The 60,948-nt window shown below is 33.0% G+C and overlaps 1 protein-coding gene across 1 annotated transcript; it reads left to right on the top strand.

Moving 5' to 3' along the window:
- Positions 1-15,826: 15,826 nt before the first annotated feature.
- Positions 15,827-42,645, top strand: LOC118185079 (zinc finger MYND domain-containing protein 19-like). The gene is made up of 6 exons (XM_035354871.2): positions 15,827-16,072; positions 20,570-20,629; positions 22,354-22,460; positions 26,389-26,572; positions 26,661-26,715; positions 42,195-42,645. The coding sequence occupies exons 1-6, from the start codon at positions 15,989-15,991 to the stop codon at positions 42,389-42,391; spliced, it is 687 nt and encodes a 228-aa protein (XP_035210762.1). The 5' UTR covers positions 15,827-15,988; the 3' UTR covers positions 42,392-42,645.
- The last annotated feature ends 18,303 nt before the right edge of the window (positions 42,646-60,948 follow it).

Here is a 60,948-nt window from a genome sequence, read left to right on the forward strand (position 1 = left end):
ATCGATGCAATCCGAGATCTTAAAACACAGAAAGCTGTACAAATTGCCGATGTCAAAGATTTGAAAAGCGCTCTAGTGTAAGCCATGAAATTCGAGGCAGCGCAGCAAGCAACTCGTATAGGCCGCCATCCAGTCAGAGCTGTGCAAGTCCACGAGCCAGTGGATCAATTGATGGCTCGTTTAGATGAAGTCAGTGCTTTGATACGGAGTAGAAATGAGAGAAACAACTGGCTCTAAAGTGTTGGAAATGTGGTAATGAAGGCCCCATACGACGGCATTGCAGAACACCACAGGGCACGGAAAATAAAACAGTTGATTTGACTTGACAAGTCAGTGCCTTGAGACGGAATAACTGTGAAAAGAAACCAATCCTAAGATGCTGAAACTGCGGTGCTAAAGGCCACATACGAAGGAACTGCAGAACACCCCAGAGCACGGAAAATAAGACAGATGATTTAAACAGACAATTAGATGCCATGAGACGGAAAAGGAGTGACAAAAAACCAAAGTGCTGGAACTGCGGAGCTGATGGCCACGTACGAAGGAACTGCAGAACACCCCAGGGCACGAAAAATAAGACGATTGCCCAGCAACGACGCAGGAAACAAATTAATGACCATATCGCAAAGCGAGTTTAAACGATAGTGAAAAACCCCGCTTGAAAGAGCTCAAGATTTCTGCAGTGAGTTGGCAACAGCAATGGACTATCCATCAATGGGCATATCGATGGAATTCCTTGCAATATGATCATTGACACAGGAGCTGATTCGGAAAGATTTAAAAGATAAATCCATTTGGAATCCATCCTGTATTACCATCCGGACTGCGTCTGGTGATAAAATCGACATAGATGGGAAGTTAAACGTGACCATCATGTTTGGAAGTGCCGCCCACTATCACACGGCATATGTGGCAGATATTACTGATCCCTGCATACCCGGAGTGGACATTTTAAGGAAACACAATTTTTCCTTGGACTTCAAAAACAACAAACTGCTTTCAGCATCAGAGGATACAACTATCCATCATCAGAAAAGGTACTCACCTGGAAAAGCCGATGTCTTGTCTGAAAGACCCTGCTCAGAAAGCTGCCGAAATTATTCTAGGGTCTGCCCTGTGATCTCTTGTTTGGTCGCCCTCCGGATGCGCCTTCATCGCCTGAGGAATACATTGAAGAGCTCCAGGCCCGCTTTGAAGTGATGCACGAGAGCGAGTCAACTCGGCGATGGAGAAGATGAAGACCCGATACGACACCAGAGTTTAGTGGACATCGATCCAACGAAGGAGACAAGGTGTGGTTGCGGAATCAGATTCGACGGAAAGGACTCTGTCCAAAACAGCGTAAGCAAATGCACAGCACATTGGAATTTGTTTTGTATAATACATAGCAAATAATTTGGCACATGGCTATGAACAGAATGATATAGGATTACTATAATTGTAATGTATGTGGCATATCAATTAGTTAAAGGTTTTCAATTTGTGTAATTTATGCATATTATAAATTGTTCTGTAATATGTTTTGTTAGTTTGTGGTTTACTGTACGGATGATTTCTGGTAATGCCTATCTATTGTTGGGTATTATTACCCTTTGGAAGTATTGTAGATCCTCTTGTAAGGTTACCGCATTTTGTAAAAAACTATTATTGGAACTTGTATAATATGGAAGTGTCTCTAATGTTTTCTAAACTGCACTGCTCCTCACAGAATTACCAGCAAAGCATGTGTTTCTTTTTGTACTGCAAGTGGTAAGACTTGTAAATAGTATATTCTAATGCAATGCCCTGTGTCATGTCCTGAATTAAGTTCAATAGATGGCATGCAATGCTGTACAAAGTACTTTTTACTAGCGATACTATTAAGTATTATTATACAGAAAAATGAATTAGCAGTGTATATATTTCACCTTTTATTATATAAGGCATAGTAACTTCACTATTGAATACAGAGTTTAAAGAACTTATTCTGCGGAATGGCAATACTATTGTTTCTAATTAATAGCAGGATTAATTAATAGCAGGATGCATTCTATGTAACACAGCATGTTTTAAAATGTTTACACATAATTAATCATCTTTATTTTTAATATTTGAACCTTGTTGCATTTTGAGTGTACGCTCGCGTGTTGTGCTGAATTTAGTACATAATGTTACTCAACGAATAATTGTTGAATGTATAACTATAGCGTCATATATGGTATGGTGCCGCATAATACAAACATTAAAACTATATTCAGCTTTAATTATACATATAATGTAAATAACCTGTATAAAATGTTCAGCATATTGTTAATGTTAGTTTACTCCAGTACTGCAGGTATATAGCGATGTATGTTATCCTTAGTTAAGTTTTGTACGTGCTTTTCTTCTAATGTTTTATTTTTTAGCTTATGTTGATAATTTAATCCAGTGATAATGTTTTAACTGCCATTGATCTTATAATTGCATCTACCCATTTCAATATGAATGTATCATCAATTTCCGCTGTGAGAGCTACAATCCTGTTAGGTTAACCCTTAGGTCGGGAGCTCTCACAGTGGCGTATAAGTCACCTTGGGTCTTTCACAGCTTCAACAGCACAAACTGAGATCTTTTTCTCCAACAACCAATTGACAGCAATTGCTTACAATGGTCCTCTTTCTGCAATCGTATGAAAAACAACTGACCATACTATTTCAATATTGATAGAAACTTTTGAAGGTTTACACCAAATGTTACAGACCTGCATTATATTTGAAGAAATTAAATATTGAAAAATCTGCATCAATAGATATATATTTCTCTCATTGTGATATAACAACAGTACATAGAGCCATCGAATTTTGAATGACGTAATCCTCCTACGAATGTGGGCACGTGGAAGACCAAATTTGAAATTTGGAATTTGTTTTGTTATCGATTTCATATTTTGTAAAACTTTAACGAATTTTTGAATAACAAAACTCAATGATTTAAAAGCGAGCCATGACAACACTCTACCGGGGGGGGGGCAAACCTTTTTATCTCCAGCGCGTGGAACTGTGTGTCGGAAATTCTAAAGATACGCTCATTTTAAAATTATTTTGCGACATTGCTATTGAACTGAATTTTATGGTTTAAGTGCAAAGAACATAATATTTAATAAATAAAGGTAACACACAAAAATTTTTAAAAAACGCCCCTTTGGACGTAATTTGAAATCTGAAACCTTTCAGTTTTTTTTTTTTTTTTTTTTTTTTTAAGCCTAAAGGGAGCGTTAGCTCAGATGGGCTATTCATTTTGATTTAGCATTTTGCGTCGATTCTTTGTAAACGTCCGTATCACTTTTCAAACTGTTGCCACCAAATATTATGGCCCTGTGTTATACTTAAAGAAATTAAATAATGAAGAATCTGCATAAATGTATATATGTTTCTCGCACTGTGAAAAAACAATGGTACATAGAGACTTCAAATTTTGGAAAACGTTATCCTCTTCCGAATATGGGCATCTGGAAGCTGAAATTTGGAATTTGTTTTATTATCAACTTCCTATTTAACACTTATACGAATTTTTTATTAAGAAACTCAACGATTTAAAAGCGAGCAATGGCATCACTGTACCCCCCCCCAAAAAAAAAATCTCCAGCGCGATACCGTGTATCCGAAATTCTAAAAATATGCTCATTTTAAAATTATTTTGCGATATTGCTGTTGAATCGAATTTTATGGTTTAAGTGCAAAGAACATGATATTTAATAAATAAAGGCAACACAAAAAAAGTTAAAAAACGCACCTTTGGGGGTAATGTAAAATCTGAAAGCCTTCATTCCCCCCCCCAATAAGCCTGCTTTATTAAAAAAAAAAAAAAAAAAAAAAAACTTTGGGTGTAATGCAAAGTCTGAAAGCTTTCAGATGCTTTTTTTAATCTTCTTCTTTCTTTCTTTTTTTTTTTTTTTTAATCTTATATTCTGTAAGATGCATCTGCAACTTATATTAGGTGGAAAAAATGTATTAGGAAAAATATATTAGGTAGAAAAAATATATTAGGTGGAACCGTACATACTGATTCCAGTGTTTAAATTGCGCCGGAGCCCGGCTCCGGTACTTCTCAGGTTTTAAGATAAATTACAATTTTAGCCGGAGCGCATCGAAGCCCTAAATAAGATGAGCTTCGGAACTTCTTTTTATAAAACTGAACCACAATTTAAAGGGAGAAAAATTTAGAACTCCTAACGTTTTAGTTTAACAATAAGCAGACTTTGCAATACTGTATTTCCCTAGACATACGAACTCATGAAAACCTGAGACGTTCATCTAAAGTCCCCTCACTCACATGCGGAAAACTTTCCCTTTAAAAAGGGCAATAAATTTGGGGAAGTTTGCTTAGGAACGCGTAAATTTCTCGCCATGCCATCGTATCTAGTGTATTGTTATCGATGCTTACACTTAGTTATCCTCGTAGGAAGGAAAATTTGTGTTCTTAAATGTGAGTTAAGTGACAGCGAGTACAATAAGAGTGAAATACTGAGATAAACTGCTCAAACACATCCTATACATCGTCTTCCTGCAGTATCCACTAATGTGGGGGAAAGTGTAAACAGCAACTTTACATTCATCCTTAGGAGTCAGATTCAAGACTCATTTTACCCCTGACACACGTCTGCTTGATGGCTATAATTATATCAGCAGAGAGCAGCGATTAAAGAGAACGTTCTTCCTCACTAAGATTCACCTCATTTTTTGTTTCCTCCCACTCATACCCTCATTGCCCTCAACTATACTTTAAGTATATTTAATTTTTGTGATGATAAACAAACTTTTCTCCCTGCGATCAAAGCTTAAATTGGACCGAAGCCCACTGGATCTCGCCTCCGGTGCTACTTAGTTTTTGTAATAAATCATAATTCTAGCCGGAACGCACCGCAGCCCTGAATGCTGCACCGGAGCTGCATTCTAGCCGGAACGAACCGGAGTCCTGAGAAGGCTGCGACACTTCTCTTATGTAACTGAATAACAATTTCAGTAGAAATTTTATTTTAACAATAAAACTATATTCAAAATCGCTTACTAAATTTCAATTTATCTTTTTACATTTTATTTAATTTTAATTATTTAATTACTTCAATCGTTAATTATTTCAATAAATAATAATTAATTATCTAATAGTTATCAATTAAATTATAATTAATTATAGTATAATAATTATTGATTAAATAACAATTTATAAACAGTAATTAAATAATTATAACTATTTAATTTAATTTTAAAATTATTAATGAGTTTAATAGTAATTTTATTTATTTATTTATTCTTGTTCCTCTTTGCAGACGGTCTTCCATAGGGCTCCGGCACTTCTAATCTTAGAACTTAAGGCCTGACTAATTCTAAAGAAGATTAAACAGAAATTCACGGCTCTCGATTTCAAGACGTTAGTAAAATAAGTAAATAAATATAATTTATTATTTTACATGAACATAACTGTAATACTTTATAAAAAATGTATCACCTAATATACATAGCTATACTGTGACACAGTATTCAAAGAATCGAAATGGAACTCAAAGGAACAGCTCCGAGGATGCGAAAAGAGCAAATAATCAGGACTCCGCAGAAGCAGATTTGAAAGAGCGAATAATGAAGATTCCGTCAGCATCAGATCCAGTCACGACTCCGAACGGTATCGGAGCAACGGGGCACTGACACCTGGGAATCCGAGGAAATAGTTCCCATAATCTACGCACTTAAACAGATCCTCGCAGGATGGAGGGAAAAAATCTCCATCCATTTCAGGAACAGCGGTAATCAGTTTCGCTGTGATGCGTCGGTTTATTTAATGTTTTGTTTTTAAATGCTAGGTGGAACATAAGCAGGCCAAAAGCATATATATACATACATAACACTCATACAACACATAAAAAATAGGTGAGAGACGTTTCCGGTAAATAATAAAAGAAAGACTGCTAGTGTTTATATTAAGAGAAATCACATTTTTGGCACGCTTCCCAACAGCTCTTGGTGAACTGTTAAAGAACTGCCGTTTCTTTTTCGCCGGAGCGCTGATCATTCGTTCCGTCAAACAAATCGGTTCTTTGAGTCGGTTCCGGAGCGCGTAATGGCAGACCGCACATTGAGTTAAACAGTGTTAAACGAATGTGGCATACTGCGCATGCTCAGAAAAGAATTTGGCGTAATAACTATGTTGGCGCGATTTGAAAAGAAGATAAATACGGTATATGTACCGCCATCTGATTGTAAACAAATCTGGCGTTTAAAACTTCGTAGAGTATAATGTAAATGTAAATTAATTACTGTGTTATACTATTTTTTCCTGTACTGCTCAAACAACTAGACAGCTGAAATTATTGCGAAGTTATGTGAAGCAGTGTTTGCATTCAAAATGTAAGATATAATACTTGTGAAATTCTGCACATTCCTTTGGAACTGTACAAATTTTCTTTCAGAAAAAGACTGAAATTTAGGATATATTAGTTGAAAATTTATTCATTATACTTTTAAGCAATAAAAACAATTCAGGATTTACCATGCGTTCCATTCGTACATACATAAAGAAATACTGAGGAATATAACAAGTGCTTGCAAATAACACTGAATTTTACAATTCCTTAATGCTAGTTATTAAGTTCTTTAAAATTAGAAAATAAAAGCGCGGATATACGCTAACAAACTAAGCTAGAATCTCCAGTTTACAATTACTGAATTATAACATGTGAACAAATTACATCTAAGTAACGAATTATTACGAACATATGTTAACAAATATTAAATGCACTGTTATTGACAAATTAAAATGAAACATATATTAGAAAAATAAGCAAGTGCAATCGGTATGGACGTTAAAATAACTAATTAGCAAAGTTCCACAACATTGCAGTTGTAAACATCACTCGAACACACTCGACAGCATGGAGATCACGAATAAGCTAGAGTAGGGTTGTTTAGTCGCCAATATTTCTCCCCGCGCCAAAGGTACACCATCAAGCATGCGCAGTAAGCGAAATTCGCTTAACACTGTTCAACTCAATGTGCGGTCTGCCATTACGCTTCCGGAGCGGATCGTCCATCTCTAGTGCAATCATTCTTACATATAAGTACGTCATTATCATTTCTATTGTTCTCTGAAATTATGTTAAACCGCTTACTCCCGGATTCTTCATATCAAATTTGTTTTAAAAACAGGTTTCTTTTAGATCATAAAGGCTTGACTGTATTATTTTTGTTCCTGCCCGTCCCCCAAAAAGGTTATTATTAGCAATCATGGGGTTTTTTTTTACAAATTCGCATTAGGGAAACAAGCTTTATTAAACAAAATATTCTATATGGAATAAAACATTGCATTTAGCACATTTTTTCATAATTTTGTTTTGCACCTGGTGCATTTTCTTAACTTCTCTTCGAAAGACGCAACTAATCGCGAATGCGGGGGGGGGGGGAGAAGTACCTTTTTAGTCCATTCTGTATTATATTGAATGCGGAATATTAATACAGAAACAAAATCAATCACTACTTCAAATTGCCGGAAAGTCATTCCTTCAAATACGACGTAAGATTACCATTCAGTTTGTAACGTTGCGCGCCTCCAACTTGCACGCAACCAAGGGGTGACTGTGAAAACTGTATAAAAGATAGAGTCTTGTGAAGGGTTTAAGTCCCTTTTTATTCAACGTAATAAATTACAATTGCGTGCTCTTGACGCTCACAGACTGCGCCAACTCGGCGGTCAAATAAAAATAATAACCTGAAAAGAAACTAAAGACAAGACTCTAACTACGAGGCTCTCTAAAATAACTAACTCACCGCGTTTTACAATACCGCTGCTAATTCAGCAGACTTGAAGCTCACTTGAACGATTAACACTACTTCCCGCCAAGCACATAGGCCGACACGCGGGGTTCTTCAATTTCTCGCTAACTACCTCCGCGCTCGTGAAGTAAGAATATCACACACCGAACTCGTTTCCCTTCTATTTAAATCATAATACTTCCGCTGATAATTTGAATCCTTGCGCGTTCTACTAAAATTTACATATTCTGGCATTGGCAGTTCCAGGGGAAAGTAAGGCTTGACAGGAAAGATAGTTTAAACTTAAAACAAATGTTAGTTAAAATAAATATAAACCCTACAAGTTCATTAAAACTCCTATAGTGTTTACAAATCCTATCTCTCATCACTCAAGCTTAATGAAGATTTTAATCGTTTGTTCTCCCCCCCCCCCAAAAAAAAAACCTCCATCATTCTTAGCTATTGCTTGATAACTAAAGATGTTGAACAATATTTGAAAAACAGCCATAATTTGACAAATCGTGTTAGAAATTCCGAAAAACATTCAGCTACAATTACTTCTAGCTCTATTTAATGCTGGACAGCAGGGTCTCAAACAGGCGGCTCACATACGACCCCCGGAAAAATTTTATGCGCCCGAGAGCACATTTCAATTACATATTTGCTGCAAATGTGGTGTTCCAAAGATTTGAAGATTTTAGTTATTCAGGTTTATATTATTTTCCTTTCTACTAAAAATGAACAGCACCAGAAAGTCTACAAATAGAACAAATTAGGTTAAAAAAGGAAATAAATCTTATTCAGAGACTGAAGATATTTATTTATTACATGCTCCGCCCTTAGGCACTACACGGAAAGGGAGGGATGCCCCGTGGAGGTCTTTTTAAGGGAAATTGGCTCGTATCCACGTTACACATGGGGAAAACCACGAAAACGCCCATGCAGCCAGCCCGTTCGCCGGGACTCGAACCCCGGAACGAACTACCAGTGTTCAGCGGCTTTTACCGCTCGGCCACTGGTGGGCCAGACTGAAGATATACATTAACTTTCATTCATACTTGTCCAAAAAATAACTATGTTCAGTTACGAATTTTTGATTAAGAATAATCGTTTTGCTTTGAAATACATTTATATGAGAACAGCTTTTTTTTTTTTTTTTTTTTTTTTTTTTTTTTTTTTTTTTCCACTGACTGTTTAAATGTTAATGAGAATAGAAGCCATTGATCGATGAGCATCTACAATCTGTGATGAAGATAATTTCGAGAAATTTCGCTCTAAGACTAGAAACTTTATCAGAATCAAAACGCCAGCAAGTGTCAAGCTGTGTTAAGAAATAAAAAAGTTTATAATTAGTTATATACACTCATATGTATTTTATGTATGCCCAGAAGGAAAATTTAATAAATAAGAAAAAAAACTAAATTTTTATTATTTATTTAATTGTTTTTTATTATCAAAACCATCGATGACATTGTAGAGGTCTATTTGATTGCTCCATTTGCGGTTATATAGATATTGTAGAAAGATTTTTTAAATATAAGATACATATTTGTAGTTCTTCAGTTATTCTTATTTAGAAAAACACTCTTCTCACAACTAACAAGAGTTACAACAATTACAAGCAAAATTCGCAGAAGTATTACAATATTTGAAGCTTTCTTCTGAAGATTGTATATGATAACAAAGTGCAAAAATTTAAAGACCAGCTTTCCATGTTCATATTTCGTTTACCTTAGCAGTAACGGAAATAAAACTCTGAAATGTTTCTCTCTTAAATTGAAATTCTTCCTTATTTATGTCACCGTGATCATAATTTAGTTCATATTCGTAATTTTCATCCAAACGTTTCGAAGGAATGAAATAGCTATAACAAAAATATATCGTATTTGAAACCTGGCTGTGATAAATTTAAATATGTTATATAGAGTAAAAACTATTTTGTTTTCTTAATTTACTTATAAATGAAAATTCGGGATCTCATTATTTTTCATTTGCTTTGACGATCCACGTGAATAAACCCTATAAATTGTTTCATGCGAAAAATGCCGCTCCCAAAAATTGTACCATTCTGGGCGTACCAACCCTCCTCCCCTCTTTTTAATACAGAAACAAAATTGCTGTAAAAATAAAATTTCTGAGGTGGTTAATTTGACCGTTATATATATATATATATATATATATATATATATATATATATATATATATATATATATATATACATTATATATATATATATATATATATATATATATACATTATATATATATATATACATTATATATACATTATTTTTTACTATTACAAAAATAGATAAAGCAACTAATAACTTTAGCATTATATGAAAACAATTCTACACTAAGATTATTCATAAAGAACTTCTCAACGCAACTACTTATCAATCAGCCAACCTTACAGAAACATCTATAATAAACAGGATTAAAACTTTTCATAAGAAACTCAATATTACTTTCAATGCAAACTACAACAGATTTACTAATCTTTATGCGATTCCCAAATTCCATAAAACACCATTAAAATTTAGATTTATAGCTAATGGAACTAATAATTACAAGAAAAATATAGACTATTATTTTTCAATTCAACTTAATAAAATCTGTAAATTTATTTTCAATGATTGTAATACTAATCATAACTATTGCTGGATCATTCATAATAACACTCCTATCATTAATACCATTCATACCATTAACATCCAAAACATTAACTGCTATGATTTTGAAAACTTATATACCTCACTTCCTCTAGAAGAAATCTATACCAGTCTACTTGATCTACCAAAACTTTTCCCTAATATACTCAATATCATGACTCTTGACAAATGGAAAACCTACCTAAAATGCACACTTTTTCATAACTACATCAAGTTTCAAAATCAACTTTTTAAACAAATCAGAGGATTGCCAATGGGCTTACATTCCAGCACCTCAATATGTAATATCTTTTTATTTGTCAAAGAATTTAACTTCCAAAAAAAATCTACAACCACAAGAGTTAAATTACTACAAACACACCTACAGATTTATTGATGACCTTATTACAATTAATAATTTTGGTAAAATTGAAAACTCCGACATTTATCCGAATTGTCTTAAACTTAATAAAACTAATAATTCACAAAATAGCATAGACTTTCTAGATCTTCAAATCATTAACTACAAAAAAATTTTACTTTTTGACAAAACAAGAAACTTCAATTTCAATACTAACAAATTAATAAATTGGAACTCCAACATATCCAAAAAAGTCATTAACAATACTATAATTAATCAAATACAACGAATTAAAACTATATGCACAGATACAATAGATTTACAACGCGAAATTTTGATCCTTATCAAAATTCTCAAAAATAATCTAATTCCCTTTCAATTTATCAACCATTGCCTTAAAAGAGCAGGCGTTAAATACTCACTCTAAATCATTTAACTGATAGGGATATGATAATTTATTCCTAAACCTGAGAAGGCGGTATAAGTTGGATGACTGTCAGTTGAAAGATTTGTATATAGTGTAATTACTCAATTGTATATATTGTAAAAAGCTAATTGTCTTCAGACATATACTGTTACTATACTGTTACTAAAAAAATGGGCCTATTTCCTGCCTTTAGACTATCTACTAGCTCTTGGATAGCGAAAATGCCTTTTTCCTTTCTTAAATTCTTAATCATTGCGACACCACAATTAGCCAGAAATTAATTAATTTCCATTCACTAGTATTTTTAAAAAAATCTTAACAGACGGTCTCTCTCAAATAAGAACTCCACAAAATACATTCCTCAAGAATTCCAAGTCCCACCCACTACCATAAATTTCTTCACCCAAGTCTTACCGACTGATATAATTCAAAGCCCCTACTGCCGCTAAGAATTTTCGGACACCCTACACTTCTGAGTCAGACACGAAGAGAAACACATTGCCAACTCCCCCACTAGAAAGAATGTAAGTTACTTAATACCTTTCTGGCCTTTATATCTTCATGTACATTCACTAATCTTATTTATATTAATTTCTATTTTATTTTTATATTATTTTTATATTCTCTTTGATTTGTTTTTACAAAGTTTGCATTATTTATCTTTTTTATAATCTTCTATGTTTATTTCAACTTTACTTTGATTTCGATTGCATAATGACAATTTCCAATGTTTAATTTCTACAAATAATATAGTACTCAAATACATAAAGATGATAGTGTCGGGGACGATTACTCGAGTTTTACAGGATTTCTCTACAGTAATTGATTTTTACTCCAAATTGAATTGACTAAAATGCTACATGAGAATAAGTTCTTTGAGTAACAACTATTCGCGGAAATATTTGGCCTGACTAGAATTGCCGATTTGGCTTTAACTTATAACTCGAGTAAAGACGAAACACTTTCATATTTACGTATTTTTATCAATTATTGATCATTGAACGGGAGTTGGTTTGTTCCCCTTGAAAAGTCAGCTAATTTCCGATCAATGACAATAATTACATGTTTTAATTTTTACTTTTACAATTGTAATATTATTCTTCGTGATGATTTAACTCCAGTCCCCGTTAAAACATTATTAACATTTTGCTTTCAAATTAACTTACCAGTATGGATGCACACTTTTAAAATAATTCTACTTTAATTAAAGTTAGGAGATAATATAATCAATTAATCAATACTGTTTAGGAAATAAATTATTATATATATATATATATATATATATATATATAATGTTGTAAGATCTTAAATTCGTTTAGTGCGAAAATAAGTTATTAGTACTTGCGCAATTGCTGCAAAGTAAGTTAATAATAATTTATTTACTAAATAATATTGATTATATTATCTCCTAAGTTTAATTATAGTAGGACTATCTTAAAAGAGTGAAACCATACTAGTAAGTTATATTTTGAAAGATGTTTTGAAGTAACTTGAAAGTAAAATGTTAAAAATGTTTTAACGGGGACTGGAATTAAATCATGAATAACAAAATTTCAATTGTAAAAGGAATAAATCAAAGGCAAGAATCAAATTAAATGCATGTAATCATTGTCATTGATCGGAAATTAGTTGATTTTTCAAGGGGAACAAACCAACTCCCGTTCAGTGCGAAATCGAGTTATTCTACTACTTGTGCAATTGCTGCAAAGTAAGTTAATAATAATTTATTTACTAAAGAAATATTGATTATACTATCTCCTAAGGTTAATTTAAGTAGAATTATCTTAAAAGAGTGAATTTTATATATACGTCGAGCTTTAAAAGCATTCCTGTAACATTACAATCGCAAACATATGTGCATGAAAAATTTCAAGGAAATCTGATCTATAAAAAAAAAAAAAAAATCTGATGTGTACACCACATGACTTCCTTGTACGGAATATTAAATTATACGCATTTTTTCTTGCATTTCATTTAAACTTATTGGATTGAATTAAATCTACTTCGTCGACAGCGCATAAACCACAATAGAATAAATGCATTCTTTAAAATTCACTCTATTTGTTTACCATAGACACACTCTGGCGCTAGGTTCACTTAACAGTATTATATTTCGTTCCTATTATAACTCAGAATGCACAAAATTTATATCATTTAAAGAATTATCTAATCGTAGCCACATGTTCTATTCAAATACTATAACGATGTATAAAAGAAATTAAGCAAACAAAACAAAAAAGAAACAGTTTTTCACAGACGATCGAGTATTTCTCATTCAATTAATTCAGTTCTCACTTTGCGGCAAGGCAAAAATGCATGAAAACTCAAAATATCTGTGTTAAAAATTACGAAGTAAATCTTAAACACTTATTTCCTCGAAAAAATTCTAGAAAGGATTAAGCATGATTTAATTCGCAATAATAAATGAAGGGGATATCTTTGTTGTTGCGAAGCTAAGTTTCTCTAAATTGGCAACAAATCCAGCAGTTTCAAATGTAAGCAAGCAATGGCCGCCATCAAAAAAATTATTAGGCTTAGCGGCACTTAAACAACTTTAAAATTGTTGATAATTCTAAAAATATTGCATACAAATTTACTAAAGGCATAAAAACCTTAACCGGAAGATAAGAACAACATAATTCAATCACTTTTAAAGCAAAAAATGTACAATTTACAAACATATAAGAGTAATGAAACTGAGATCACTGAGCCGGGTAACAGAGTGGATATATATATTGAATATTAAAATTTAAGCAATATATAAAGGAACAGAGAAGTGAAGCTCCAAAAAGATTTTTTCGGGACAATTCATATTTATTTTTAAAAAATTTTTCATCAAACAAGAGCTTCAATGGTCTGTTTCGGCGAAACGCGTAATGGTATTTGGCGTAGTTCGACATTCAACTATTTTTCCCTTGAAAAGTCAGGTTGAGGGTCCGATTGGGCTAATTTACCATTTTCCGCTTTGTAGTTTTTATAATTTTTGTAATTTTGCAATTTATGTTTTAATTATAATTTTTGCAATTTATGTTTTAATTATTTTTTAATTTTATTTTGTTTTAACTTGTTCCGTCGATCTATTTTTTTATATGTATTAACTTTTCACATGTCACAACGGTCAGATTAGTTTTTTCGTGCATTCACATGTTTTCCAACATTGATTTTAAACAGTTTTATTTCGCGTGTAAGCAGTTTTTTTTCTTTTTTCCATGTTAATATTTTTTTTTTTTTTTCTTAATTTCTTCTATGTTAATATTTCAGTAATACTGCGTTGAACTATTTCGTGGAGCTACAGCTCCTGGTAATTTTTTAGCAAGCTCGCTACAATATTTCTTCCTATTATTTCATACTTTTGCAGAATTTTGCGCAAAAAATTTTTAAGACCAAATGTGTCTTACGTATCATTACTTGTTAGCTTTTCTATTTTTATTTCGATTATATAAATATATTTATATACGTTTGGTGCGGCCGATTGCAACCAAAATACGAGGTGCACATCTACATGTTATAGCAGTTCTATACACAAAATTTCAACGTTCTGAGGCTACTCGTTTTTGAGTTATGCGAGATACATACGTACGTACGTACATACGTTCGTACAGACGGCACGAAAAATTCTCTTCAGAATTCATTTTAAAGCAGTTTTATAATTTTTTCGGAGGAAAAGAGTCTTTTATTCTGTACTTACGTACAGATGTCACAGAAAAACATCGTTAAATTGCATTCGATAGCGTCAAAATGGATATTTTCGTTGAAATATTCTGCCTGAAAATTTTCGCGATTACAATACTTCCTTTTTACTTCGTACAAGGAAATAAAAAAGGATGGCAACACTTAATACTCTGTAAATGTGAGTATTGATCAGCTGACTGCGTCCGCGACGCATGTTATAAATAAGTTACTTAAAAATTCCAAAATTTTACAATACAAAATTACAATACTTCCTTTTTACTTCGTACAAGGAAGTAAAAATCAGCAATCAATTTCAAGATTTAGCCCCCCCCCCCTTCAAAAAAACCGAAAGTCTGAGTTAAATAAAACGGTGTAAAAGAGAAAACAGCTGAATAAAAAAATATTGCATAGTCAGATTTAGTTTAATTATCTTTTTGTGCTGAATGCGTACCATTCACATGACAGAAGATAGAGGACGAAATAAATTACAGTACCGTCTAAATTTCTTATTCACATCGGTGAATAAGAAATACACTTAAAAATTCATCCTTCGGAGTGACGGGAGTGAAATTATAAGTCCAGAAGGAGTCGTAAGTCGAGTAAGCTTGAGTTTTTTAACTGTTTATTTAGCCATTTATCATTAATTTAATTTCTTTTATATCTCTTTTAAAGCTTTATTTAATTTTAATTTTCATAATTTTATTGATTTATTTTTGTTGACCTTTTCTGACAGCCATCCATATATCTTCGGCACTCCTAATTTTATAAATTAAACACTACATTCAGGAATTGCACATGGACAGGTATTGTGCATTACAGTAATAAAATTAATATTCTGAAAAATGCCCGGAAATATCTGAATTTTATGTGCATATTATACTCTTTAATTTTGTTTATAAAACCGATTGTTAGATGGCGCCATATGTGAGTAGATAGTTCACCACAAAAAAGATGCGGGCGCCCTCTCTTTTTTGAAACGGAAGCACATGTCTTCGGCGGGTGGTGTAATTAAAGGGATTTTTGTAGTATAATTGTTTAATTTAAATAAAATTAGTGCATGAGTTTCGAAATTTGAAAGAATACTCAGATACAAAAGAAGACTTAACTATTATCACCGTATGAAGTTACAAAGCAAAAGTAACGAATCATGCACTGTTGGCGTAAATTTTTGTATTGTTCATTTAGGCCCTGCTGCCGGAAAAGTAAGTAAATATTGTCAAAAACTTTCTGTTTTCTTGATAATTACTGTTTTCTTGATAATTACTGTCTCAAGTGATTGAAATAGTAACTTAGATTATTTTTTAAGTTAGTTAAAGTTTATAAAGTATCATGACATTTAATTAGTGTAAATGTATGTAGTATAATCGATAATATTAATATACGTAGTGCAATATTAATAGTGTTCTTGCGCATTATTTTCCTTATTCTAAAAAGAAAATTTTTTATTTTTATCTTCAAAATGTATCAGATAGGTTAAGATAAAAACAGTTGAGATCCTCTTAAGCGTAGCAAAATAAATATACTTTTGATAGATTTTATCATGACCATGGTGGTTTCTAGAAAGTCCGATGATTAATGGCCAAAAGTGGTTTCAAAATGTTAATATTTGTTCGCTTACGTCTAGCCGCATGTGAGTATGCTGTTGCTTAATATAAATAAACAAATTAAATATCTAAAATGATAAAATCCTCAGATGCACAAAATGTTCCAGAACACTATTATCTTTATTAGCTCTTTCATTTGGCATATGTATCTCTGTGGTGTTCAGATTTAGAAGCTGAATTAAAAAATCGTTATTTATTAAGAAAAAGAATTTAACATTATTATTATTATTTGTTAGCAAGGGAAACTTGATAATCGAGAGGAAAGTGTGCACACGTTATTAGTGATGTTTCTTAAAATATAGCTAGCTGTACAATTGTGTAATAATTTCAAAGTAATAAAATATATTAACGTACGTTGCCAGATTTTACTCTGTTCCTATATAGTTGATTTAAATAATTAATTTTTATATATATATATATTTGTAGTCATTGATCATTTTGTATTTATTTGTAATTCAATTGTTATGTGCATACATATTTGCAGTCTGTTGTAATACTCATCCCTCCCTAGAGAATAAGTAAGCTTGACATTCATGCTCCTACATTTGATTATTCTACGAAATTTTCATTGGCATTGACTGATTGAGTACTTACCTGTTATTATAACCACCTTGGTGGAGTTTGGTGATTTTCTACAGATAAAAAGGTAAAAGTTACTTATCAGTACAAGTTGGTGGATTTCACAGCTTTTTTTTTTTAAAAAAAAAAAGAATCCCAAACTATCAGTATATTTATCGTAAGTCAGCAAATTGCGTGATACATTAAAAAAATAAAACGTGTTCTTCTCCAAATCTTTCTGTAATTTTTTTGTGCTCCTCTTCTTCCCAAGTATACAGCAATCTCTTCGCTTAAAAAAGTATCAGAGAATTGCAGAGTTGGCAACAGTGGCTATTGCCAAACACATCTCCCATTGTTCTCTATATAGAAATTTTGCTATAAAATTCTGTATTCTTGCAAAAACTTTACTACATTTTCTTCTATTATTGGCAAATTCTACGCAAATTCTACAAGCTAACATTTTAAAATCAAGTTTATGGCAAAAAATAATGAGATTTGTCCATAAAGTCCTTTATAATTTGGAGTAAAAAAAAGTAGATGTGAAAATGACATTGCCTGATTAAAGGATTGTTAATGAGCATTGTTGCCAGAGTTTGGCACATTTTAAAAATTTATATCAAATTCTGTTAAATTGGTTGCAGTGGCACATAAGTACCACTGATTGTTACTTTTCAGTCTTGTCTTTTTCATCTTTCTTTGAATTATGACTTGTGAAACATTTTGGGGAGGGGGGAAGGGCAGCACTGAATTGGAAGATACGACATATTAACCTGTAAGCATGGTAGCCAACAGAGGAGGTGCAACTGGACAGCAAAACTTTTAGACTTTAACAATCTGAATGGTGCAGGGTTTTGGATCTGTCATAAAGACCTGTATTTAAACAGCATTTATTAGCTAGATTTGTATGATTATTCGTCCAAAGGGGCAACTTGTCCAGAAGGACTGTTGATTTCGGTTAATTTTCTGATTATGGTAATTTGGTGACCAACCCTGCGACAGCAACCTGCTAGTTTTTTTTTTTTTTTTTTTTTTTTTTTTTTTTTTTTTGACACCATTTTGTTTTCACAAAGTAAAGGCATGTTTTTTTTTTTACTCAAAATTTTTTTCCAACAATCTGCTAGCCGAATTACGCTTATGCTAGAACTTATATGGAACAAAAGTGCTTAATCATGACGAAGATTAAGTGCAAAATTGGGAGAAAGTGCAGAATCGCCCACTGCTTGCCGCGTTTTTAAGAATTGCACATACACGGTATCCATGTACACGTCGACCTATTTTCACTTAAAAAAACATCCCAGAATTGCACAAAAATGGCATTGCGCACGCTCTTGACTTTATCCATGTACACTGCTAAAGTTCTAGCTGGTAACCTTTATCACCTTACCAAAATGTTGCCAAACTACCTGTTACCATATTCCAAAGATTAGCCAAGAATCTGCATAAATGTATGTATGTTTCTTGCATTGTAATAAAACAGTGGTACCTAGAGCCATCAAATTTGTAATAACCTAATCTGCCGAATATGGACAACTGGAAGCCCTAGTTTATAATTTGAAATTTGTTTTCTAATCGATTTCATATTTTATGACATTTTAACTAATTTTTTGTTAACAAACTCAATGGTTTCAAAGCAAACAATGGCAACACTGTACGGGGGGAAAAAAACATTTCTATCTCTAGCTCGCAAGACTGTGTATTGGAAATTCTAAAGATGTGCTCATTTAAAAATTATTTTGCAATATTGCTGTTGAATTGAATTTTATAGTTTAAGAGCAGGGAACATGATATTTAATAAATAAAGGTAACACAGAAAATGTTTAAAAGACACCCTGTAGGGTTTATATTTATTTTAATTAACATTTATTTTAAGCTATCTTTCCTGTCAAGCCTTTACTTTCCCCTAGAATTGCCAATGCCAGAGTATGTAAATTAGTAGAACGCGCAGAGTATTCAAATTTTAGCAGAAGTAAATTAAGTTTAAATAGAAGGGAAACGAGATTGTAAGTGTGCTTCTTGAATCGCGAGCGTGAAAGTTGCGAGTTAAGAACCGCGCTGTCATGCCTCGCGCTCGTTCAAACACGAGGTTCGTTCTTCTGCTGAACTTACCATAATGGGAAAATAACACTTGTCCGCTTTGACATTTTTTTCACTAATTTATTACACATACTGCACTATTGATACACCATACAACGAATACACTCTAAAATAAACTATATACAATATATATATATATACAAGGCGCGCAAAAGAAATTAAAACATGTTTCAGTTCTCTATACTCTCACATGGCATGCTTGCCGGTCCAACTCCAAGTGCTAACCAGTCCAGTCTTCCTCCCCCCCCCCACCAGCCTGCCTCGAGCAGTTTTTCCGGGGTAGGTCACTTCCGTTCTTCGTCTTTCATCAGGGGAAGGAACTTCACACACGCGTTTCGGCCTGTGTGCCTATTTCGGCAGTTCGTTGAATCTTTCAACTTCTTAATCAGGAAGTTTGCTGAATCTCAGCTGTATCTTAGAACGCGGTTAAGTTAGTTACGATTATAGAGCCTCGTAGGTAGTGATCTCGTTATTTATTCATCTTGTCATTTATTTTTAGTTATACTTTTCTATTTTGTAAAACCGCCGGGTCGGCGTAGTTTGTGAGCGTCAAGTGGACACAACTGTTATTTCTAAAGTAGAATAAAAAGGGATTTAAACCCTTCTTACGAGTTTGTTTGTGTAAAAGCAGTCACTACCACTGTTGCTGACAAGTTGGGGCCATTGCAACATTATAACCCTTTTGGGCATAATGTAAAATCTGAAAGCCTTCAGATTTTTTTAATTTTAATCTCTAATTTCATAAACTTACATTCATTAAGATGACATTTACATTGTTAAAGAAAGTAAAAGATCTTAAATTATGAGCTATTATATACCACTGGACAAAAAAAAATCTCATGACCGGATAAAGGTCACGGTTGTTATGGCTCGAAAATTCCATATAGAAGGTTGCCGTCTATATTCATTACACATGAAAATTTCTGCTAGCTTTTAATGCATCTGATTTCAGTTTGCATGTATATTGAAAGAAAAGGAAATGAGACAAATGAGAGTACAAAATGAGAGTAATTTTTTAATTAAAATCAAGAAAATATCACTTATTCATGACATTTTAAGGAACTTTGAAATTTCAGGGCTAAACTCATAATGCTCAAAAGGTTAAAGAAATAATGAGGAAAAGTTTAGACATTGCAAAATTTTTAGAGTTTAGGGAGGTGTTGGGCAACAGAATTTAGAATCTGCTGAGATTACACCAGGAGGCAAAATACTAATACCCAATCTTATCTGAAAGTTTGCTTTTCGGAAGTGTGGACTTCCTTCATAGAATAGATACATTTTTTATTAATCATTTGTGTTTTTATGCAAGCGTTGCTATAGTGTTTTTTAAAGGTTTAGGAATATTTATTTTAGATAATAGACTAAAATTTTTAAATAGTGATTTTTTTCCTTTGTTTATAGATATGTTTTATGTCTTAAATGTTTTAATTGTGTTCATTGCAGTTGAAGTATACCCTTTTGGATAAAAGAGATATTTCACTTTTTCGAGAATTCCACTTTGAGGTAAGATTTTAGTATCGCATCATTAAAGAAACACAAAGTAAACTAAAAATTTCTCATGCTTTATTTATTTAAGTATAATTATTCCTTATTACTTCCTGAGGTTTTTTCCCCCTTTCTTTTAGCTGTATGTTAATCAGATTCTTAACACATTAATATTGTTATGAAATATGCATAATGTAAACAAAAATCTGAAGAGAGCAGAGTTTTGCTGGAAAAATAAGATTACAGGGACAAGTGTATATAACATTGAGGTAAATAGCTATCTTGCTAAATTTGCGAGATAGTGCCAAAATGACAATGATTTTGGCGACATAAAGTAAAAACATTTTGTAAAAAGCCAATAAATCAATTTGTAAAAAGACATTGATTTAAGAACTTTCATGGTTCAACAGCCTGTTTGTATCACGTGACCCCAAGTGATCTCATCTCACGTAAACTACACTACAAAAATCTAATTCTTTCAGTAATTATCTACATTAATTTCAAGTTAAATCTTAATTTGGAATACAAGTTTAAATGCAAGAATTATTTCAATTCGTATGAATAGCTTAATCAGAAATTATGTAAAACCGCAGTTCTTTACTTCGCTAGTGCATTCTCATTAGAAATGATGAATTTAACCCTTGACTTTGCCTTTTCTATATTTTCGCCTTCGGGTAAGCGGTGTGGTTGCAGCCTAATTGACTTAATTACTGCGAATGGTCTTAGGGCATAAAATTTAACTATCTTGTAAAAATTCTATAATTGTATGCCAGTATTGAAAGAAACAATCAAACAATAAATGGCTGCGACTTGTTTTGAAAATGAAGCGCAAAGGGTTATCAGCGAAGATATTCGGTTTGGCATCAATTGTACCATTATTGGCGACTTTATTGTTTGCACCGGCAAAACAGAAAAGTACCCCAAAATCCAGCCCTGTCACTAGACATTGCTTCTTCTGATTATTACTTGTTTAGATTGATGATGCATAGCCTGTGTGAGCAGCGCTTCACGTCATATTGAGATACCAAGAATTGAGTTGATTTTGGATAACCTTGAAAGATGTAGCATTCTGCCAATGTGGTATCCATATGCATCAAGAAAGATGGGAAAAAGTAGTGGCTAGCAATGGACAAGACTTTTAATAAAACATAGTGTACTGTTCTTTCACAATAAATACCCAATTTTTTGTTAAAAAAAGGCAGACTTATTTCTGCTCCTGTTACGTACATTATTGTACATGTTAATTCAGTATTTATCGCTAAAATCAATCAATACATCTATTTATAAGCAAGGTTCTGTTTCTTTTGTGTTGGTGGAAATTTTGTGATGATTGCTTTAAGCAAAGCAATTATTCCCTTTGAAACCAGTTTTCGTTGAAATTTTTCTGTTGAAGGCTAATTCCACTTATTTGTAGTTTAATGCAGAAAAAATGTGTTAAAAATCATTGGAACTTGAGACACGACAAAATGAACTCGTACAAAACTAATTATGTTGCTTCTTAATAATGAAGAATTGTTATGGGCTTGTCAAAGTTTGGCTCATTTTGAAAATTCATAACTTTTACTAAGGTGGCTGTGCTAATATGTAAGTACTTGAGCTGTTAGCATATGCCAGTTTTATACAATGTAACTAGACTACGAAAAAGATTTAATTGAAATATCTTGTAATCTTTAAAAAAATAATATGAGTAATATTGATATATCAATAATTATAGATGTTTATGGTATGTTTTATACTTTCAGCCTTTTGTAGAAATAGATAAAAATGGAGAAGGAGCTGTTTTATATGCTTATGGCTATCCAGTCAGTCGAGGACGACATACGGGAAAATATGTGCATGAATTATTATGGTAATTTGTGTCATTTATATTTAATTTAAGATAAAATATAAATTTTAAGTTTATAATCTGAAGTCTTTGATTTGAAACCATTAGCATTAAATTATGTTGACACGCACTATGTACATACTACAGTCAAAAGTCGTTAATCCGGACTCGTCGGAACTTCGGCGATTTCGGATTATAGATATCATCAGTTTAAATCTCGTAAGATGGCATGCAGAAATTCTAAAATTAAAAATATGAAACCGTAATTTATGAAATAAAGAACAATTATGATCTAAAGGATATCAAAATTTACAAAAAAAAGCTTAATATTTATTTGTTTACTTTATTAAACATTTCTTTCAATGTAAGTTGTTTAAGTTGCTTCGTTTTATGTGATAATACTTTCTCTTTAATTCTATAAACAGGCATAATTTCTTGTTCAGTTACAAAGTCCCGCTGTTCAAGTCCCATTAGTTGCTGTGCCGAGAATACCGACTAACTTGTCAATCGAAATTTTTTCGTTTTCACTAACCTCTCTGTCACCTTCTTCATGTCTTATCCATTTTTTGCAGCAATTTCACTTTTTGTATGATGGACATCGAAACATACTTTCGTTTTGTAGATCCTTTGGGAGCTCCAGCATCGGAAATTCTATTTGACATAATCAAAAGTTCAAGTTTACTTTTATAAAATTGCTCTAACAGTCTGCAAAAAATAACAAGCCGCATCCAATTTGAAGATTAAGGAACAACGCAATCATCAACATTAACTGAAATAGATAATTAGATAATTTTAGCTTATACCGTCCGTTATACATTAAACGCGCACGTGCATATGCGCAGTCGTAAAGGTCTTACGCGCACGCATAAACGCCTATGCGCATGCGCAGAAAGTTTTTTGCTTTGAGGTCCGGATTATAGATCATTCCGGATTAAGGGTGTCCGAATTAACGACTTTTGACTGTATTTACATAGTATATGTTTAATATCTGGACCAAATTCTTTGTGATATGCAGGATGCATAGTTTTTTAATATTAATTTAAGAATATATTATCTAAAGTAAGTTACTAATGTTAATATTGATTTTTCTTTTATGTTCTTCCATTCTAAATATATTTTTTGTTTCATTGAAATAAAAACGTACACTCGAATAGCAAATATTTTTGTATAAATATTAATCTTGTTAAATAGAAAAATTACTGTCTTGTGTGGTTTTTTTTCCCCACACATAAGCCTACCAGTAAGCCAAATGAATAAGGTCTCTGAACACTGATACAGTCAAAGTCGTTAATCCGGACTCGTCGGGACTTCGGCAATTCCGAATTATCGATTTTTCTGGATTATAGATCATCAGTTTAAATCTCGTAAGATGGCATGCAGAAATTCTAAAATTAAAAATATGAAACCGTAATTTATGAAATAAAGAACAATTATGATTTAAAGGGTATCAAAATTTACAAAAAGAAAAAAAAAAAAGCTTAATATTTATTTGTTTACTTTATTAAACATTTCTTTTAATGTAAGTTGTTTAAGTTGCTTCATTTTATGTGATAATACTTTCTCTTTAATTCTATAAACAGACATAATTTCTTGTTCAGTTACAAAGTTCCGCTGTTCAAGTCCCACTAATTGCTGTGCGGAGAATGCCGACTAACTTGTCAATTGAAATTTTTTCGTTTTCACTAACCTCTCTGTCACATTCTTCATGTCTTTGTCCATTTTTTTGCAGCAATTCCACTTTTTGTTTGTTGGACATCGAAACATACTTTCATTTTGTAGATCCTTTGGAAGTTCCAGCATCGGAAATTCTATTTGACAGAATCGAAAGTTCAAGTTTACTTTTATAAAATTGCTCTTACAGTCTGCAAAATATAATAAGCGGGATCCAATTCGAAGATTAAGGAACAACGCAATCATGAACATTAACTGAAATAGATAATTAGATAATTTTAGCTTACACCATCCATTATACATTAAACGCACAGGCGAAAACGTATTCTGCGCTTGCGCACACGCATATGCGCAGTAGTCAAGGTCTTACGCGCTAGCGTAAAACGCCTGTGCGCAAGCGCAGAAAGTTTTTAGCTTTGAGGTCCGGATTATGCGTGTCCGAATTAACGACTTTTGACTGTAGTTTAACTTAGGTTTGAATACTGACAAATAGGCTAGTCGCATGGGTATTTTCGTAGTTTTCTCTATGTGTAGTGTGAATACAAGTCTGTTTCGTCAAGAAAATCTACAAAGGCATTCTTTTCTCTTGGTAGCTGGCCCTCATATGCTTTGCTATAATCAATTAAGCAGCAGTGACTTTTCTGTACATAAATGCTTCACCTTTTTTAAAATAGTTAAAAGCAGCTAGTTCTAGAAAAGGACACACTGTGTCCTGCAGATAAAATCACTTAACTAGTACTTTAATCTGAATTTAAATTCTCTTGAGTAGATTGTTTTGCATATTTTTTTTCCTATATATAATGTCAATACACACTAATTTCCTCTGTTTGCCTGTGAAAGTATGCCTCTAGAAGTTATTGCTTTGTGGTGAGGTAATTCTCATTGTTTTACCATATTTATTAAACATCATCATTCATGGTGCAGTAACAGTGTTTTCTGCCTGAAACAAATTTCCCGATATTGTGACGACAAAGACTTGCTAGTGTTCATGTGATTGACTGCTGAATGCAGTTATATATCTTTGAGGAGGAATTTGAACCATGACATTTGTGCTGTTTTTAAAATAATGTTATTTTCTTATCTTTTATTTTTATAATGTATCGAGGCTTTGTTTTGAATTTTAATAATGTAGTTTTTCCCTTTGCTTCAGTTGGGTGTGTGTGTAAGATAAAAATATGTAAATCAAAATTATAATCTAAATTAGCTATAGCCTCTTAATTCTTCATTTTCATTTGGGCATTTCTCCTTTTCTAAAAATAGCAGTTGTTTATAATAACATTTACTGGAATGTATCATTTCTAGATTTGTATCATATGACTTTTACATGATGCTGATGACAAGCTCAAACAATCACTAATAATTTTAGAGCATCATTAACTGTCTGTTCAAATGGTATTGAAACTAACCCAGTTTGAGTTAAGATTTTGTCCTGAGCACAAAGCTTCTGCATTTTGGCTTAACCAGACTACTGCTAGTTACTTCTCTTCTTAAAGAAGAAAGAAAAAAGTGTAAATACAATGTTCTAGAATGCGCATGATTACTTTGCTGATTTATTTGTGGCCATAAAGTCTTTAGCTAAAGAATAAAACAGATTTGATGCAAGTCTATGACTTCTGTTTTATTGCATCTGCATGATTGCTTAAGTTTATTCGTTATGGATATGTAACTTTAACACCTGTCTGCATAGTTCCCAAATCATCATACATATAATATTATAAAAAAATTATATTAATGCTAACATTATGACCTTCCAAATTATTATAAAAATGCAAAAAGGAAAAGTTGAGAACCAATAAGAACAATTTTAGTGCCTAAGCAAAAGTAAAGAAGTCAAGACTAAATGGCTGAACAATTAGAATATTAAGATTGAATTATTTTTTCTCTTGAATAAAAATAACCCAGTTTCTCATTCTAATTAATTGATTGGCCAAATCAATTTTTTCTGATTTCGTATCATGAAAACATGCTGCTAAAGTGCATTTATTCCTTTAGTTTAGAGAGTATTTATAATTTTAAGACTTTTTTTTAAATTCCTCCTTTATATATATATATATATATATAAATTATTAATAAAGAGCTTATCCCCTCGGGAAATTTGTAGAGTGAAAAACTTGTAGCATAGAAGTTAAGGTCAGTTAAAAATTCACTTAGAAAAGACTTTAAAAACTAATAATTATTGTTAATTCCACAGTAAAAGGCTGACCTTTTTAATGAGTATCAACTTTTCTTGATAAAATCGCCAACAATTACAGAGATTTTTTTATATTTTTCTGATTTTCAGGGAAAAGCATTGCGGAGGTATTGCTCCTGGATTTAAAGTATTTCATAAAAATGGCATCACTGTTGATAATCGTCTTGAAAATTTATCTCTCTGTCCAGTTGAAGTGAATATTTCACCAGACATAAATCAAAAAACTTTTGAAAGTTCACTATATTGGTCTGCTATTGAAGGAATGCCACATGAGGTATGTTAATTTAGATCATTAAGTAACAAAAAGATAATTAATCACTGTTTGCATTTTTTTGTACAAAAATTTTCATCTTTTGTATTAGATGGAGCCAATCTATATCAAATTATTCAGTATTCAAGAAGAAATTTCCTTAATGAGTAAGTAGTTAATGATATTTTTAGTAGCATGTAATGCTATTGCATGAGGATACCACTGATGATGCAAATCTCAAACAGTGTAAAAAGTTATCTTGCATATGATTAAATTTGAATGTAATTTTAAATATGTATTTTATGACTTACAGAATGGTGAGATTCAGCTAGTTAGCACTAATTCGGCAAAACTTAGTTCATAAAATATTTTTGAGCAGTTGGTCAAATTGGTTGTTAAAATTAAATTGTAATATTTACTTAGACAGTTAATCACTACCATAGTAGCTAATGTTACCCATTATTTAGGCAACAAACCAGTTCTTAAAGCTTCAGCACTGATTCTATGCATTTTCCACATTGGCTAATATATGCAATAAATATGGGAATCTGTCTGTCATGATAATGTTCCGTGCCAGCAAATCTAAATTAGAAGTGGAAGTGCTTGGTAACAGAGCCATTTTTTTTTTAATAGGAATTTATAATGGGGTGGTTTTTATTTCATTTTTAGCAAATGTTTGCTAAGAAATGAGTTTATCGTTCATGTTGTGTTGTGTCCAGTTTGTGTACATCTTCAAAATGGCTTAAATTACTTTTATTTTTTCAGTTTTTATTTTTGTTTTAATGAAGTTTATTAAATTTTAATAGTTTCTTTCCTTCCTAACATCCTTTATTTCTGTAAAGTGAATCTTTATATTTGTGGAACTTTGATAATTCTCTTCCATGGAGAAACATGTAGAGTATTGCAGAATTTTGTTTCTCAACAGTTGTGGATAAATTTTATTTAATTAATTAAATTTTTGCTCAAGCTTAAAAAAAAAAAAAAAAAAAAAAAAAAAAAGAGCTTTTTAAGCTACTTGAAAACTTCATTTACAATTAAAGTAATTGAGGCTGAAGTTTTGGTATTAGATGAAATAAAGCTGTTGAACCCACACACATAACGAACAAACCTTTTGATCCTGCCCATACATTTAATGTTATTTTGTACTGCTATACCGAACCTTCGAGGATAAAAATAGATATACAGTAAGACCCCGCTTAATGCGGGGGATACGTTCCATCAAAGTAGAGCGTAATGCGAAACAGCGCTAAACGAGGCTGTCTTTACAGGTAAATATTGGGGTTAGGGGAAGATGGCTAGGAAATTGGTTAGGTATTAAATTTAAAAAGTATGTTTTTGTAATAAAAATAAAACCAAACATTTATTTCTTAAAGCCCAAATTAATACCACATTATTATTTCTTGCAAAAATAAAAACAAAATATAAATAACAAAACAAATATTCTTAAAAAAAACAAATAAAATTCTCAGTCAGTCATATTTAGTTAGCCTTCTGCGTTTTCAGTGTTCTGCCTTTTTGTGACAGAAGCATCTAATGTTGTTTGCCTTTTTCTTTTGCGTTGTTCTCTTAAAAGTTCTTCATAAACGGATAGAGCATCTCTAACACCACGCCTTACTTTTGAGCTCCTGTCAAAATTCGGATCATTTTCAATGAATTGATCCATTATTTCAGTTATGGTAGACAAACTCCTTTTTACAAACGCCATCGAAAGTTCTTTTTGCTCTTCTTCTGAATCACTGCTGTCAACATTTTTGTTTTCTTCTTGTTCAGTTAATTCCTTGAGCTCATCATTAGAAAGACTAACCGCTGCTTCTTGAATTATTTCTTCGACATCTTCCACATTTACCCCTTCAAAATATGTCTGTACAATACCGCACCAAACAAGAAATACAAGTACACTCTTTCGGATATGTATCTGAAACCTATCGCTGCATAATATTTTGTGGAATCCCCGTATGCTGCAAGCGATTTCGTGGAATCCCCGGGTTGAAATAAAAAGAGCGCTAAACCAAAACAGCGCTAAACGAAACAGCGTTAAGTGGGGTCTTACTGTAATGAGCTGTATGGATATCTTTGACTCAAATTTTATGTTTTTCATACATCTTCGAGAATTTCTTAAGGTTTAAATACAAAAAAATTACTAATCTTTAAAATCATCAGCATTTTAGATGTTAAGCTTCACATTTCATCCATAAAGGGAAAACCTTTACGTTACTCTTCTTTTATCTTCATCCTCACTTTGCTCTATTTTCTAAACAAAGCCTGTGCAAAGGGGTGAACCCAGTTCTAGGAGGAGGAGGAACAGTAGGCATATCTTAAAATACCATATGTTGTTAGTGACCACTGAAGTACTAGAATGGGTTCTTTGATTTCATTAACTTCAATAACTGAAATGTCAGAGAGTAAAGGTTGATGCTATGATGAAAATTTTGGAATTTTCACCAGTCGGGGAAAGGAAGTAGCGAATCATATGAGCTTGAGGCTGTTCATCTTTTAGGAATGACATTTTGATCCTTATCGGTTTATTTTTTTCCAGTATAAATGTTCTCCAAATTAGGTCCTTCGAATAAATATTTTGCCATCTTTAGATTATTTGCAAAACATAGGATATTTTTTATAAAAGATTACTGAATCTTTGCTTTGATACCATGGATTAATTTTCTTCCAGTCTACATCACGCCAGGTAGAAGATTATAGGTAATTTTTGTGCATAGAAGCTAAGCAAAGTTAAAGATAAATTTTATATACTTTTTGTTACTCATTTTTAGTATTTTAATACAGTTGTGGCTAAACTAAATTATTCGTATATGATAAATGGGTAATTCAAGGGAAAGATCGGAACAATAATATCTGTGCTAAGTAATTTATCATGTAAAATTATTAAACTGGAAAAGAACAAACAACAATTTAATAACTGCACATAATAATAATTGTAATTAAATCTTAATGTGATCTCTTTTAAAATTAGATTTATTATTCACTTCTTTTGTTAGATGTGATAATGTTACATATTTTTTTTTAATTGTTTATTCAGTTTTTACACATTTTCATTAGATAATCCATTTTCCTTATGGGAGCAAATATTTTTTAGCAGGAATTTTGCTATAATGAAGCAAACTTTTGGTCTCTTGAAGTTCATTATGTAGGGTTCGTCTATATATGTGAAGCATTGTCTAAAGCCTAATGATAGAAACTCAGAAAATGATAAATTTGGCAAATGATCTGGAATTCAGCAGCCTTAAAATTGTTACTTAAGTGTTAAGGCCAGTTTACACATCTCTAAGCATCCCGCAGCGAGCCCTCGCTATGACTACTTTGACTATGTAAACACTCACTTCTTCCGAATAGAAACGTAGAGGGAATGAGTCAGTTTCTACTTTGAACCAGTTGAAAATCTATCCAGGCAGTAGCTCCGAGCAGTGTTTGCAGAGACGTAGTGCCCAACTTTATCGTTATATCAAAAATGCCAAGATGGAGCAATAATCTAACTGTGGAATTTTTTAATGCATATGCATCTTGTGAAGTATGAGATACTTCACCTAAATATTATGAAAATTGTTACTAACATCTAAATATAATGTGGATATAACTACTGATTAGAATGAATTTAGGTTTTTGATATTGTAGAAAAACATAGAACATTAAATTAGGGTATTGATTCAAAATATTTATTTTAAACATATTTATTTCTGTATTTTCTTTAATCAAAAAACAATTAAATTATATGTTATTCAACTATCCAATAAAATAGAGCTTTCAATTTAAAAAGAAAAAGAAAGGGCAAACATTTATTTTGTTGATATAAATTTCGAAAAAACAGTTTCTACTCATGGCCAATTACATCTAATAAAATATAAATTGAAATTTTGAAATTGTGTTTTATAGTCTTTCCTTTTATTTGAACCAGTAATTAGATTTTGTTTACAAACAATCAGTTGAAAGTATTAAAATAAAAATCACTCACAGAAGGTGTATAAGGCTATTATTAGTATGTTAAAATTTGAGTGTGTTGGAGAGTTCAAGCAAAAGATTAATAATTTTCGCTCACTTTCATACACAGAAAATGACCTCAAACACTTCTGGAATAAATATGCTAATTGTGCATTTGGTACTTGCAATAAATATTGAAGAGAACTGTAGGAGTCACCTGTCTCCAGAAACCGAACCACTATCTGCATTTTAATTTTGCTGGCAGAACATCTCGAAAGAACTTTTTTTTTTAATGAGTGACCATTTCCAATAGTTTCAAATTATTACTGACCCATTCTGATGAAGTTTTTGTAAGTTCGGATGTCCTCGCCCCGAAGTTCATTTAAAAGTTGATTTAATGCTCCCAATTCATCACGGTGAGCTACACAGTCACATTTCGATTTCCTTTTGTTGTTCTTTTTTCTTTCCCCTGGAACAGAAATTAGTTTATTGGAAACTGCTTCGCAAACTTCAAGCACAGCGACTTGCATGTTCGTATCCATTTTGCAAGCAAACGGAGGCAAGTTGTCAGTCTGCTCTGATTGGTGTAAACAATCTATCAGTGTACAGGTCTGTTCACTCAGTTCGAGATGCTCGAACAAGGGACTCGCCAAAAATCACCTGGAGAACTGTAAATCGGCCTTTCAGAATAGAGTTAAAAATATCCAATAGGAAAACGTACATGATGCATAAGGATTTTGCGTTCAGTAAATTAGGAAGATGCTTAAAGATTTTAAAGCGTAATTAAATTATCCGATTTTGTATTTTGGGGGAAATGAGAAAATAATTCAAGTGAAATATGCAGGTAAATCAATAATCACTATATTCCAGAAGAGCAATATTTTAGGTATCAATGAAATGGGACATGTTATCCCAATAGAGTCAAGCTTTGGGCAGCCACTAACACAATTCTTTTATTGGGTAATTTCAGCCTTACTGTCACAAAAAAGTTCATCGGTTTCAGTGCCCAAAGGGAGACCTAGAATTGAAATGACTCTGTCGTGTCTTTTCTACAATTTTTTCAGAAGTAACCCAGCCTCATAGTTTGTGAATTGTGCTGAAAACTCCTAAGCTTCAGAAATAAATTTTTCTGCCTCTTCTTTAGTTTCTAAACTCGTAATACAGTTGTCCACTTAAAAAGATTCTTTGAGTCCACAAGCTGTTTGCTTCCTTTCATCCAGAGCATTCTCTAGATTATAAGCTATAGTTGCTTCTAGTGAAAATGGACTAGGAGAAGCACCAAATACCACTCTACAAATGTCGGAGAGTGATTATTTCATCTCGTCTTGATAACTCCTTTCACCACAGAAATTTAAAATATTCCCTATCCCCCGGATTCAAACTGATTATAAAAATGCCTTTTTGATGTCTACCAATTACATTTTCCCGAAACTGCATTATCAATTTGGATACCAACTCTAATAAATTTGGCCCCTTTTCTCTAAACAATTATTCAAGGGATTTCCTTTGGAATCTTTTGTTGATGCATCAAAACCCGGGCGAATTTTTGTTGTTGTCACACCAGTTTGTATCACAGCGGGATGTGGTAAATAGTGTCCCTTTTTCTTACCTTTATCTACAATTTCAATAATTCCATCCCGAACCCACTCATTAGACACATTATATTCTCTTAAGTGTCCAGATCTAGTGAGATTTTTGGTAGTTGACATTAACTGTTTAGTGGCTAATTCTTTATTCATTTCTAATCCTGGGCATTCACTTTTCCATGACAAACAAACTTCGTACATTTTATCTTCATTTCTATTAACAGTTTTACAGAAAAAAATCTGCTGTTTCTTCATCGGTTACTTGCCTTGCCTTTACTTCTGCAGAACATCTTATATCGATGACATTTAGGCTCCATAATTCCGTCAAACCTAAATTAGTAGCATATCCTATGCTCTCCAAAGATTTAGAGTAGTTTCTTTGTTTACCTTGAAGCATCCATCCAAGTTTTGTCCAAGTCCATAGCTACCAAATTATTATCAATGGGTTCAATTCTCCCAGTCATTAATGCGACAAGATAATCTGCTCCTATTAATAAACCTATTTCAGGCACATATTCTCTTGTATCACTTAAACGTGTATTTTTCTGTTTCAAAATTGGATAAATATCAGGATCCTGTACGTGTGGAATTACATCACATATCTTCTTTTCATCCAAAACCAAAATAGTGTACTTGAAATTTGAACACACACATTGTAATGTAGACATTATAGGACTTGTTTAGTTTCACTGCCCCCCAAAAGTCCATGACTCATCATTTCTTGATCTACAGGTTTCAATTCTAGTTTCTCTGCAATATCTTTTCTTATGAAAGATCTGTGAGCACCAGTATCAAATAATATGCAAAGAATGCAGGACCTGTCATCATTGATAATTTTCACCAATACAGTTAACAATAATGTTGGCGAATTTTTTTATGACAAAGAACCTGTGCATCCGATTCAGATTGTTTGTCTTGTTTTGATTGATTTATATTTGGACAAATAATGCTATGTTCCTTCCCCCCCTGCATATAATACACTTTGAATAAGCTTTGCAGATCTTGGAATTTTGTCCTAGTTTTAAACAGACGAAACAAGCCTACCTTTTCTTCAATGTTTCCTTTTTCGCCTCCAGTGACATCTTGGCATCCTTAAAGCATCCTGAGGTATTATGAAACGACTTATTACAAAATAAGCAATGCTTGCCATTTTTCAGCTCTTTGCTTTTCATTAGATACAATGCAAGCAGCACTGGGAATTTTTTCTTTTACTTTAAATTTTTTTAATTCTTGATCATTCGCAAACTCTGATTGAGCAAGTTGTAAGGGCTCTTCACTTTCAACTTCCAGACGAAGAAATTCTAATAAGTTTCCAAACATGTTCATTTTGTCTTTATTTTCTACACGGTGCATTCCTACTGCTTGATAAGAACTTCTGACAGAGCTGATTCTACTAAAGGGTATAACACTGCTTCATATTTTTCAGCCATTACTACTAAATTCTCGCAGCTGAGTCTCCAGTTTATCATAAAGAGCCCGCAAAGTAAAATTTTCTGCACTTTTCACTTGTGTTAAATCTAAATTTAAAAGTTCACAAAAATAAATTTGAATTAATAGCTCATTAGCAAAACAAGATTTCAGCTGTTCAATAGCATTATAATAGTTTTTGTCAAATGGTGAAAAACTTGCAACTAACTCTCTAGCCGATGAACCTTCTTCAGTTGCTTGTAAAAGATACTGAAATTTGTCATCTGCATCAATTCTATAATCATGAATTTTTTTTAAATTGTCCCCATAATCCTAGCCAGTTTTTGACATTAACATCAAAACGTGTCAATTGTAACTTAGGAACATGGAAATTAGCTTAGTTTCATTTACTACACTGGAATATCGCCCTTTCTTTCAGTGGTTAATAACATTGAATCAACTTTTGTTTTCATAGCAACTGACTGATTTCGATAGCTTTCCATTAAATCCATATCCTTAGAAAAATCATCTTCATTAAAGTTTTCAATTTCTAGCCACGTTACTTTAATTTTTTTATCTAATTGAAATAATCTGCCAGTTTTGTCATTAAAAATATTAAATACAGGTATCGGTCTTATTTACTGCTTCATCTTTTCAAACAGTTTCCACTTCTTTCAAAGAAGTTGTAAAATATTGCCATAGTTGTGTTCTTTCCCGTTTTAAATTACCCATAGTTCTACTGTGCAGATGCCAGAATTTTAAAAGATTCAAAGATAACTGTGGATTTAATATGAAAAAACACTTTTAATTGCAAATATTTACAAAATTTAGAAGCAATATATTTACAAAAACAATAGAGCTTATTTTCAAAACATAAAAACTTGAAGAGAGTTGAGTTGTAGCTGATATTGCTCGAACAAAATGATCCAATTTTGTATTTTGGGGGAAAATGAGGAAATAATTCATGTGAAATATACAGGTAAATCAATAATGACTATATTCCAGAAGAGGATTTTTATAATTGTAAAGGTTAGTTGTGAAATATTATAAAGATATTTATTAGTGTCTTGTTTAAAAAAAAATCGCTGAAATTACAATTAATTTAGTTTTTGTTGTGCATTTTGGCAATTCATGTATAGGATGTTGGTTGAACAGTCCAATCAAATAATGAAGAATCTATATGTATGTATTTATATATGTTCCTCTCATTGTGAAAAATTGGCAGCATTTAGAGTCTTTAAATTTTGAACACACATAGTCCTCCATCCAAACATATGCACTTTGCAAATATAATAAGAAAACAGTTTACCTTTGCTGTACCAGTACACTGCTATTCACCATAATAAAAGATACTTATATTTCGGATTTAATCAATCAACTCAGCTGTTTAAAGCCAAGCAATATATTGCCTTGCCCGAAATAAAATACATTTATCTTCCATGTGCCAATGGCAAAGCATAAGATATTTAGTTTTGGTAGCTGTCAGCAGAACAAGGCAGCAATAAATGCAATAAACAAAAAGTAATAAGCACAATTCTTAAGAATATAATTTTTGCTCTTTAATATGATTGATTTATCTCTTTTGTATCGAGAGAGGGCAAAATCTCTTTTCCCCAAACATTGAAAACGCCCGTGTCTACGAATTTCTCTTGGAATGTTTTTCCTTCCCCCTATGACAAATTGAATACAGTCAAAAGTCGTTAATCCAGACTCATCGGGACTTCGGCGATTGCGGATTATCCATTTTTCCGGATTATAGATCAGCAGTTTAAATCTGGGAAGATGGCATGCAGAAATTATAAAATTAAAAATATGAAACCGTAATTTATGAAATAAAGAACAATTATGATCTAAAGGGTATCAAAATTTACAAAAAAAAAAAAAAAAAAAAAAAAAAAAAAAAAAAAAAAGCATAATATTTGTTTACTTTATGAAACATTTTTTTCAATTTAAGTTGTTTAAGTTGCTTCGTTTTTTATGTGATAATACTTTCTCTTTAATTCTATAAACAGACATAATTTCTTGTTCAGTTACAAAGTTCTGCTGTCCAAGTCCTATAATTGCTGTGTTGAGAATACCGACTAATTTGTCAATTGAAATTTTTTCGTTTTCAATAACCTCTGTGTCACTTTCTTCACTATCGGAAGCGAATTATAATGACGAGGAATTTGATTTAAATCATATCAAAGATGGAGTACGTCGAGATGAAATACTACATTTAGTAAGGAATTATAAGCCAAATAAAATAAAAACATCTGCCCTGAAGATAAGGATAGTGCTGACAGATGAACTTCCAATTCATTGCGTGCCGCGACGTTCCCCCCCCCCTCTGCCGCAGAGCAGTGTGAAATTGATAAACAGATTTCGGAATGGTTAGATAAACAAAGGATATGCCTTTATCCATTTTTTGCAGCAATTCTACTTTTGGTTTAATGGACTTCGAAACATACTTTCGCTTTGTAGATCCTTTACATATTAGTAAATATATATCGGAAATTCTATTTGACATAATCAAAAGTTCAAGCTTACTTTTATAAAATTGCTCTAACAGTCTGCAAAAAATAATAAGCCGGATCCAATTCGAAGATTAAGGAACAGTGCAATCTGCAACATTAACTGAATGCGTCAACGTGACGCATGCGCAGAAAGTTTGTAGCTTTGAGGTCCGGATTATGGGTGTCAGAATTAACGACTTTTGACAGTGAACGGAACTAACGACAGTGCTTTCAATAACCTACTTAAGTAAAGCGAGAACTTCTTTCACCCTTTGCGAAGTTCACCCCTTGGGACAGAATTGCAACTTCGGCACATCAAAAGCTAAACATTGACAGTAAACAAAAGAAAGAGAAGGTGCATTAAAAAAAAAAGAACTACTTTTAGTCGCTTCAAAAGAATGATTGACATGTCATTTAACAACACCTGAAAGCAATGAGCAATGCAGTGTGATGGGGGAAAGCACTAGGTAGGAAATTATTCAGGTGTTTGGGGAGTCCAGCCGATGTCTGAATGCTCGGGCGTTTTGGGCGATTTTGATGCGAAAGAGTTAAATAAAAATGCATTTATTTCATATCTAATTAAAAACATTAAATATTTTTTTGAAATTAGATAGACTCATTAAAATAATATACTTTTTCTATTTCTAATTGCTATTTTGAGATTTTATATGCAGGTATCTAGTTGAAAAAAAAAGGATTAAGGACTTTTTTTAAAAATTGCATCAGTGCTTGATTTCTAAAATTTCAAATGCCTGGGCCCTATTGAAAGCCATCAGAAGAAAATTGGAAAAAGTTAATAATTTAAAATTAATATTGAAATATAATGAACAGATAATAAAAAAATTCATAAATTAATCAGAAATATTTAATTGATTAGTTAAAACAATCAGGCTCATTTGATTTGGAGCTCCGACTAGAATTAAATATGAGTACTGCAGCTGGTCTGTGGCTGAATTTAAACCTGATTTCCGTGCATAAAGTTTTTTTTTCTTTGTGAGACCATAAATAAAAGGTTTATAAGGGTAGTTTTGCAGTTTTATCTTCAATAAAATAATTTTGTTAAAAAAACCTTCCTTCCCGTTTTTTTAATGAATGTGAGAATAGGCCATGAATTACCTGGAACATTATGTAATCCAAAATAGTTTATCCTGAGATGGTTTGAATTAACAGGTTAGTACTTGCGCATTAATTTTCATGACTTTTTTCAAAAAGATTCCTGAAGTATCAGCGATTACTTATTTAACTTGGCAAACATTATCAACACATAAAAAGTCAAATACTTTTGCAATTAAAAAAAAATTTTTTTTAATAAAGATTACATGATGTAGACTAGAAGAGAAACACGCTAATGTGACAATCAAATCGTAAAAAACAACCTTATATTTAGCGTAGGTATAATGAAACACTCAATCGATTTCGAGGGCAGCTAAAGGTCCCTCCTCATCAGGAGAAAGAAATACATAGAAAGAAGAAAATAGGAGAAGGAGTCACAGAAACATGTAGTGCTTATCAGCACTGCACGTGGTTATAACTAGATTTTTAATCAGAGTTGCACTGGCCGCCTACTTTTACTGAGCCAGGCTGTCTGATCAAGCATAAAGAAATATTAGCGAAGTTAAAATAAATTATAAGGGACACACGCAAACGTTTATCTAAAATTGAATTTGAATTATATTACCTCCATATAAAAATTGCTAATTCCACTGAAAATTTTTCCTCATTTGAACATACATCCTGGTCTAGAACCGATACCGTTTGTCAACGGCATAAAAATGTGCTCATTTCTAAATTCCTAAAACTCACACACCAGTCGGATAGTCCCAATTATCTAGCTGATCTTCACACTGTAAACGTTAACTCCATCGTTAATATCTCCAATAGGAATCTTTCGGAGGATCAGTTAAAAGTATTAAAATATAATTTCAACTTTTCAAAGACATCTAAACCTTCAATTCCTCAAATCATCGCCCCTATAGAGAAAGCCTTTAAATTCTCCAAAATTTCGGAAACGCAGAAGGATACAATCCGCCACCTAATTACTCATAACGTTAATTTTAACAATAAATCTTTGGGTTCTAATCGTAGCAAAAAGGAAAATGAGATCTTACGTGAAATTCATTCTGATACTAATATCATTATCTCTAAAGCTGATAAGGGCGGACAGATCGTTGTTATGGACAAACACACATATATTACTGGAGTCTCTAAATTGATAAATGAAGGCCCATACTGCTTGATCCCTAAAGATCCTTCAACTTCGGACCTCATGAAAGTAAAAAGTGCTATTAAATCTTCCCACATTCTGCCAACTCAGTTGAAGAAATCACTTATTCCGCCTATTACTAATTGCGCTAGACTTTATGCTCTTCCAAAAGTCCACAAAACCGGTATTCCTTTTCGACCAATTGTTTCCAACATAGGTACTGCTTCATATCCTTTGGCCAAATATTTAGTTTCCAGATTTTCTCCTCTACTTGCTAACAATATTCACACTGTAAAAAATTCTGTTGAAGTCATTGATAAACTTAAAAATATTTCCCCACTTCGTTCCATTATGGTTTCATTTGATGTCAAATCATTGTTTACTAATGTTCCGGTCGAAGGAGCACTAAATTGTCTTGAAACTAGGCTTCAGGAATTTCACTTCACACGTACTGAAATTAATGAGTTGGTTTCGCTTACTAAAGTTTCTCTAAGTCAAACCCACTTTGTTTTCCAAAATGCATATTTTCGTCAAGTTGAAAGATTGGCTATGGGTAATCCTCTCAGTCCGGTACTTGCTGACATTTATATGCACTATTTTGAGATGAAATTATTTGATAAATTATCTTTTCGTCTTTGGATTCGGTATGTTGACGACACTTTCGCACTTTTTGACGGTTATAAAGAGGATTTATCCGAGATTCTATCTATTATGAATTCAGTTGATCCAGCCATCCAATTCACTCTTGAAATTGAATCCAACAATTCCCTCCCCTTCCTCGATATTCTCATAATCCGCAGTGAAACCGATTTTAGCACCACTGTGTACCGTAAACCCTTTGCAGTTTGTTTACCACCCCATGCCAAGTCATGCCACCTTGTTAAGCAAAAAATGGCTTCTTTTTACTATTATGTTTTCCGCGCGCTAAAAGTTTGTTCCTCTGAATCTTTGCTTACCAATGAACTTAATTATTTGAGAGCAGTTGCGATTGACCGTGGATTTTCTCCCGTGATTATTGATAAAGCCGTCAAAAAATTTTCAGATTCCCATCAAAGAAGACATTCCACTGTTAGAAATAATATTAATGACCTTGTCGTGCTTCCATTTTATCCTTCTGTTAGCTATAAAATTGCACGGATTCTCCAGAAATTCAATTTTCAAGTTGGTTTCTCCCCTATTAATAAAATTCACCCTTCGATTCTAAAAGATTGCATTTCTGTCTTGAATTCTTGGGGAATTTATAGTATATCATGTCAGTGTGGTTTAAGATATATTGGCCAAACAAAAAGAGCGTTGAAGTTTCGTATCAAGGAACATGAATCTTATGTCAAAAAACGCGAAATTAACAAGTCTTCAATAGCGTATCATAGCTGGACTTTTAACCATAATTTTGATTTTGGGTCTGCAAAAATCATCCAAAAGGCTTCTTCCATAGGCGAATTGCATTTTCTTGAGGCTTTTCACATTCACAAAGATTTAGAAAGTTTAGTTAATGATTTGAAGTCCAATCCAGTCCTTCCTAATGCCTTTAAAATTCTACTATCTTAATTCAATTATTTTTGCCGATAGATGGCGTTACCTCCTCGCGCTTGGTACTACCAGACGGTATAAAAATCCGTTCAGTGGTTGCTTTCCATTATTTGAAGTTCAGATTTTGAGCGTAATGTGCATTTGCCCCTCGCTCCCTATTTTAACTTCGCTAATATTTCTTTATGCTTGATCAGACAGCCTGGCTCAGTAAAAGTAGGCGGCCAGTGCAACTCTGATTAAAAATCTAGTTATAACCACGTGCAGTGCTGATAAGCACTACGTGTTTCTGTGACTCCTTCTCCTATTTTCTTCTTTCTAGGTATTTCTTTCTCCTGATGAGGAGGGACCTTTAGCTGCCCTCGAAATCGATTGAGTGTTTCATTATACCTACGCTAAATATAAGGTTGTTTTTTACGATTTTGATTACATGATGTATTAAAAAAATGAAACGCACATTCATCGGTACTGTTCTGTTGAGACCAGAATCTTCACCAAATGTTTTGTTAAACTCTTCAAGAGATTGGTTCATATGAATTCGTCAATGTTTACTTGAAATCATTACAAGGTTTACTTTTTAAAAAAGTGAAAAATGCATTTCAAAATTGGCAACAAGAATACAAATTCTAAAGATGTAGCAGTCTTTTGTGTTTTTATTATTATGGTGTTTATCATGAATACAAAAAATTGGGACTTACCTAATGATGAAACATCTTTCATATACAGTTATAGTTTCTTCAGGAATGAGGAATAATTCTCTCTGTAAGAAAGTACATGAAAAACCATAAAATAAAGCTCTGCTTCAATTTGAAAGAAGCACCAAAATGAAGATGAGAACCATTGTAACCATGCATTAATGTCTAGACCATCAGTTAAAATAGGCACTGGTAATATTGTCAAAGTTTGCTTCGAGAAAACGTTGGTCATATCCTTCCACTCCAATGGGTGTTCGCTGGGATTTGCCATAAAACAAAATGATGTTTTTTAGTTGCTATGTCTAACCACTCTGGAAGAACTTTGCTTGAAGTTACTCAAGAAAATATTATTGATGGCACTATAATATACTTAGACTGTTGGAATGTATGTAGCACTGCAGAATAAAAGTATTTTAAACATTTCTGCAATAACAATAAATATAATTTTATTGATTCCAATACTGCTTGTCGTATGCAAACTTTTGAAAGGTTATGGAGCAGTGCGAAAAGGGCAAAATAAACTTCAGTGTGGCACTAACACTAATCAATAAGATTCCTATTTAATTATGTCACGGTAGCAGTGTTTGACACATTTCTTACCAGTAACTTAAAATCATTACACACACAAAGTAATGTACAAAATTTTTATATTTTAACATTTTATATATCTTTACACCTTTATAGACATAATTTCTTAAATATTAGTCTCTATAATTTTTCTGTGTATGATATTTCATATAACAATTTCCAAGATGCATGCCCGGCTTGTCAGGGCAAGTATAACTATATGTTGTTTGATACCTTTTTCCAGGTTCATTTCTCTGAGAACAGACATTGTGTTAGATAAGAAAAGATAAGATTCCATATAAGAAAATCTTCTTATCTCCATTTAAAGGGGTATCATTTTAAAATTGATAGGATTCTACAGAGAGTGTAGGAACCCACTTCAAAGAAATTAAACATAAACAGTTATTGCCGCATATCAAGTTTCTGCATCAAAACAAGTGGGGAGCGAGAGTTACCTCTCGAGTTGCGGCATCAAATCAGATTGCGAGTGATATTGCGAAGTATCTCTCAAGTGCAAGGGGTTAAATGATATCCACAGTTTTACCCTCAGAATTAATTTCAATTCACTAATCAAATTTCTTCTCTCCCGTTTTCTTTGCCAAGTTGTTTAATTTACATTACAAATTTCTAATTTTATGAATATATGTTATGCTATTTTTTCCTTTGAATTTTTCATCAGGTCATCAGCTTTTGGCGATATCTGAATCCAGTCCCAATAACAGCAATAATCTGTTCATCTCCAAATCAAAACAGAACATCCACTTTAAAAAGCATCAGAGAATTGCTGAGACTTGACAGCGCTGTAACCTCGGCAGCACGGGCTACCTATCAAATACATCTCCTCGACTGTTCCCCTTAGAGATTTTGGTGATTAAAGGTGGTTGCTATAACACATAAATATGAACTGGTTTATTAACTGTATAGGTGCATTAATAAATATTCTTGAATTTTTAACTACCACCTTAATGGCATTGAGAATTTTCGATAAACATGTTTGAAAGAATAGGATGTGGGTTTGCATAGCTGAAAAGGAAATTTGCATTTACTGAAATATATAATGATATAAAGTAGCAAATCCTAATCTTCACTTTTAACTATTGATACTAGATAAAGTTTCTGTGTATGTTTTATATTCTGAAATAGAATTTTTTGGACATCTGATAAATATTTTAAATGATTTTAATATTTCAATTAATATATTTTTAATTAAAAAATTATTACTTTTCCTTCTTTCAGAAGATCGTTTCTTTGAGTGCCACTACCCACCATGCATAAGAATGGAGAAGAGGCCACAGGAGTTTAGTATTTGTGGTTTATGTCATGTAACTCGTTATTGTGGGTCTGTATGCCAGACAAAAGACTGGCCTTTACACAAGGCAATATGTGCTCTACGCCCCCATCCAGTATTTGAAGAAAATTTTGTGGATCGGTGACCAATGATTAACCTAAACTAAAGCTTCAAACTTGAAGTCTAAATCTAAGTCAATTTTCATGAAATGAAAGCCAACTTTTTCTAACAAAATAAACTTTTTTATGAGTTTTGTACAAAGAAAAAGGAATAGGGTATTGTATATATACAATATAATTTTATACCTAACATAATCTTTATAGTGAATATTGATATTTTTATACTTGTAAACAAATGGTTTTTTGTAGGAATTTCAGTATTAATTAGGATATTTTGGCAGACTAGCTTGCTAGTGTTTTTTATTACATGTTCCTACTATTTACCAAAGTTAATCAATTTTAGTTTTTTCAGTATTTTTAATACAGTTTTTCTTTAATTCTTGAGTTTTTAAATGAACTTTTGCTAATTTTGTAGTGTTCATATAGTATTTAATTGTAAAAATTCGTTTTAATGTATTTTAACACATTTTGAAAGTTATATATATGACTGCACAAATACATATCTGTAAATATTTTATATTGCAGTAAAATGTTCATATATATTTAATTTCTTGGTTACTTTGTAAGTTGGGTTAAGGGAGAAAAACACTCTCATTAAACTTTTGAACTATTAATATGAGAATAATTCGGTTATACGATAAATGCTGACATTAACATTTTATTCTAAATTAAAGATTTTTACTACAATAAATTCTAAAAGTATTAATATGGTACATTTTAATACATATTTATAATTTTCCCTAAAAGAGCATTGTTTATCTCAGCATTCAAAATTATATTTACACAGACTGCCAATTTCTTAGTTATTTTAAACATGTGTAAGCAGGCATTTTCATACATAAGTCTTTTGCATGTGCAGAATTGTTATCCTGTCTAAATTAGGGAGTAGAGGGTTTTTTTTTTAATAACTTAAAATATTATTGAATGTAACTTAGTGGAAACTAGCTCTCAGTGGAAAACTATTTGTCAGATGTGTATGGTAAATATATGCTGTTTAAGAACTGGGTTACTGAGTAGAAGTGTGATTTTGAGATGGTGGAGAAAGTGTATAGAACAGTTTGCATTTAAGTCAGGTATAAGTGGTATTGACATCCGAATAAAATTTTTCATGATAGGTTCATGATTACACCACTTTGCATGAGTATCTATCCATTTTTTCTAACGATTGAGCATTTGCTGAATGTGTGCTTGTGCATCAAGGATATTTAGAAGTTCCTGAGAGAAAATGACTAATTTATTTTGTGCATTACTGTAAAGGATGAATGATTTCTCCACTTCCAAGATGTTGCATGCAGTGAAAACAGAGTATCCCTTCCATTAAGGAAGTCCCATTTTCAACCCTCAATAATTAAATAGGATTTCAATAATTAAATAGGATGTTACATTCACTTTTCAGTTGATGCAAGCACCTTTTTTAATTAAGTTCTAATCAGTAAACAGGAAGCATGACCTGAAAACATTACCAAAGCTTAAGGTGGCACAGTTCCACTAGTAAGGCCTTTGTTATTAGGACCTGCAATTCATGCTGAAAACTGCACTGTATCTAAAAGCTAATGTGTGTTCATCTCCCAGCCCAAATGACTGTGGGATTAATGTTATCGGTCACACAGCAGATAGTCTCCTTCCTGCAAGGTTATTTGAATTAAAAATTGTCTCTTATTTTCCTTTTGACTATTCCTTTCCTAACGAAAAACACTGTGAAAATAATAACTCTGATGATAATGTATAATTCTAGTGAACAATAGGCAAATTAGGCAAACTTTAAATTTGTATCATAACTTCTCAAGAGTAGAATTTTTTAAGAATTTATACTCCTTTTCCAAGAAGCACTGTCTCTACTTAATGAAATTGCCTTCTTATACTATAGAAAAAATCATGAGTTTCTTAGTGACTAAAAAAAATTATGCTCAGTATGATTTTTCAATCCCTTTTTTGGCTAAAGTTACATATTCAGGAAGAGCTGAATGAACCATAAAATATTGTGAATATTTACTAAATAAATGAGGTTAATTGTAATCAGAGTTGCCAACTCTCTTGATTTAGGCTGGAAACCCAATTTCTGACCAAACTCCCGCTAAACTGATTTACAACATATTTCTCATGACTTTTTTTTATTATTAACATTTCTCATGATTTTTATATAGCTTCACTTAATACTTCGTTATATGCACCCAAAAAGTGATTTTAGGCATCTGAAAGTGCTTGGTTTTACTCTAGATTACATATGAAAGAAAACGAAAGTCGTTTCATCAAGGAGACATTATGGGGCGCTTCTGCTTTGTGTGTGAGAGCATATGTGTTTGACCTGGAACATATTACATATGAAAGAAAACCAAAGTCGTTTCATCAACGAGACATTATGGGGCTCTTCTGCTTTGTGTGTGAGAGCGCATGTGTCCCGAGCTGGAATATTGTGTTCCAGCTCTTCAGTGAGCATCAAGTACCACTTCGGTTAATCTGCCATATATTAATTAAGACACAATAACACGCTGAATAAAGAGTAATTCAGAAGTCAAACAACAAAAATCAGCGTTATATTTACAAAATTTTCACAGGACTGGTTTCGATGGTTTTACCGAACCACCATCCTCAGCTGCAAAACAATTTGCGGTTTTGCAGCTGAGGATGGTGGTTCTGTAAAACCATCGAAACCAGTCCTGTGAAAATTTTGTAAATATAACGCTGATTTTTGTTACTTGACTTCTGAACTGCCATATATTAGTCAATGAGCACAGAGCAAGATCCAAGCTGTTACTTTGTTTGTCTTGCCAATGAGTGCTGCGAGTTTCACGTGTTTTAAGAAATTGCTACCTTTTGTCTTGGTTATGTCTTCAAAAAAAGTAAACAACTCATGCATGTTTAAAAAATTGTAGACAGATGACTTACCTTCTATTATTTTGTCAATATAATGTAATACTGTAGCTATGTGTACTGTTTGTCAATGTAATTTTCGATTTTGCATGGTGGAAGGGCCCATGTTCTTAAACATACACATACACAATTACAACATAGAATTGAAAAAAAAGAAACATTTTTATGCGGAAACAAAGGATCAAAAAGTTATTAATGCAGAATGCCTGTTCTTTGTCTTTTTACTGAAGCACAACCTGCCACAGAATGCATTGGATCACGTTGCAGCTTTATTTAGAAAAATGTTCTCAATAGCGAAATCGCTAAGAAATATTCAAGTGCAAGGATAAAAACTGCTGCACTTGTTGAAGAAATAGGTATGAAAAATAAATCTTCAATTATTGATTGTAATATGTGATTGTATGTGACATAAATTTCCAATCAACCATGAAGTGATTTTAAACGTAGAGTTGCAAATGTTTTTGCTCTAGCAAATGTATCTTTTTCCAATATAGGTGAGATATTTTTTAATACATTTTCAGTTTTACTTCATTTAGTTTTGATAATGATATTGATGTTGACACTGATAAAATTGTCAGCGCATTTTTGCAGTTTAAAATTAAGAAACTTCAATATAGTTATAAAACCCAGGAAGGACTGACACCCAATGAAGCTTAATAAAAGAACTGAGAGATGCTGGTAGAATTTTGAAACACAGCAAACTGTGTAGAAGAGGGGTCGGCAACCCATGGCACCTGATACAATTTTCGTGGCACTCTACTGGACTCTGCAAAAGTTATAAAATAAAGATAATTTGCCCCGTCTCTCCTCTCTATACCTCCCCACCTCACGCTTCACGCATGTGTCTCATGCGTTTAATTATTGTAACAGTGTATACCTACATATTTAATCAAATGGCCACAAACATCAAGAAAAGCTTGATGTTTGCGGTTTTTGAAGATTCTTGGGCAAATGAATGTGAATTTGTACAACAAAAGGATTATGCTGTATATGTGTTATGTCGCAAAAGCATAGTATGTCTCACATCAAGTGTACAAAGACATTTTCAAACTAAACATCAGTCCACATTTCAGAATTCCGATGAGAAGTATGAAATTATACAGTTAAGAGCTGTTACTGGATGTGAGAAACATGTTACATTTTTTTGTAAAAAATTGGAACCAAACCTAAAGCGACCGAATGTAGTTTCGTAATTGCTCATTCTGTAACTGCCAAAGGTAAATCTTTCACAGATGTTGAATATACAAAGGACACATTTTGAAATATTGATCATTGATTTCCCAGATCCACAAAAAAATATTATCCCGAATTCAAGAAATACCGGCTTCTGTGTGAATAACTTAAATGGCAGAAACTGAATTAACCAATAGTTCAAATGGCAGAAAGTGTAACAACAAAACAGAATTTCTTGTAATCCTCAGGTTTTAAGGATCCTAAATGCAGCTGTTTCTTGCAATACTGAAGATTACAAGAAACTGCTGCATTTAGCTAATATTCCTTTTGATGAAAGTACCAATGTGAATGGTGATCTGAACCTTGCAGTAATTGTGATATGATAAATATCGAGTTTATGAAGGATTATGTAGCTTGATTCCTCTCTGGGACAACTAAGGGACAGGATATTCTTTCTTCATTTATAAATTATTTTTAAAGTAAAAGATTTCATTAAAAAAATATTTTGTGTAACTACTGATGGCTTTCCTGAAATGGTTGGCATGGAAAGATGATTTGTCAAACTTTCTTGAAAATCATATTGGACATAAAATATTGAACTTCTGTTGCATAATATATCGGGAAAGTTTGGTTGCAAAAATTTCCTCACAGCGCTTAATTTCTGTAATGAACATTGTTCTTAAAATATCTAATTTCATAATGTCTCGTTCTTCATTGGTACACAAGCAATTTAAATCCCGTTTAGAAGAAATGGAAAGTGAATATGTGGATTTCCCTTTAACAGCCGTGTCCATTGGCTTAGTCTTGAATAAGTTTGTGTCATACATGGAACACATTAAAGTTTTTCTAAATGAGAAGGAACATTTCCCCAAATTTGAATGGTTAAAAAATGGGTATGTTATTTGATTTTTCTGACTGATATAACTAAACATCTCAGTGAACTAACTAAACTTAGGATTGGAAAGGCTTTCCTACATAATTAAGTGTATTTTTTCGTGATATTAATACTAGTATTTACAAATGCTTCCCAAATGTTAAACAGCCAGGGGCATAGCCAGAGTTTCCAGCGCCCGGGGACAACTGAAGAATTTGCGCCCCTTTCTGTGTGCCAAGAATGGAAAACATTTCATTAAAAAATTTCGTAGCATCAATTTGGCGTTTTGGATGCTGCACCCTGGGACACATGTCCCCCCTTGCCCCACCCTAGCTATGCCACTGTAAACAGCTTACAAAAATACATCGACCATAGAAAAGATGAACTTCAAACCTATAGTGAAGCACACAAGGAGGTATTTTCCAAAAGATGCAAAGATTTTGAGGCTTGTATGCCTATATTTTCCTAATCAAAACAGATTTAATAGCCCCATTAATAATCCCATTCAATTTGTCAAATTTTGAGTAGATGGAAGTTGATAATTTTGAAATGGAACTTTTTGAACTAACATCTTTAGAATTATAGAAAGCAAAATTTACGGAATTACGAAAAAAATCTGGAAGATAACTCTAACAATAAATCGACAGCTATTTTAAATTGCTGGCTGTCATTGCCAGAGAGATTTAATTGACGAAAATTGCATGTGCTTTGCGTTCTGCTTTTGGTTCTACATATCAATGTGAACAAATCGTTTTTCTTAGGAATAATATTGTGATTCCATAAAGTTATTAAATAACTGAACTTTCAGAATCATGTATCAAAAAGAAAGTCACAAATTATACCCCTGGTATTAGAATATTAAATATAGGGTTCAGTGGCGTAGCAAGGGGGTGTATGATGCCCCAGGCGCGGCTCGCAGGCCTTAGCTTGGGAATCTAATCCATTTGCGTCATATACTCAGTTTTATATACTTGCCACGATGCCTTTCCATCATAAGTGGATAGCTTTAGGGAGTGTCAAGAAGGCACGAGTAAAAATGTAAAACCGTCATAATTGCTTCTTGCTTTCACTATGAATTTCTCTAAGCTGTCAACTTCTTTGGTGACGAAACTCTGTAATCGATTTCTTGTCCGACAGCAGTAACTCTTTCTTGAGTTTGTTAATCGACATCAGAAACGTTATCTTTAATTTATCGTTCTGCAGCAGAAATTCTTTCTTCAGTTTGACCAGATCTGTTTTCAACCGTGTCTATTCTGCCACCCATAGCTTCAAATCTGTTTTCTGTAATGGAATTAATTTCTCTTTTCATTTTCTTTTGACTTGCTTCAATCTTTCTTGAGCTGATTTGACGGCCATTTCCAGCTTTTGTCGCCCCGTTTTAGTGCAGTTGACGGCCCCTTCAATTTTTTCTTGGAACGCAGCAAAGGCCGTTACGAGCTGTCTTAGTTGCTAATCCATTGCTCTTATCACCGGTATTCAGTCCCACTTCTGACACAATTTCTGCTTGCGTATGGGTTCCCAATGGATTGAATGTACAGTAAGACCCCGCTTAACGCGGTGGATACGTTCCATCGAAGTAGAGCATAATGCGAAACAGCGCTAAGCGAGGCTATCTTAACATGTAAATAATGGGGTTAGGGGAAGACGGATAAAAAATGGTTAGGCATTAAATTTAATAATTTTTTTTTAATAAAAATAAAATCAAACATTTATTTCTTACAAAAATAAAAACAATATAAACGCATATACTTTTAAAAACAAATAAAATTCTCAGTCAGATCATTCAGTCTATTCTGGGTTTCCAATTTTCTGCCTTTTTGTCAAGAAGGCATTATGATAGATTGGCTTAATGGCATATTGCGTTCAATTTTGTCGTCAATCCATATAGACAGTCGTTTTCCCATTTCCTCTATAATGTTATTTCTAGAACGGGTAATTCTAGTTGTAGAGCTTGACGTAGTTGCAGTTGCCGAAGACAGTATTTTTTCTTTATTCTTAAGAATTGTCCTTATTGTTGAAGTTGCCAAAATCAATGCAGCACTAATTTGAGATTGACGTTCACCAGAATCTAATCTTCTAATCACTTGCATTTGAGTTTCCAGTGAAATGCTTTTTCTGGTTGCTTTCTTTTCTTGTTTTTTATTATCACCCATGATAAAAACTAAAGATCATAATATTTGTCACTGTATTAATCGTTATAGTATTATACAAATTTAAACTTACAATAATGTCAACAAATGTTTCAAGTGATAAAAATGCGTCCACAAAGCAAGAAACAAAACTACACTGTTTCGGATATGTTATTTGAAAACCTAGCGCTGCGCACAATTTCGGAGAATCCCCGGGTTGAAATAAAAGAGCGCTAAACCGAAACAGCGCTAAACGAAACAGCGTTAAGCGGGGTTTTACTGTACACAGATCTGATGATAGCATGATAAAATTTATTTTCCCTTTCCCCCCCAAAAAAAAATTTAAATTAAAAAAAAAAAATCTGAAAGGTTGCAGATTTTAAGTTACGTTTAAAGGGACATTTTTTTTAACGTTTTGTGTGTTACCTTTATTTATTACACATCATATTCTTTGCATTTAAACCATGAAATTCAGTTCAAAGCAATGTCGCAAAATAATTTTAAAATGAGCATATCTTTAGAATTTCCGATACAGAGACTCGCGCTGGAGCTAAAAATGTTTCTTCTGTATAACGTTGCCATTGCTCGCTTTGAAATCATTGGGATTGTTAATCAAAAATTCGTTAAAGTTTTACGAACTAACTAGGAAATCGATAATAAAACAAATTTCAGATTTGGTCTTCCACATGCCCATATTCGTAGTAGGATTACGTCGTTCAAAATTCGATGTCTCTATGTACCGTTGTTTTATTACAGTGCGAGAAATATACATACATTTATGCAGATTTTTCATTATTTAATTTATTTAAATATAACACAGGGCTATAATACTTTATGGCAACAGTTTGAAAAGTGATTCGCCGTTTGTAGTGAATCGGCGCAAAATCTCAAAACGAAAACAATAGTTCTTCAAGGACAAAGCCCCTTTGGATTAAAAAATCACTTCCCCGTTCTGAAACTTTCCACAAAAGTACTCTTACAGCTTATCTCCTTATTACAGAGCACAATCAGTTGTTACACTTGAAACTAATAAGAAAGTTAAACATAGCTCAATGCAAAGTGCATCTAAAAGGCCAAGCCCCGCACGGAAATTTCTCAATACTTCGCACTTACTCTGAAGTAAACAAGAACTAATAAACTGATGCTATCTCCGGGCTTATATACACTCATGTCTATAAATTAAGGATAATGCAAAATCAGGCAAAGGAAGAGTTAGAAGAAAAACAAATTTGACTTATTTGTAAAGCTTATTTATTATACAAAAGGTAAAGAGCAAAAAAAGATGCTATATGTTTGATATTATTAAAAAAATAAGCGATTTTTTCTCCCTGGAGCATATTAAAAAAACCTATTTACAAAAAACCAATATTACATGGTTAGTATGATTGTTAATACATTGTATGTCTCCCAGACGATGCAATACAGTCCGTACAACGCCTAGGCATGCTGAGTATCAAATTATCGATCTGATCTTGGGCATATTACACCACTCAAAATGCAATGCTCTCCAAAGTTCCGGTAGACATGTAGGAGGAGGTTGACGGGCTGCAACTCGTCGGCTAAGCATGTCTCACACGTGCTGTACTGGATTCAAGTCCGGTGAGAATGCTGGCCACCTCCGATTGAAGGCATTCGCTTACGATGTTTGTACGGTGAGGACGGGCCTTGTCATCCATAAACACAAATTGTGAGCCCATGGCGCCCCGAAACAAAAGTACATGTTGTTCCAGAATGACGTCTCGATAGATTTGGCTTGTCCTGGTTCCAATCTGAACATGCAGGTCAGTTCTGGAACCCAGAATAATTCCACCCCAAACGAGCACTCCTGCACCACCGTAACGGTGTCGTTCAATGATGTTTTCTTGGTGGTAACGGGTACCTGGAGCTCTCCATATGAAAGTCCGGCGAGAATCAGACTGCAAGCTAAACCTGGACTCGTCGGAAAACGTCACACAAGTCCACAATGCATGCTCTCTACTCCAGGCTAACCGCAGGCAACAGAGAGTTGCAGCAAGTGGAACGCATCTGACAGGTCTACGAGCATATAGACCAATCTGCCCTAAGCGTCTGTACACGGTCTGCCTTGAAATTGTCGTACCAGTGGCTGAAGAGAGCTGACGAGACAGGTCTGAGGCTGTGCTCCGCCTATTTCTTTTGGCAGTAACAGCCAAATACCGGTCCTCATTCGGCGTTGTAACTCTGGGCCGACCTGTGCTGTAACGTCTACTCACATTACCATCATCTTGGAATCGTTGCCAAGGCCTGGAGATGACACTCTGGGCAATTCCAAGTTCGTCTTATACTTCCAGTAGGGTACGCTCACATTCCAGACGGCCGATAATTCTACCACGTAAAAAATCATCCAAATGCGTCCTTTGTGTCATAATTATTCGGTTATTGCACTGAAATGCTTATAAAGCGTCTGCGAACAATTTTACTTCTTTGCCTGTATTCCTTATATATCACTCTCTTACACTCTCGTCATTGTGACGTACCATCGGTGTCATCTGGTTATTTCCTGAAATTTGCATATGATTCTCTAAGAGGTGTGTAGTGATTTTACAGGTGATATATTTATTTTAGAGTTCGATTTCCTCGTGACTCCGAATTATCCTTAATTTATGGACATGAGTGTAGTTGCCCCCCCCCCGGCCGCCGAGAAATCTCTAGTACTTTCCACTTCTCGAAATTACTGGAAGGCATATGAGGCTACAGTTACATATATAAATTAATTACATTTACTAAATCACAATACCAATTGCATTTATGCATGGACCAGACCAAAATGTCATCAGGTGGCCTCCAAGTTTGGCGAATTTCGGAGATTTCTAGCCAAATTTGTCGACAAAGATTATTCGCCAAAACCATCACAAGCTTAGTGATTAGTATAGAGATTCTTTGGTGACATCTCCCCAATTTAGCGATACAGTTATTTATACAATTTTAAATATTACCCCTGTATTCTTATTTTTTCGGCAAAGCTTTGCCTTTTCAGATTTTCATGTTACATTATATAAAAGATACTAAAATTATTTACATATAAACCAAATTTGGTACTATTCCGTTTTGAGGACCCAATATTTTTTTGTCAAACAGGGACATTTTTCGCTCAAACTGGGACAAATTTGAAAAAATAATAACAAGTGGAAATAAAATCTTCTAGTATAAGTACCTATGATTGAAAAGGCTAAACAATGACGTTGTTAACAAAACAACGAGTTAACTCTTCGACAGCTGTGAGATTAAGCAATTCTTTTTTCCCAAATACGCGCGATATCTTTCAATCGTAAATTTGTAAAGCGAGTTTGTTTACGCCCACTGCTGAGCATAACTGGTGCAAGCTGAGCTTGTTGATGGTTATCGAAAAGGTTAAAAGAAATTTTTAATGACTCAACTGAACATGCATGAAAAAGCTAATTATTTATCACTAATGTGAACTCTTTTAAAAATTGTTTTGTTATTTTTAATGGCATTGAAATTCTCACTGCAAATCACTGTTAATCTTACAACTTACTAGAGCTTTTATAGTTGATTCAGCTATTCTACCTTTTCCTTTAACCCATATACATTCATTATACATTTTTTTCGACTGGTGCGGATGTTCTTGGCGTGCTGAAAATGTATTCTATTATTTGAGCAAGATCCGGTAATGAATTATTGTTTTCGGACTGCCTTCCGAAAAGTCGCCAATCATCAGTGACTATTTTTTCGCCAGCCTCAGATGTCAAAAAGAGTAGAAAAGTTATGCATTGAAAATTACAACAACAAATTGACGAAATTAAAAACGAAAGAAGCATCCATAATAAAACACTTACCTTTCTTCTTCCGCTCTTCTCTCATTGACCTGTTTTAATATTAAAAAAACAAAAAAAAAAAAAAAAAAGGAGAGCCGCACATATTCGGAAAAAAAAGCTATCACAATCACCTAGGAACAGTTGTTAAACTACTTTCCAGCTCTTTTCCCACGTATACATCGACTGTTTCAATTGAAAAAACACCGGAGAATTGCACAAATTCGAACGAAGTTGTTATCTCTAAAAAGGCATCAGAACTGCACACCTTCCGAAAATCCTATTATTCACACTCACTTAAGAACAGTTAATAAGCAGAAGCCACAAATATGACCATCGAATTTCAAAAGCCGAATTTCGCGCTTCGAGCTATTCGCATACAACTATTTGTGACCGTTGACCATGATTTTTGGGCAACTGGCGGTAATTTTATAATAAGCGCTACCACAAGGGCGAAAAATTGATACATGTTCGAGCTGGTGAGAAATGCTTGCAGTAACAGGCAGAACCGAGGAAAGCTGCTGTTCTGTGTCGCCATGACTAGTGACGAATGAAGAAATGAGTATAGTGATGAAATAGAAATTTAAAACACAGGACTAGTGGAAGGTAAATATAAAATGAAAAAACATAATAATATTGTTGTGTTCTATTATTTGTTAATATTGCTGTGTATGGATTTGTGGATTTGGAGTCACTGATGACGACACTTGACGAAGAATCAAAACACAATTTATTCGCCAGTGAGCACTTTTACATAGAACAGTTCCAAAGACAAGTTTACACCCGCCGTAAAACTACGACAACCACGCTGAAGTAATCAGCAACACAGCCTTCAGGCTATAACGATGAAGACAGCTTCACGTAAAACTCTAAAGTACAGCTCCCGGTTTGGTCGATCGCCTTGAAGCTAATCTCTGAACTCAAGACACTACTTTCTCCCCGTACACGCAAGGTGTATATAACTTTAACCTACCTTCGAGAAAATTGCCGAGAAAACTGCTAGGGATGCGTTCTAGAATGTTCTCACTCCGTCCACGACATATCACCGATTTTGGCGCCACACATCGCCAAATGGACGATTTCGCGCCAAATCTGGCAACCTTACCTTTACCTGCTACTTTCTGGCAACTCTAAGTCCACCGTTTAGCTATATCATCGCATTTCGCAACACTGCTCTCTACAAAGAACTGCTCAATCCATAGTCAGGAGCCAAAGTCAGTATAAACAGACAAAACAAATAAACCAAACAAAGATAAAAGAAACAAATAGTTACACTATTTTACAAGTAACTAACTACGTTCAAGTCATATACACAAATTAACCAAAATTAACAGTTTTTAACTATATAAATTTAGAATGAATTTCAGTTTCAGACTTTTCATCAAGTTACATCCTGGTTAATTACTTTTCAGTGTAATTCTCAGATGTATTTCTGTTTCGCATACAGTCTAAAGATTCAGTGCTTTCAGATTTTTCATCCACAGGAAGATCTGAAACAGTTTGCTCTGTAGTTTATTCGAATTATATGTACTATAATTCCCCTCGATAGTTTCAGCAGTAGGTACATGTTTCTTTTCCTTTATTTCCTGAAAAACAGGTCCGATTTTTGCATTAGAGTTATGGATAGAATCCGATTCTTTACACACATAAGTATCCTGGTTAAGAATCAAGTTTGTGTCTGTACAACTTGTATTATGAGATACACACTTAATTTGTGAAGTAGGTGTATTTTCTTGGAATACTAGAACACTCTGCTTAAGCTGCACATTAGCTTCTCCCACATTTGCATCATATGAATTTTCAGATGGTTTAATATTTGCTAACTGCAACTTCGTAACTTCACTATCAGTTTCTACTAACTTAACAGCCACATTTTCACTTTTTTCCATCTCTACTTAAGGCACTTGAGAATCAGGAACTTTAATTCCATGAATTATTTCTTCACCTTTTTTAGATGCTTTATTAACCACTTTTTATTTTTTTCCACATCTTTATAAACAGTATTCTCACTCTTCCATTTCCACTTCAGGCATTTGAGAATCAGAAGCTTGTTTCCCGTCTTTCATTTTAACATCTTTCCGCTCTTTTTCTTTTCTCGCGTTAGATGTTTCATCCTTCACTTCTTTAACATCTCAGACACTTTACTAGCTATTTCCTTTCAAATGCCCTTCTGTCATTTTCACATATTCTATTTGGCTTCACTTGCTCTTTCATGTCTTCTACTTTAGCTTCGGTTTCTTTTCTAAGCTCCACGATGTTGATAACGATGTTTTAACTCAAGATACTACTTTCTCCCTGCAAAGGCAGGGTATATATATATATATATATATATAGCTTTAACCTACCTTCGAGAATATTCGCGTAAAAAACCGCTAAGAATGCGTTCTAGAATGTTCTCGCTCCGTCTATGACATATTGCCAAATGGACAATTTCACGCCAAATCTGGCAATTCTACGCCCGCCGTTTAGGCATATCATCGCATTTCGCAACAATATAGTGAAAAGCCATGACGTACAGCATAAAATACGCGAATAATGAGATGAAAATTATAAGGCAAAGTCCATATCCTGCTATGAAATACAAAATCCAAAACTTTGTCAGCTAAATGGAATTAATTTCAGAATATATACAACTGTATACACTATGTACGTGAGCTAGTAATTTGCATTGTGAAAAATCATTCTTGGGCGCTTACAGAGATGCAGAATCGTTGGATAATAATTTATTAAATTAATAATATGTGAACAGTCAAAACCTGCAATAGAGTTGTAAAAATTATGTGCATTCATTAGCATGAAATCTTGAGTATGAGGTATCTTGAGATCTTGAAATAAACGGGTGTTTCGCACAAACCAAGGGGCGTTGGTAATGTCCCTGATAATTTTATTTTGAACAATCCAGATTTTATGATAGTTTTTGAATTGTAGAAATTATGTGCATTCATTAGCATGAAATCTTGAGCATGAGGGATCTCAAGATCTTGAATTAAACCAGTGTTTTGCACAAACCAAAGGGCATTGGTAATGTTTCCGATAATTTTATTTTGAAAAATCCAGATTTCATTATGATATGTTTTGGAACGGTTTCTCAAATTCGAGCTTCATTTGTTTACCATTATGCTTCCAAAGGCCAAGCAGTAACGCCACTGAATACAGATAGTTTGGTACAGGGTTCGTATCCCGACAAACGGGCTGGCGGCATGGATGTTTTCGTGATTTTCCCATGTGTAATAAGTATGCGAGCCAGTTTCCCTTAGAAATGGAGGCATCCCCCCACTCAGGCAGATAGCTCTTGAATACTTTGTCATACCAACCAATTACCAGTATACTTTTAAGTTAATTAATTTAATTTTACATAGATATCAACGTAATGAAGTTAATAACAAAAATGTATTCCTTTTTAAAATTCAAAGCTATTAAAATTTGAATAATCTTTATCATACTAACTAAAATTTAAATAAATGTTAGTATTTACACTTAAAAGATGGAGGAGCATTCCGATTCTTGTACAGCTGCTTAGTGTTTCGATGTATCCTGGTTAGCTTAAGTCCGATATTGACACATACAATCAAGTCGACTCAGTACTCTAATAGACTTATGATAAGAACCCTTTTTTACACAAATATGTAAAAGCAGATTTATTCCATTTTCATTGATACTGAGCCAACATGTGCAAAGAAACGATGATGAGAAGCACAGTGCTTTAAATCCCTCTTTTGTTGCTAAGACTACAGTGGGAGGTCCATAGGTAGGATAATAGGCAATAAATTAATACATTTCATAGTGATAGACAATTGCCATATGTAATTTTTAGATGAGACTTTTAGCTATACAGTATAAAGTCTTTAATTCGAACCTCAAAGCTACGAACTTTCTACGCATGCACGTTTAATGTATAACGGACGGTATAAGCTAGGATAAAATTATCTAATTATCTATTTCAGTTAATGTTGCAGATTGTGTTGTTCCTTAATCTTCTAATTGGATCTGGCTTATTATTTTTTGCAGACTGTTAGAACAATTTTATAAAAAGTAAGTTTGAACTTTCGATTATGTCAAAAAGAGTTTCCAATTCTGGAGCTGCCAAAGAATCTACAAAGTGAAAGCATGTTTCGACGTCCATTAAACAAAAAGTGGATAAAGGCACGAAGAAAGTGGCAGAGAGGTAATTTGTTTCTCTAACCATTCTGAAATCTGTCTATGAATTTCACACTGCTCTGAGGGGGGGGGGGGGCGTCGCGACGCGCAATGAACTGGAAGTTGATCTGACAGCACTATCCTTATCTTGAGGGCAGATGTTTTTATTTTATTCGGCTTATAATTCCTTACTAAATGTAGTGTTTCATCTCGATGTACTCTGATATGATTTAAATCAATTTCCTCGTCATCATAAGTATCTCGAATACACATCAAATAGTTTTCTGGTTGCAATTTTCTAATTTCGACTATGCGTAATGTATGCTTTACGCATGCACGCGTTGAAAGAAATGTTTAATAAAGTAAACAAATAAACATTAAGCTTTTTTTTTTGTAAATTTTGATACCGTTAGATCATAATTGCTCTTTATTTCATAAATTACGGTTTCATATTTTTAATTGTATAATTTTTGCATGCTATCCTTACCAGATTTAAATTGATGATCTATAATCCGGAATCGACGAAGTCCCGACAAGTCCGGATTTAAGACTTTGTACTGTAGTATACACAGTTAATTTAAATATAAGTTTTTGCTTTTAGGAAGTATATGTATAATGGACGGTTTTCGAAAACTGAAATGACAGCTGTCTATGAGTTTTTCTCAATGGCTCTAAGTGCACATACACAATTGCAGAATACAGATGACAAAAAATCCACAAGCTTTGAGGAACATTTACCACACTACAGAATACAGATGACTGCTGTTGTTACCAGGCCAGTATTTAGATTTATGGTTCGGATTAACTATTAATTTTTCCGGTTTCTGCAGAAATTCTGATGAACTAAAATAAATTTGCAGAAATATTTGTGAATATTTTATCTAAACAGATAATGAATATAACTTCATTCTGTCTCTCCCAAAGTTATCCCAAGGCCAAGAGTGACACAAAATGTAATTTTGAATTAACCTGCAAATATTTATTATTAAAGTGAGTTTTAAGTTAATTTCTAATCATTCATGGTGAGTCACTTTTGAATACGTATTTATATATTTTATATATAATAAATATATAAATTAAATAAACAATTAGAGCTTAAAATACATAATTTTTGTTTTGCTACTGTTCGCAGCTTTTATTTAACTCAGTTTTTTTACTATTAAATTTTTTTATAAAATAAAAGACAAAGCAGTTTATAAATTTTAAAAATTAATTCAATATTTTAATATATAAAAATAAAATAATAATAAAAAAAGGTAAATTATTATTTTCCTAAACATCCTAATTTTAAAATCTCGAAGCACTATGGGACAGCAGCCAAAGATAATAATTTGAGTGCATATTCATCACAACAGGATTCCTTCTCTAATTCAACTTTCCATTTCCCTGACTAATTTGAAAAATTTCTCTGCCATATTCATCACAACATGATTCCTTCTGAAACTCAACTTTCCATTTCTTTGACTAAATTGAACAATTTCTTCACCCAAACATAAACCAGTTACTAAATTTAAGTATGAATAACTGAACACATTTATGTATTTACTGCAAACACAAATAAATAGATCATATTATGAGGTAAATAAATAAAAAGAATACATGTTTAAAATTTTAACTAAATCATTCAAAATATTAAGTAGAATTTTTAAAAAGAAATATCAAATTATGGGGAGAATTGTTCACTTTATAAAAGAAAAATACTATTCCTATAGTGTTTCAAAATAAAACTGAACAGCTGTCTTGAAAGAAGTGTATGGTTAATATCATTATCATAACGTACAAATTCAGCCTCATTGTTTCTGCTAAACAACACTTACTCTCAACTAAGAGATTCTAGTACTAAGGGCTCATTTTCAGAATGAATGGCAACCCATGTCTCCAGATTTAATACTCTGAGACTGATTATGATTTAACACCCTGTTACTTTCTACCTGAAGTCACACGTATACAGCCTACCCAACATAAATGACAATAAAAGATTCCGATGGCATATGTCGATGATGTCTACAAAAATGCTGCTTTACTCTGCCTATAACAACATCATACTTATTTTAGGCAATAATTGGTAATTCTGGTCATTATTTATTAGAATGCAGAACTTTATGTTACGTAATCAAGCACTACTTCGTGGGCATGAAGAGAACACTTAGTGGCCACACAGAACTTCTATTACAATGATTATCTTTACATTATGTTGCAAATAAAATGCTACCTGTTGGAATGATTTTGCAATTCAAATATATGTATATTATAGATTCCTCCTGATATTCCCTATAATTTTACTCATTTTTATACAGTTTGTGTCAACTTGAAAATTCTCTAAAATATGAGTTATTATTATTTTAAAACTAAGTGGAAGACTCTATTTTGATTTATTTTTCTGCATTTGAAATTTTAAAATTGTGTATTTATAACTTCACAAGCAGATTAATATTCTTTTGGTTAATACATGAGAGAGTTTCAAGTTTTTTTTCCCCTTCACAAATATGACATTATTCTTTTATAGAGTAATTAAATGGTCTTTATATTCCTTAACATAGAGATGAAAACCACGGAACATCTCTAGGAACATTCCTTGTGATAAACTGATCTTCAACTGTAAATCAGACACTTTGTCATCCAATGTCTAATTTCTGATCAGCTAAGTTATCTGCAACTAGCAGTATTTATGGTTTTTCGAGTATAAAGGTGCTTACTATAATCTGCCCTTCAAACTGATTGAGGAGAAGCATGCTTCAAGGAAAGCTTGAATGCTTTTTCTCCTATTCTTCAGACCGATATGGCTTTAAAATTATTATGCATGCTAGACAGGCATTTTAAAGAAAAATATGCTTTTCCATAACAATATACAGTAAAAACTCGACTATCAAAAAAATTCAGTGAATGCTGAACTCCAGATAAGTTGAAATTTCAGAAAGTTGAGTGTATAAAAAATGGAATTCACATTAGAAATGACAAGTGAATGAGAAAAACTTTTGCTATAAGTTTATGTTGGGAGTACAAGTACGTTCCTGCTGTCTATCAAAAATTAGGCATTTATTGTGAAAGAATGGCATGTTATATTTTATTTCAAAGTACTGTCTATTACTAAACACTACATTTTCCCACCTTTTTGGCAGTATATGAATACTACGTTGAAAGAAGGGTTCATCATTCAAGGCACAAATGAACTCAAATTTTGGTATCTTCATATGATGTGAAATGCTGCTCAGATGGGCCACGCGTCATCAATTGAAATATGATGGAGTAATATGTCTAGTGTATACAGTGGGAGAGGAAATGTTTAAGAATAAGTTTTGACTGTTGCTGTAACATGTGGATGAGCATTATAATGCAGTAAAATAATTTTGTCATGTCTGGAGTAGTAAGATGCATTTTTCTTTGAATGCTCGGCTCAGTCTTATCAGTTCAGTGTTCAGTACAGAGCTCCAGTAATGGTTTCATTCAGTTTGAGCAACTTGTAAACATGACACTAAGTTAATCCCACCACATACATGTTTTTCCACGAATATTCGGCTTGGCTGTCAATGTTGAAGCATGGCCCAACAGTTCTCGATTTCAGTTCATATGGAAACCAATTTCCTTGTTTTTGAATCATTCTCAATGAT

The sequence above is a fragment of the Stegodyphus dumicola genome, chromosome 10, assembly GCF_044657685.1.
Source record: "Stegodyphus dumicola isolate Sdum_Otavi_A_Nest chromosome 10, ASM4465768v1".
NCBI classification, from domain to species: Eukaryota; Metazoa; Arthropoda; class Arachnida; order Araneae; family Eresidae; genus Stegodyphus; species Stegodyphus dumicola.

Coding starts and splice junctions, on each gene's coding strand:
- LOC118185079 (XM_035354871.2), top strand. CDS start 15,989: ATGAAGTTACAAAGCAAAAGTAACGAATCATGCACTGTTGGCGTAAAT. Junction 20,630..22,353: donor TTCGAGAATTCCACTTTGAG/GTAAGATTTTAG, acceptor TTATACTTTCAG/CCTTTTGTAGAAATAGATAA. Junction 26,573..26,660: donor TTGAAGGAATGCCACATGAG/GTATGTTAATTT, acceptor CTTTTGTATTAG/ATGGAGCCAATCTATATCAA.